The 50811-nt window shown below is 42.2% G+C and overlaps 1 protein-coding gene across 1 annotated transcript; it reads right to left on the bottom strand.

Annotated features, from left to right (window-relative positions):
• Window positions 1–3809: 3809 nt before the first annotated feature.
• LOC138741256 (alpha-taxilin-like) lies at window positions 3810–45413 on the bottom strand. The gene is made up of 10 exons (XM_069895045.1): window positions 45307–45413; window positions 29863–30470; window positions 22171–22262; window positions 21594–21764; window positions 18984–19178; window positions 16077–16196; window positions 12089–12163; window positions 9497–9589; window positions 8268–8363; window positions 3810–7704 (listed from the first exon to the last, which is right to left on the bottom strand). Exons 2-10 carry the CDS (start codon window positions 30443–30445, stop codon window positions 7303–7305), a joined length of 1827 nt encoding a protein of 608 aa, XP_069751146.1. The 5' UTR covers window positions 30446–30470; window positions 45307–45413; the 3' UTR covers window positions 3810–7302.
• Between the last annotated feature and the right edge of the window lie 5398 nt (window positions 45414–50811).

The raw sequence follows: 50811 nt of genomic DNA, 5'->3' as shown, positions 1-50811 counted from the left end.
TAACTTGCAGGTTGAGTAGGTGTTGAAGGCGGCAGATACAATGCTGCCATTCATTTCAATAGAATATTACAGCGGGGATGTGATGTTGATAAGAGTATGATGAATATTGAGCCGTTTTGGGCTCCTCAAAGGAGGTCTTATAAAGCCTCAACAACACATCCCTGCCCTTGTATCCTATTCCTCTAGATTATGAATGTCAATATTGCATTCTTCTTCATCATTAACTGAACCTGTAGATTAACCTTTCGGGTATCCTACATAAGGACTCCCAATAACGATTCCTCAGGTTTTTTTTAATGGTTGAGGAGTCATCCAAGCACAACTGGTAAATCTGGAAATACACTGGAAATGGCCAATGCTGGAAATTGAAGGAATATACAATCTACAGGAGGAACAAATTGGGCAGCATCAGTGGGGGGGGGGGGGGGGGGGGGGGAAGAATTGAAGAGTCCAGCCCATTGCTCTAATGGGACAGCCAGAATTGTGCACTTCAAGTGTGGCTAAATTGTAGATTTATATAGCTGCAAAGTGCTGCCTGCTACTTTGCATCCAATCCACTTTCCAAATTATTTTAAACCTTCACCAGTCGCATGAGAAATCCTCCAAGTAAGGATATTGGTCCCCATCAAGTTCAAGACCCACTGCCTTAGTCACAAGATCAATCGTTAAAAGTATACAAAGCCCTTCACTTTGTACCCAGCTTTTAGCCATGTATTCTTTTGACCAATCTTTCAATTTATACATTCAATAATAGGACATTGTCCCACATCAGACTTGTCAGCCACAAACGAGCATGCAGCTGACGTGGACATTTCCCCTCCATAAATCTTCGTCCGCGAAACCAAGCCAAAGAAGAAGGACATTGTCTTCTCTCTGGATTGTCACCTTGTTGGTGGAGCTTGGGTGGTCCTGTGATCCCAAGAGTGATTCTGTCTAGAGTTAAGCATGGCAGTAAGGTCGAGGGTGAGGGTCCTGACAAAGAACAACCCAACCAAATTCTGAAAGGTGAAACAGGCAAAGTTACTCTGAACTCAACAGTTGTGAAGGCAGACAAAGGATGAAACAAATCCATCAACTCCAATCATTTTGGTTTTCATGGCATTGGAATTGGTTGATTTGTGAAGTACCATGTGCCTCTTGGAGTGCAACATCAAGTACTCGTTAAATACATGCACAGGCATCTTTGCTACGTAGATGAACAGAACAAAGGCAGTTATCCTAGACCACAAGGGATAGCTTTGACAAGGACATGGTACTGGATCAGAACACATGGTTATTGTTATTGTTTTTTAATCTTCTACTTAACTTACTCTGCATGACCTCATTGCTCTTTTTTTTAAAAACACAAAGCATCTCTGGCTATTCTCCCTCCCCTGCAGAATGTTCAGTCCCTGATCCAAGACATCCCTGATTCTGGCACCAGGAAGACAACAGACCATTCTGGAGTCTCACTCTCCACTACACCTCTTACCCTCACAAATGAATTTCCCACTACTTTTGTTCACCCAAACTAGTATATTAAAAGCCAACTACGGCATCACAAACTTGGCTGCTGGTGCCTCTTCCTCAGAGAGCCCATACTCCCAACAGTATTCAAAATGGTATCTATTTGAGAGACAAGTTACCACAGGGGACTCCTGCACTTCTCTTCCAGGTAAACTATCAGCAATCCTATGAATCTCAGCTCCTCCACTGCGAGACCAACTTTCATCTGCTCTGTGAAGTCAGATAGAGGCTCTATATGATAGTCATTTGGGACAAAGGAAGTATCCTTGTTTTTCCACACCACAGGAGCAGCATCCCACTCTCCCCCCCCCCCCCCCAAAAACTGATTGCTCACCAGAGCTTTCACTTGGACCTTAAAAGTAACACTGCAACCTCAGCATTGTCCGATTCCATAACTTCTGGTGTTTGTTACTCCTACCTCTCCTCTTCACAGAAATCAGCTTAAAAAGGAAAATAATTCTGCTCTGGAGAAGTTAAGTGACATTAATTGGAAAGCACTTCCCACATGCCTTAGATCGTTGATCTCTTTTTGTGTTGTACGTTAATTGGTCGTATAGCATGGTAACACGTCCTTTTGGCCCACGAGGCCGTGCCAACCAATTACACCCAATTGGCCTAGAACCTCCTGTACATTTTTTGAACAGTGGGAGGAAACCAGAGCCCCAGGGGAAAACCCACACAGACACAGGGAGCATGTACAAATTCCTTAGATTGTGTCAGATTCGAACCTCAGTCCCAATCACTGGCGCTGTAACAGCGTCGCGCTAACTATGCCACCCATTGCTAGAGGTACAGAAAAAAAATATTCTCAGAGCGTAGTGAATCTCTGGAAGTTTCTGTCCCAGAGTTGTGGACCGAGGTCATTATGTAGCAGAAAGGTGAAGCTGAGCATTGCATAGATCAGTCACAGTTGGCTTGAAGAGCTCAGTTGTCTTTTCATGTTCATTTGTTCTTGTACAATAAATAGCAGACCTTGTACACTACCATGAATATCATTTGATTTCCCCCACTAGAATTTTAAATTTTCAAATTTAGAATTGTAAATGGTTAGTCTTTTTCTCAGAAGATGAAAAATTTTAAAGTGAGAGGGGAAATATTTAAAATTGACTCCAAGGGCAAAGAAAGGGTGATTGGGATATGGAACCACTGTCAGAGGTAATGGTTGAAGTGGGTTCAAATACAAAAGACATTTGGATAGGACATGTGCCAAAAGTATGAGATTTTGCATAGACAAATTAGTCCACATGGACAAGTCAGACCAAAGGACTTGCCTGGTTCTACACTTAAAATTCTGACTTTAGCACCCTTAGACAAATAAAAATACACTTGATTTCGATAAGATTTTATCCCAAAGAACAATTCAAAAATTTTTAAATATATAGCATGGGATTTTAATTACTAGGTACTGCTGTTCAAAAATAAACTCATTTGAGTTATGAAAGGAATGAAAATTCGATGTGAACTGGAATTTGACAAATCGGTTTTATTTTTGCAGGAAGAACAAAGTTAAGGAGGGGGTGGGTGGGTGGACCAGGTGGTGTCGTCCAACTTTAATTCCAGAGCCAGGGGAGATGCCATCCTGATCAGGAAGAATGTTATGGTCCTTGAAGTCACTGATCCAGCCAGGAAATTTGTTGATACATTGTCAAATATACTCCAAATTATGGATACTTATAAACATGTACACTCAGTTTTGATAACAAATACTTTATACAAGATATATTCTTGAAGATAACAGAGGGGTGTGGAAATGTCTTGATAGGAGGGGATTTCAATTTTTGTTTGGATCTGGTCATGGACAGGTCAGTAAAGAAAGTTAACAAGGCAGCTAAGTCTACCCTGCCTTTATGAGAGAAGTGAATTTAATAAACATCTGGAGAAGGCAGAATCTGAAAAGAGGGATTATTCGTTTCACTCAAGACAACATAATTTCTACACCAGAATTGATTCAGTTTTGGCTTCAGTCAGGGTAGGATAGTAGAGACTGAGTACATGGCTTGATTGCTGTGACCATTCTCCCTTGAATCTGTCCATTAAAATGCCAAATAAGCAGGTCAAGGGGCATAGAAGTCTCCTTAACTTGTTACTGTTGGGAAAACCAGAATTTTGTAGCTTCATTAGAGCTTCGATAAAATTGTTCTGTGAGACAAATGATCCATCTACTGACAATAGCATCCTAATATGGCTTATTTAAGGAGGAAGATAATTGGATATACCAAAGCTATCAAAAGGGACATATGAAAGAGATAAACAACTTGGAACAGGAAATAGCCCAACTGGAGAAAGATTACCAAAGATCAGGCTCAGAAAAAAAATACTGGAATTTAATGAATTAAAAAGCTCAAATATAATACAATGCAAACATACAAGACAGAAAAGTTAATCTTAAGATCTAAACAGTGTTACAAGCTGGGGGAAGGGCCCATGAAGTCTTGTCAGGTGAGGGCAGAAGTGGTCTCAAGAACAATCAATGCAATCCAAACGGGGAAGGGAAGATTTCACATAAACCAAAGGAAATAAATTAGAAAATTCTATAAAGAGCTGAATAAGTATAAATCAGAGTTAGGGGTGGGGGGGGGGGGGGGGGACACCCTGCTAAAATACATGATTTATTGCTTACATTCAAACTATCAAATTTTAATCAGGAGGATCAAGAAGGGCTGAGTGCCCCCTTCTCAAAAGAGAAGAACCCTAAGCTCTTTGCAGGCTGATAACTCAGTTGCGGGGGATTGGGGGGGAAGGGTGGAGAGGATGGTTTCCCCAGTGAATTCTATAGAGCTCAATGATCCCTAATGCCCCTTCTTATGAAACTGGAGGCACATACCCTCCCACAGTCTCTCAAAGCAATCACTGTGATCCTGAAAAGACAGGGACCATTTAATCCTTCCTCCTATAGGTCCATTTCATTACTGAATGCAGATTATAAAATCAGAAAAAGCACTGGCCAATAGGTTGGCAGAATATTTGCTGAAATTAACAAATCCAGACCCGGTTGGATTTACAAAGAGATTACCAGCAGACAATATAACTAGATTGCTTAATATAGTACATCTGGCACAGTCAGGGGTGGATCCAAACACAGCCGTAGCTCTGGATGCGAGAAAGCCTTCAATAGTTTGGAGTGGGACATTCTGTTCAAGGTAGACTTGGTATATATGGATTTTAGCAAGGCATTTGACCAGATCCTGCACGAGAGACTTATCCAGAAAGTCACGAGCCTTGGCTGTGTGGATTTAAAAAATTGGCTTGCAGGAAGAAAGCAAAGAGTAGCATAGGAAGGAAAGTATTCTACCTGGAGGTCAGTGACTAGTGGAGTGCTGCAAGAATCTGTTCTGGATCCTTACTCTGTGATTTCTATGAATGAAACTTGGATGAAGGAATGGGTCAGTAAGTTTGCAGATGACATGAAGGTTGGAGGAGTTGTGGATGGAGCTGAAGGTTGTCCAAGATTATAAGAGGATATAGCAGGATGCAGAGTTGGGCAGAAAAGTGGCAGCTGAAGTTCAATCCAGACAAGTGTGAGGTGATTAATTTTGTAAGGACAAACCAGAAGGCTGAGTATAGGTTGAATGGTCAGTTATTTGGGAGTGTGGTAAGGGACCTTGGGTGTCAAAATTCATACATTCCTCAAGGTTGCCGCACATATTGATAGGATAGTTAAGAAGGTCGATGGGTTCATTAATAGGGGGAATTGAGTTCAGGAGTAGAGAGGTCATGTTGTAACTCTACAAATCTCTGGTAAGACCACACAAGAGTATTGTGTTAATTTCTGGTCACCTCATTATAGGAAGGATGTGGAAGCTATTGAGAGAATGCAGAGATTTACCAGGACATTGCCTGGATTGGAAAACCAGTCTTATGAGGCAAGGTTAGTCAAGCTGGAACTTTTCTCTTTGGAGAGTAGAAGGATGAGAGGAGACTTGATAGTTTGATAGAGGTTTACAAGATTATGAGAGGCATAGCTAGGGTGGACAGCTAGCACTTGTTTTCTAGGGCAGGAATAGCAAACACCAAAGGACAAAGAGAAGGGAAGAAAGGAGTTTTTTTCAAAAAAATATGTACGCAGAGTGTGGGTGCCTGGGGTATTTAAGAGGCAGATGGATGAAAGAAAAATAAAAGATTACAGGGTAGCGTTGGTTTAGTACTTAAAAAAACAAATATCAAGGGCCGAAGGGCCTGTACTGGATTGTTGTGTTCTATGACACAGGGAGAACATACAAACTCCTTACAAACAGCCAGGTCAATGGCACTGTTACAGCATTGCACTAACCACTAGGCGAACTGTGTTCTGAAACATCAACCCCAATCAAATGCAAATTTGGTTCCTGTCAACACATTTTGCATTAGTCTACAAAATATTAAACATTGGAAAGATATTAAATATTCCAAATCCACAAAACCCAGCAATGCACAATCTACTATTCTACAGGAAATAATCCCATAGTACTTTTGTAAGAACGAGGTTTCTGAAGAACAAAATTTCAACACCACACTCATAGAAGAGGTGCATGGGAGAGGAGTCACAGCATTTTTTCAGTAATTAGCAAAATATTTTCTTCTGTACAATTAGTAAGTTACTAGAATTTTGAATACCAAGTATAACAAGAGATTTTATTTAATAGAAAATATTGTAGTTAAAAGAAAACACAATAAAATGTTAATTCTCTCAAACCTTCAAGATAAAGTGAAGATGGCATGTGAGAAAGTGCTTATGTGACATTTTTATTCAATGCTCATATTCATGAGCTTCAGGAGGCCACAGAAAACTACATATCAGATATCATTTATTTTTTCCCCCAAAAGGCAACATCACAAATACCACTGCAATGGCAATATATTGTTTCAATTTTCACAATAATATGATTCAAAAGATTCTGTAAGAGATTGAAAGATTTGAAAATAGAGGTGGTCATTTTTTTACTCCAAGCAAATGTGATAGGAAAGAAATTGTATGGAAGCAAGAATCTATAAAAATCGAAAGTAAAATATGCTTTAATTTCGTGGTTATTAAGAATGTGGAAGCTCCCTCAAAGGCCTTTTGACAATGGTGTTCAATAATGTAAATGGAATTTCTATAGAAATGCAATTGGCTAACTTTCAATTCTTTTCTATCTCCTCCAAACAAAGTGTAGCAAGTATTAAAAACTTAAAACCTATTGCAATCTGCTGAGCAAGTGAAAAAGACATCTTCATAACCTTCCTCTGCCCAATCTTGATTTTCAACATACCAAGGCCTCTTTAAACATTTTCAATAGCAGAATGTAAAAAGATTTTTTTTTTGTCTTGCCACTATTGCATGTCTTTTAATGTCTATTAAGGAAAAAAGTAGATGCAATTGCCAGCTCAACTGTGGGAGGAAAACAGCCCAATAAAATCAAGGAAACTAAAGATGTTCACACTCTGGGGGTCAGGAAGTGCAGAATGGATATTAAAACAGCTAGCGATAGTAATTTTCAGAATGAGTAAATGAACCACAGACCATCCTTCTTTGGATATTTTCTTTCAAATGGCCACTTGTCATTTTTGGAAGTGCAAAGTCATTTCAGGAACCTATTTAATCACACCAATATTTTTTGCATGCAAATAAACCAAACGCTTATCACTCATACTTGGATGAGCCATTTGGTATCAATCAGAAACTTTCTATATCAATAAGCTTTGGAGGGAACTTTAAGAAGTCACTATTAAGTAATAATCTCATCCACACCATAATGTCTTAGTTCCATACAGCCACAACATTTTGGATTATAGTAAAATTCAATACACCCTTTTCATACTCCCCAAGAGTGTGGCAAGCTACTCCAAGGAGCTGTTTGATGATAATAATTCAGGTTGGATGCTGGAAGCTTCAATATTAGATTCCTCAAAATTTTCTGTAAATATGGATGACTGCATCTGCTCAGTCACACAAGCACAATCTTCAGAGGAGAGCTGAATTTCTTGGTTAGGACAGTTAGTCTTATCAGAAACAACTGCAGTGGAATCTTTGCTTTGATCATCTTGGGAGACATTACTGATGGACTGTGAATCTTCATATTCCCCATCCTCTTTCCTGAAGCCATCCTGTGTTGACTGCACACTCATGTCATGAACTTTTTTATTCAAGTCATTTCTCTCGGTCTGAAGAGCTCGACACAATTTCTCCAAGCGTTGAATTTTTATCTGGAGATTTTCAAATTCTTTGTCACGCAGGGTTTTCTAGTTTTAAATGAAAAAAATACAGCCAATGTTCAATATGCCAAGTTTTCATTACACCCTTTCAATACTGGATGAGCAAATAATGGTTTCTGCCACTCAACTATCTTCTTTCAATGTCTGAGGACCAACAACTAGAGATGAGCAACATGTCATTGTAACATTATGATCTACAAGAGGAAAGCTGAAAGGGAAAATTAAGAAAACTAAAGACAAGCCCTAGCACTAGGAATAGTACAGGGATGGGCAGTCCTATGGATGGTCAATATTTATCACTGCAGTTTATAACTGATGTCAGTTATCAGTGGTGGAGCCAGATTTATGGGCTGAACAGCTTGTTCCTGACAGTACAAACCACAATTCATTATGTAACACAAATTATAGGAAATTTCACCCCTACCCCCCAAAAAAAACTCTGATCACTTCATATCCAACTTGTGTAAGTGAATGGGCAACTTTAAATTGAACTATAATTTGACCTATTAAAATGGCAAATACTTCTTATTGGTGTTAATATTTAAAATTTATACATCAATTCTTGGATCAAAAGAGAAATGGGTATTTACCTCCTCTACCATATCCAATAAAGCTTTATTGCTGCTCTCCCATCGGGCCCGGTACATCGTAGTTTCCTTTTCCAGTTTTTTAATCTTTTTTGTCATCTCATTGAAACAAAAAGGAAACAATATTTTATAAATGAGAACGTGCAGAACTCACAATTGAAATATTAGGTGGCATGAAGTCATGCTATGCAGTAGCTTGCAATATCTTGCTCAAGTTGTGCATGGTCTTGGTGAGACCCCAGAGTTGAGTGTGCAGTTTTTTTATCAGAGAAAGGATGTAACTGACACAGAGGAAATGCAAACCAAGGTTCAGGAGATTCATTCTTGGAATAGATGGATTGACATATGAAGAGGGATTGTGATAATTTGGCCTATTTTCATTGCAGTTTAGTGGAATTAAAGGAATAAATCTATAAAATTATAGCAGGACAAAACAAACTACAGTGATTTTCTGATGGCTGGAGGGTTCAGTACCCAAGGTCGCAGCCTCAAGATACAAGATACACAATTAGAACCAATATCAGGAGACATTTATGCAACAACCCAGGTGGTGAACCTGGGGAGAAGATGGCACAGGGTTCTAACATTAATGATTAACAAATAATGAGTGTTTGAGCTGGCCTGAAGAGCCAAATAACCAACTCCAGCTACATTATTCTGTTCTTTTCAAAACAAAATCAGCTAGAAGAGGTGCTTTGATTCAATTGTCTTAATAATAGATAATTTGACAATTTAACCCAGGCAGATCAAGGCAATTTTGTTTGTTTACACATTTCCTTTATCAGTATATACACCAACTCCACATGAAATTCTTGAGTGGGCAAAAATGATACAATTACCCACGTCTTCAAGAACAGTTCTACAGTCATATCAAGGAAATGAAATTAGTGGTAGAGTGCAATAAACCAGAAGTTTTAAACTTATCCCTGAAGCAAAACAGTGCAAGTTACAAGTGAAGGCCTTACTGATGGGACCAGAGGATTTTCAAAACAAAACCTCAATTTCCTTTCAAAAAATGAATAGGAGATTTAACACAAGAGTTTTGAAGTTCAAGGCACTTCTTATAAATAAAGAAAGCTGATAAGAACACTCATGAATTAGCAACTTAAAAAAGGTAGTTTTATCAGCAAAAATTACAGATAAATTTGCATAGTATGACTGGCTAACTAGCTCACCAATACTGACTGTAAGATTGTCTGAACATGCCACAATTTCGAGGTGACAAACCCTACCTTTTCCATCTCTTGCCTGAAGGTTGTAAAAACTTCATTACTTTTTGATAGAGTAGTCTGGAATTCTTCAAACTTTCCAGTGTATAGAGCCAGCTAATAAAATACAAAACAAATATGCATAAACAATAAAACAAACCACTGAAACTCAGCAGGTCAAACAGCAACTAACGTTGCTCAACATGCTGAGTTTATCCAGCAAATTATTTTTTCTCCAGAGCCTGACATCTGCACAGTTTGCATAAACCATAGAACATTACAGCAAAGAAACAGGCAACTTCAGCCCTTCCAGTCTGTGCCAAACCTTTTTTTGCATAGTCTCACTGACCAGCACCCAGTCCACAGCCCTCCATATCTCCCCCATTAATGTACCTGTCCAAATTCTTCTTAAATGTTAAAAATGAGTCCACATTCACCACTTCATTTAGAATCTCAGCCCGAGGCCAGGACCTATCCTTCTCCATAGTTAATGGCATTATGATTACTGGACCCAAAATATTCCCTAGACATACTTCTGTTACCTGTTCTGTTCCCAAATCGGAGATTTAACAACCTTATGTTTCCTGAAGCTGTCTGCAATCTTTTTACAGATTAGCTCTTTCAATTCTTGTTGACTATTGGGTGGTCTAGAATACAACCTCATGAGCATGGTCGTAATTTTCCCATTCCTCAGCTCCACCCATATAGCCTCGGTAGATGAGCCATCTGGTCTGTCCCGCCTGAGCACAACTGTGGTATTTTCCCTGACAAGCAATGCCACTCCTCCCCCACCCTATTCTATCACATTTAAAGCAATGGAATCCCAGAACATTGAGCTGCCAGTCCTGCCCCTCCTGCAACCAAGTTTCACTAATGGCCTCAATGTCATAATTCCATGTGCTAATCCATGCCCTAAGCTCATCTACCTTTCCTATAATTTTCCTTGCATTGAAATAGATGCACCTGAGAAAAAATCCACCATGTACAACCTGTTGATTTAAATTCATAAAATGCTGCAGCACAGAAAACAGGCCATTCAGCCCTTCTAGTCTGTGCTAACCATCATTCCGCTAATCCCTTGGGCAGTGGTTCTCAATCCTTTTCTTTCCACTCATACCAGTAAGTATTCCCTATGCCATAGGTTCTCTGTGATTAGTATGGGATTGCTTAAGGTGGTATATCGGTGGAAAGAAAAAGCTTGAAAAGCCCTGTTTTAATTGTAACTAATTGACTTATGTGTATGGTTTCATAACTCCAAAGGAAATCGGGCAATAACTATTTTTCTCAAGCAAAATATTTCAGATGCAAATGGATCTTGGATGCCCTTCCACATGCATCGCATGTCCTTGCTGTTCAGGAAGTGACTATGAATGCACTGGCCATGCTCATGCTTTGCTTCCCTAATGGCCTTAGACAGCTTGGCTCTTGGAGTAGCTAGGGCTACCTTGTCACCAGCTCTGAAGGGAACAGTGCACACACCTCTGCAGTCATCCATGGCTTCTGATTAGAGCGAGTAATGATGGTCCTGGGCACAGAGAAAATGTCAGTACATTTGCTAATGTACCTGGTCACTGATGCCATATGCCAACATACCACATGCCAACACTAATTATCAATGCAAAAAGTAAGTTTTATGGACGGACCCTGAGATTTCTCAATTCATCCACACTGCCCAAGAGTCCTCCCACTTCCATTTGCTTTCAAATTTGACCTATCAAAATGAACCACTTCACACTTTACTGGGATAAACTCCATCTGCCACATCTCAGCCCAGCTCTGCATCCCATCAATGCCCCTGTCACCTCTGGCAACCCTCCAGACTATTCACAACACCAACACCTTTGTGTGATCTGCAGACTTACTAACCCACCCTTTCACTTCCTCATCCAGGTCATTTATAAAAACAATCACAAGGAGCAGGGGTCCCAGAACAAACCCCAAAGGAACACCACTGGTCACTAATTTCCATGTAGAACATGAGCTATTAACAACCACCCTCTGCCTTCTCTCTGGGAAAGAGAATTCTGTATTCACAAAGCAATATCACCGTACTTTCTAAATGAGCCTTGCATGGGTAACCTTATCAAAAGCCTTACTGAAATTCATATACATAACATCCACCACTACATTCAATGTTCTTTGTTTCATCCTCAAAGAATTCAATTAGGTTTGAGACACAACCTTCCTTTGACAAAGTCATGCTGATTGTTGTTATCAGATTATGCCTCTCGAAAACCTTATAAATCCGATCTTAGGATCTGCTCCAACAGCTAGTCCACCAGTGAAGCCACACTGGTCTATTATTTCCTGGGTTATCTTTACTCCTTTTCTGGAAGGGGGAAGGACAGTTGCAACCCTCCAGTACTTCTGTCCCAATTGACTATGCAAAGATAATCACCAATGGTTCAGCAATCTCCTCTCTCTCTTTCCACTGTAGCCTTGGGTAAATCTTATCTGGTTTTGACAACCTATCTAATAAAAAAAATTGTTTCACCCGGAGGGTGAATGCAATCTGGAATAGACGAACCAAAGAATGGGCTTTGAAATTTTCACACTGGAACTTTTTAATAAAAAAAGACAAAATTCTCTCGAATAATTATTTCACTTGGGACACACCTGCTGTTTTAGATGAACTTCTTGTTGCTTCATCAGTTCACACATCCTTTGGCTTTCTACTGTTTCTTTTAGCAGCTGAAATTCAGGAGAAAAATACATTGAGAACACATTTACCAATATTTTAAGATGTGTTTAACACATCAGGCAGTATTTACAGTTGAAAATTTAATATTTAAGGCCAAGGAAATTGAACATCAAGGAAAGATCATCAATCTGAAATCAATTAAGCTGTACTTTAATGATGGGCAATCAGAAAGTTCCATTTGATCCATTACCATTGGCTAAATCCTAAAAGATGCATGATAAAATAAGAAATGCAAATAAACAGTTAAGGAAATCAGGAAGGCAAAAAGGCATGAGGTTGCATTGACAGACAAGGTGAAGGAAAATCCCATGGACCTGACACACAGTACAAAGGAGGAAGTGCTTTCTGTCTTGAGGCAAACAAGGGTAGATAAATCCCCAGGGCCTGACAAAATATTCCCTCAGACCTTTTGGAGGCCAGTGCAGAAATTGCAGGGATCCTTGTGGAGGTATTTAGCCATTGATGAGGTGCTAGAGGATTGTTAATGTTGTTCAGTTGTTTACAAAAGGCTCCAAGAATAATCAAAAAAAATCATAGGCCTGTAAATCTGATCAATGGTGGGTAAGTTGATGGAAAATATATCAAGAGACCAGATATGCAAGCATATGGATAGATAGGGACTGATTAGGGATAGTCAACATTGCTTTGTGTGCAGTAGGTCATGTCTAACCAACCTTATTATTTTTCTTTTCAAGGGGTTACCAGGAAGTTGAACTAAAGGCTGTGAATGTTTCCAGTATGGACTTTTTGGTACATATTGGCACCAAAGACATAGGCAGGAGTTGGTAGAGATCCTGCAAAGCTTACAGAGTTAGGAAAAAGGATGAAGAGCTGGAGCTCCAGGGTTATAATCTCTGAATTACTCCCAGTGCCACGGACTAGAGAAGGTTGGAACAAGAAGATCATGTGTGACTGAAGAGATGGTGCAGGGGGCAGTGATTCAAGTTCTTGGATCATTGGAGCACGGCCAAAGGAGCCACACCTGCCGCTATGAAGGTCGCTGCAATCATGGAGTTCCCATGCCCGGACAACCTCAAGGGGGCTACAGGAGTTCACACATATGGTCAATTTCTAAAACCGCTTCATTCCAGGCGCAACAGTACCTGACTATTACAAGAACCCTCACATCCAGGACTTTACGACCAACCTGCATGGTGCGAGAGTATTCTCCAAGGTTGACCTGTTGCGGGGGTATCACCAAATCTCAGTGCACCTCTTGGACACACCCAAAACGGCCATCACCCCCTTCAGCTTGTTCGAGTTCCTATGCATGCCATTTGGGCTCAAGAACGCCGCACAGACCTTACAGACACAGTGGGCATGGATTTGAATTTCGTATTCATTTATCTGGACGACATCCTTGTCACCAGCAGAGACCGGGCACAACACAAGTCTCACCTGCGCACCCTCTTCTCCTGACTGGTCGACTTCGGCCTAATGATATATCCAAGTGCCAGTTCAGGAAAGAGTCCATGCAGTTCCTGGGTCATACCATCATGGCCGAAGGAGCCACACCTGCTGCTATGAAGGTCGCTGCAATCAGGGAGTTCCCATGCCCAGACAACAGGAGTTCGCAGGTATGGTCAATTTCTATAACCGCTTCATTCCAGGCGCAGCTTGTATCATGCAGCCGTTTTTCGCCCTCATCACGGCCAAAGACAAGACACTCGCATGGACTCCAGAGGCCAGCAGGGCATTCAAAGCCATGAAAGATGTCCTTGCGAAGGCTGTCCTGCTCGTCCACCCACACACCGACCTGCATATGGCGCTCTCTGTCGATGCCTCTGCCACAGCCGTCGGTGCAGTCCTGGAGCAGCAGGTAAAAGGACAGTGGAAACCACTGGTATTCTTTAGCCGACTTCTTCGCCCGCCAGAGCGCAAGTACAGCACTTTCGATCATTAGTTGCTGGGCATGGACCTGGTGGCGTGTCATTTCCGCTATTTCTTGGGAGGCCTTTCACCATTTTTACTGACCACAAACCCCTCACTCAGGCGCTCGCTATGGCAAGAGATCCCTGGTCGGCCCACCAATAGCATCACCTCTCCTTCGTGTTGGAGTTCACCACTGACATTCTGCACAAGACGGGGAAAGGCAATGTGGTCGCCGACGCACTCTCACAACCAGCCACTTGCACGCTGACACCCGGCCTCTACTTCGACCAGCTCGCCCGGGACCAGAAGTCCGATGAGGAGACGTGGGCCTTCAGGACTGCCATCACGGGCCTGTGGTTCTAGGACCTCCCGACTCCTCACCGTGAGGGCACCGTCCTGTCGATGTCTCCATGGGAAACCCGCGACCAGTGGTTCTCCAGCAGTGGCGCAGGCAAGTCTTCCACCATATCCATGAACTTTTCCACCCTCCCATCAGGTCCACGGTCCACATGGAGGCAGAAAGTTTCATCTGGCACGGGCTTCGGAAGCAGATTGCGGACTGGACCAGAACCTGCACCCATTGCCCGCTTTCCAAGGTACACAGGCACACACCAGAGCATCCGTACAAGATTTTGAACACGTCCGGGAACAGTTCAGCCACATACATGTGGACATTGTCGGACCTTTACCCGTTTCCCGAGGTAACCGTTACCTTTTCACAGTGGCGCAGATAGGGGAAATGCCAGCAGGGTTTTCCCCCCACTGAGATTGGCTGAGACAAGGTTGAGAGGATATTAAGAGGGTGAAAGGGGCAATACTTCAGGTGAACACTGAAGGGGGGGGTGGGGGTGGGGAAGGACTCCTTCAATCCGAGGGTGGTGAGAGTGTGGAACAAGTTCTCAACAAAAGTGGTGGATGCGGGTTCAATTTTGAAATTTAAGAGCATGTTATGTGGGGACATGGATGGGAGGGCTCATGGTCAAGATTTAGATTTCTGGAATTAGACGGAATAATAGTTCAGCACAGACTAGATGGGTTGAAGTTTCTGTATCTAATGTATGTTTACATTCTATTAAATGGTAGAGCCCTGGAGACCATCATAGAAGAGACACCAAGGAGCACAAGTGCAGAGTTCTCTGAAAGTAGCAATTCGGGTGTCAGGGAGGCAAAGCAAGCATTTGCAAACTTGCCTTCATCAAACAAAAGTTGGTTCATCATGATAAAGTTAGACAAGTCATTGTGGAGACCACACTTCTGCAGTCAGCTGAGCTAGTCATATAAAGAATGTAATTAAAGTAGAAAGGGTCCAAAAGACATTCACCAAGGTTGTTACTGGGAATGGCAGGTTTGAGTTTTTGGGAGAAGTTAGATTAGCTGTGTTTTCGTTATCTGAAGCCTCAGAGTAACCTGACAGGAACTTTATAAAATTAGGAGGGCACAGCTAAAGTGAACGCTCAGTCTTTTCTGCAGGGTTTGTTATTTTGGAACAAGAGGACACAGATTTCAGAGGAAGATTTAAGAGTTACACGAGGATAATCCATATGTGGAACAAGCTTCCAGAGTAAGCTATTGGTATGGGTACAATTAGGATGGTCAAAAGGCATTTGGACAGATATATAGAAAGGGTTTAAAGATAGGGATCAAATACAGGCAAATGCAACTAGCCCAGAATGCCTGTTTAACATGGATGAGTTGGGTTGAAGGGCTTGTTCTGCGCACTACAACTCTATGTGATCTACAAAGTAGTCAATGCTTGGAATTTGCTCCAGGAGCAGAGGGTGGGACTGGTAGTGGAAGTGGAAACTGATGTGATGGGGACATTGAATAGGGATTTTAATAGGAAAGAAGAACAAGCAGGGAATGGGGAGATGGAGATCAGATGCTTTCAATGGAATCAGTTTAATGTGGCACCATGGTTAACACAGACATCACAAGTCAAAAGGCCTGTTTCTTTGCAGTATTGTTTTAATACTGGTCTTTGTGATGTCCATACAAGTGAAAGAGAAAAGTTCAAAGAAATTAATAACTCACATAATCTTTTTCTTTTTGGTGTCTTTCCTCTGCTTCTTTCAGCAGCTCCTGTGCCTTCTGGAGTTTGGCATCAATAAGTTGTTGTTGTAGATCTTTGTGTTTAAACACCTTGTCAATGTGCTGTAAACAAGTTTACATTATTAAAATTGATACCACCAGGACTCAAAGTAAATCAATTCCAACACATACCATTTCGTGCATGCTATTTTATGTACCACTTTCATCAGGTGTTGAGCTCCAACAGTTAACTTCACAAAAGTTTACTTCACCAGGAGAAAAAACCTCATTTTTAATTGACCTTTAAAAAACCTCTTCATCCAAATCTCACCTCTCCCACCCATGGCCACTATCAAAGTCTTGCAGCACTGAAAGAAGCCATTACCAAACAACGTGCCCTTCTGTTTTAGTTCCACTCACCTGCAGTAATCCCATAGCACTCCAGACCCAGCCCATCCATGGATTAAATGTACAGTCTTCACCACACTGCCTGGCAGCATGTTTTGCTTGCCCACTATCCTGAGTGAAGAACTGTCCCCTCACATCCTTCCCTCAACTTATTGTTATTCCCTCTCGTCTTGGATTCTCCCACTATTGGAAACAGACCATTATTTACCGTATGTATACTTCATCAATGCTGGATCTCAACCTTCCCTGCTCTGAGAAAAACAGTCATAGTTTTTCCAATCTCTCACAATAACCTGATTTCCCCAATCTCGCAACAACATAGTAAATCACATCTGTCCCCTTTCCAACTTTATACAAAAAAAAATTTCAGCGAGGCAGCCAAAACTGCACACATCATTCCAAGCGTGGCTTCCCAACCTTTTGTACAACTCCAACGTGACATCCCAATAATTGTATTGGGATCCCTTAAGGCAAGCACCCCAAATAATCTCATCACTACTGTTTACCTACATTGCCATATTTAAAGAGGCATGTACCCACACACTAGGTCCCTTAGCTTCATCACAACTCTTGTCACTCCTGCACTATTATTTATTGGCAGCTTTTAATTAATTAACATATGCAAACCCTTGCTTCTTTTGATTGATTTGCTGTTGACTAGGTGATGTAGGGCTGAGTGGAGAGCCAGTGAGATTGCATCTGCTGTGGCAGTAGGCAAATTGCAGTGGGTCCAGATCTTTACTTAGATAGGAGTAATTTCTGGCCACAACCAACCTCTCAAAGCACATGGGAGGGTGGTCAAGAAGGTTCAGTCTCTTGATATTCTGGAAGATGTAATAAATTGCACCCCCTGCAGCTCTCAAACTCTATGATCACATACTCACCCAGACTCGCTTCCACAGCCATTCATCCTTCCTAGCTTTTTGCCTCCACTGCCATCTTGTGCCACATGGCTGCCAGCTCCGTTTCCAGGCTTCCCAGTTTGGCCCTCAAGGATTTCAATTTTCATTCCTATCTTGGGTAGTGGCTTATCCTCCTTCCTCTGTCCCTTCTGCCCTCCTCCCCCCCATCTTTTTATTCAACTACCTGCCTGCTTTTTGCTCATTCCTTGAGGAAGGGCTCAAGCCTGAAACATTGTTTATATATCTTTTCCGATTACAGATGCTGCAGTTTCTCCAGCACTTGCATATTTTCTACAATCACAGTGTCTTCATACTTTGTTTCATTCAGGAATATTCTATGCTGTTTTAGCCACCAAACTACATGAAGGATATCAAAATGATTGAAGGAGTGCAGAGAAGATTTACAATGATGGTGCCTGGAGTTACAAAGGAAAAGTTAAACAGATTAGGGCTTTATTCCCTTCAACTTCTTAGACCAAGTGAAAGCAGGTTTTCTCCACTCAGGTGAGGTGAGACAAGAACTTGAGGGCAGGGTTAAGAGTGCAAGGGGAAATTTTTAAAGGGAGAACTTCACCAGAATGTGGAATGAGCTGCCAGCTGAAGTGGTGAATGCAGACTTGATTATGACAGGTACATGGATGCGAATGATATAGAAAGCCATGGTCCTGATGCGGGTGCATGGGATTTGGCAGTTCAGCAGAGACTAGATGGGCTGAAGGACCTACTTCTGTGCTAGTGTTTCATAGATCCAAAAGCTTGGGCCTTCTGATAGCTAGCCAGTATTACCCATTCTCAGAAACAATTGCAGAGAAGCAAAAGAATGCTATCTTAACTTCATACATAGTGTTACAGAAAGATGCTTACAATAATAGAAAAATATGGCAGGTCATTTGAAATTATTTTTTTGAAGAAATCCCAATTCACCTGTACAGCATTTTGTTCTGCAAATAACTACTGAGGTAAATAATCAAAGCTCTCCATCTCTCTTAAAAGCCTCCCACTTGTCAGATGTCCATTCACCTGCAAACAGGCTTTCCCGATAAGAATCTTTGCAGGTTGTTCAATGCCTTCAAAGTTAGCCTTTCACCAATTTAGGACATTAATGTGGATCAGTTCCATAATTTTCCACAATTTTAAAACCACTGACATCTACTGACATCTCAGTTACTGGCCTTGCTGCATTTTCCAAGAGGAGGTTCCCTGTTGCAGTCTCTCTGGTTGGGCCATCTACATACAATTTGAGAAAAAATTATTGCCGAGCAAGACAAATTCCACTTCCTCCTATTTCTTTGGTCAGTTTGCTTTGGCATTCAAGTGGAGACAATATCCAACCAATCAGAAATTCGAGGATAATAAACTAGTGAAAGTTGTTGAAATGGGAACAATTTTCCTGTCGTGTTTGATGTGCAAATTCCAAGGCAACGTATACATGTTTGAACCCCTAATAAGCCACATACCTGAGCCAATATCTTAAAATGTAGTTTAGATTTAAAATTACTAGAAAACAAAATGACATTTACAGAACAGCTTCAGGGTTCCATTTGGTTCTTTTACTTTGAAACAAAGCCTTCTGAAAAACATAGTATTTTTGTTATTTTACCTCTTCTCGCAGCTCGTATTGCTCTATAAGTTTCTTCAGTTTCTCTGCCAGCTCCATGTTTTCTTGGCGCAGCTTGGAATTTCGTTCATTGTGTTGTTCCATCTGGGCCTGGATATCATTTAGAGTTACCTGGAAGTGAGAAGTGATCTCTTTCCGCTTTTCTTCCTCATCTCTTCCACGTTGAACACCTTCTTCCTGTGGGAAAATTTTCCCAACGTAGATTAAGTGACATGATTAAACCAAACCATTTATATGACAAACACAAAATGCAATCAGATTTTAATTCCTGCATATTTCTTTTTTTAGTATGCGCAGTGAAGGATACATTAACACAACATCCAACAGAACTTTCTGGTACAGAAAGCACAACCTCCCCCCCTATATCCCCCCCCCCGGGGGGGGGGGGGGGGCAACCTTTTACTATGCATGGGCTGCATGCTGCAGTTAGTTGAACGGCAGGCAACACTGATGCCAACATTAAATAAATACTGAAATACAGATATAATGTAATTTAAGTTTTTGATTGTGCAATACACACTTCAAGCAACGACAATGAACATAACCGATAATTTAGCAAAATAAAAATCCACAGAAAAAGTTCAAGCAACAAGATCAACCGAATTCCTTCCAAAAACCTACGATGAATACGGTGTTAATATTAGGCCACACTGAACCAACCTCCACACCAGCCCATGCCCATACTCTCTGCCTGCCTCTCCCTTTTCCTCGAAGCTTCTCCCTGTCCTGCGGTCGAGTTAACCTCCTCATCCCAGAATGATTTCCTGTGGCACTGACCAGATGTGGACCACTGACCCAGATAATCCTTGATTGCACCCGCCAGTAAACTTGGCCATAAGCCTGTGGGATCCAGACACGAGCTTTACTTGTTCGCCTGCTGGCGCCGCCGGCCCAGTCTCACTCTGCCAGCCAAATATTAGCATCCAAACAAGCACATTCCAAACTCAACAGTTGCCCGCTCAAAATCAGATCCCACTGCCGAGCTGGCACACCAGCCCTCAATTGTCCCACAATGCACTGCACTATGGTAGCCGAACCAACCACGTGCACAATCTGCCAATGTTGGTGGGGTTTTAAAAAAAAACGTAGCTAATTACTGAGTGCTGGGTATCAGGCTGTAGGTTGCTCACCCCTTCTCAATAGCTTTCCTGTGCATGTAACTGTCCATATATCTTTTAAATAGAGCAATTATCCCCATTTTTACCAGATTTTTTTGGTAGACTGTTCCATTTCCACACCACCCCCTGGTCCCTATTAAATCTTTTCCCCTCACCCTAAGTATTTACCTTTATATTTTTACACTGTACTTTCCTGGGGGAAAAAAAAGACTACAACTATCAACTTTATCCATGAACCTCTTCAATTTGCATACCTCTAGAGGGAAATCCCTTCTCAGCCTCCTACAATCAAGGGAGAACATTTGTAGCTCATGGTGGGCAAAGCCAAGTTGGGTCAAAGGGCAGATTTCCAAGCTGATCTCCCTACAACTCCAATACAATTCTCCCCTCAATAAATTCCATCTGCATTGTTCTCTTTTACCAAATGATCAACGACCAACTTCCATTTTAGAATGACTTCAAGTAGTGTTGATAGTGGTGCTACCAACTTTGACATCACCTGCAAACTTATTAAACAGCAAGATTCCTAGCACAGATTCCTGTGTATACCACTGGTCAAAACTTCCATTCTTAAAACAATCCTCCACCATCACCCTGTGTTTCCTATCAGCAATTTTGGATCCAATTTGCTAACTTGCCATGTGCTTAAACTCTCAGACCAATCTCCTTTGTGGAATCTTGAAAATGGCCTGGCTGAAGTGCACTTGGACGACATCGCTTGCAATGATCCCATCAACGCATTTGTTAGTTCTACCAAACATTCAGAGTAGTCAGACAGGATCTATCCCAACGAGGTCATGAGCCAATTCCTACCTTTCCAAGTATTGATTATTCCAGTCCCTCAAACATTTTCCAGTAAATTTCCTCCTATTCTCTTTCCCATAGCTCAGTGGTAAGAGCACTGGTCTTGTAAACCAGGGTCGTGAGTTTGTTCCTCGCTGGGGACACATTTCTGTGAGGGGTGCTTGACAAAGTGGCAACACTCTGTCTTCCTTACGGTAGACAAAGTTAAAAATAAAATGCATGTTGCATTCTAAATGTAGTATTACATACAATAATGGAACCTTTACCATACCCTTTGAATTCCCTCGTAGATCAAGTATCTGTCAATCTCCACTGAATATATTCAACAATTCTGCCTCCAAAGTTTTCTGGGTAGGTACAGGTCAAATATTAGAAATTTCAGAAGAAATCCATCTCTTATAAATGCGTTTATAAATCTGAAACCCTCCCTCCTGTACCAACGACCCATGCATGTGTTCATGTGCTCTATCCTCACATCCCTACTCAGTAGCACATGATAATGGATGGTAACTTTAAAAAAAAAGATTTATAGACCAGGCAGTCTTTTGTCCATCAGGTTGCCAAATTGACTCAGGTGAAAACAATATTATTAAAGTGCAAGAGTGTCAGTATATTAAGCAGCTCGATGAAATGTTCTGCTCACCTTTCTAAACCAACTCATTCAGCTTACCTTGAGTGTTCGATTGTGCCGTTGCAGCTCACGACACAAGCTCTCAAGTTTGCTGCGTGCCAGAATTGCTTTGCTGTGCTCATTCCGCAAGTGATCCTTCTCCTGGATGATCTGAGTCTGTTTCTTTTGGAGCAATCTCATTTGCTTCTGAGTATTTCTATGCTCTTCAAGCTGCAGAAAGATCAAATATCACTACTTTAGGGTTGGTTTTAAATTGACATGATTATTTCAGCCCAAAAGCAAAAGGTTTGTCCAAGATATGCAACTTCTTCATCGAACAACAAATTCAGGACTCTGGAGAAATATACCAGAAAAACCACACGAAATTGAAGTACATCTGACAGTGTCTGGAAGAGTAGGAGAGAGAAGAAACGTACAACAGCTCCATAATGATTGGAGCCAAAAAAAACAAACAGGGTGACATTCCATCTGGCCATGAGGGCCAACTTATTCAATAACCCAACTCAGGTTCATTCTTTTTCTGGATGGGATGCATGCTTTTCACACTCCAACTTTTTCATGTTAATTGTAGATACAGTCTAAACAACGATCATACACTTTAAACCATTTTAGTTACCATATCTGCATATTTTTTGCAGAGGGCAGCGAGCTTCTCCTCTGGGGTGCTCAAAGTATTCAATGTCTGCATCAGTAATGTAATTTCCTTTCCTAAAAAAGAAATAAATCACAAAATAGAAATTTAATGGGATATTTTTAAACAGTTGTCCGATGCATGTCAATTCCCTGCACCTTTTGCTCTCTAGTTCTTCTCACCTTTCAATGGGCAAGGTCTGGCAGAATGAGCAGAGTAAGGAAGATGGCAACAAGAAAGGGCCGTGGCAGAAACACCAGGGTAAATCCAAAATTTTCAGAACAAAGTTAAAAATTACACCCAAAAAGCAGCTCCTGCATGCTAAGTAAATATACTCCATCAGATGCTAACTCACAGCCCAAAATATACCTCAATAAAAAGCAAAAGAAAACAAGTGTTTGAAATCAGGAATTACAAACAGAAAATGACGGAAACCCTTGATGTTATCAGTGTCTGTGAAAGTTATCACTAGTTGATCAGAATCAATGATCACTTGTTGCTGACCTTTCAGAGAAACTTTGTTTCTCTCGCCATAGATCGTGCCAGATCTGTTAACAATTCTTGTATTTTGTGTTCTGATATTTGTTACTGATATTATCACCAAGGCAAAGGTGAGAGGAATGTGAAATATGATACAAACAGCTCCAGTAATATTTCAAAATAAAATGGTACATTGATAAATAATTGAACTGATAGCAATGTTCTCATCCTCAAGCACATCATGCATGTTCTAAAAGCCAAGACTGAAAAGAGTCAAAGTTCAGATTTATTGTCAGAGTATATACACATCATCATCTACAATCCTGAGATTCTTTTTACCAAGGGACAGCCAGAATTTCTACTTATCGGTAGTGCAAAAAAAAAATCTGTATTCAAGATACTGATACCAAAGAAATGTAAACAGGAAAGAACTGTAAACATGCTGCACAATACTGAAAACAATATTCAACAATAAATCATTTGGAAAGCAAGAGTCCTTAAACGAGTCTGAGTTTGTCGTTGAGGAGTCTGATGGAGGAGCAGTAGAGGCCATTCCTGAACCTGGTGGCACAAGTCTTGTGGTACATATACCTCTTTCCTGATGGAAGTAGCTAGAACAGAGCGTGTGCTGGGTGGTGTGGATCCTTGATGATTGCTGCTGTTCCCAATGGTGTGATGCACTGGACTGTGATGGACTGCACTGTGACCACCACCTTTTGCAGGGCTTTTCACTCAGAGATATTGGTGTCCCCATACTAGGCCGTGGTGAGGCCAGTCAACACAACTCCCTCTGCACATTTGTAGAAGTTTGTCAAGGTTATCAATGTCATATTAAACTTTTGAGGAAGTAGAGGCACTGACGTGCTTTCTTCACGATGACATTAATAGATTGGGTCTAGGAAAAGGTCCTCAGAGATTATGACTCCCAGAATTTAAATTTTATCTCCTTCACCACCTCTGATCTCCCAATGATTTTCCTTTCCTATAGTCCACAATCAGCTCTCTGCAAGTCTCAGCTAAATACCATGTTTTTTTCTGTATTATGTCTGTATTGATCAGCTGGATTGCTCACAAACTGAGCTTTCTCACTGTACCACAGTACACAAACCTTTTCTTGGAGCAGAGAGGTGGGAGGTAGGAACAGCAAAAATAAATTCAAGAAGCATATGGACAGGCACTTGAATGAGCAAGGCAGAGGTATATGGAATAAATGCAGGCATATGGGGTGGTTAGCATAAAAAAATGTTGGGCAGAAGGATAGTAATTGGACAATGACATGTATATTTGGTTAATTTAATCAAAATAAAACTGAATATGCTGGAATCTGAAACAGGAATAGTAGAAGAACTCAGCCACGGAAAGAGAAAGCACTCAATGCTCCACCGATGCACCTGAATGTGCAACCGCTGTAAGTGGCTCCCTTGGGACTCCAGAAACCCGTGACCCAACTCCCCATTGTTTGACATCCCCCCACCCCACTGGGGAGGGGAGATCGGCAGGGCAGGGAGTGGCTGGCCGCCACAGCCCAGCTGGCCGCCACAGCCCAGCTGGCCGCCACAGCCCAGCTGGCCGCCACAGCCCAGCTGGCCGCCACAGCCCAGCTGGCCGCCACAGCCCAGCTGGCCGCCACAGCCCAGCTGGCCGCCACAGCCCAGCTGGCCGCCACAGCCCAGCTGGCCGCCACAGCCCAGCTGGCCGCCACAGCCCAGCTGGCCGCCACAGCCCAGCTGGCCGCCACAGCCCAGCTGGCCGCCACAGCCCAGCTGGCCGCCACAGCCCAGCTGGCCGCCACAGCCCAGCTGGCCGCCACAGCCCAGCTGGCCGCCACAGCCCAGCTGGCCGCCACAGCCCAGCTGGCCGCCACAGCCCAGCTGGCCGCCACAGCCCAGCTGGCCGCCACAGCCCAGCTGGCCGCCACAGCCCAGCTGGCCGCCACAGCCCAGCTGGCCGCCACAGCCCAGCTGGCCGCCACAGCCCAGCTGGCCGCTCCTGTGCTGAGGCCACTCTCTGCGGCTCAAAATGCAGCATAGCAATGGCAGTCTTCCCTACCATAATTCCCCACACAGATGGAACTGCTGTGGGAAACTGATGCATGTCCACCAATTGACCACCTCCTCATTTGTTCATCATCTACTTAGTTCATCATCTTAGTTCACCAATCCCTCCTGGCTCCTGGACAACCCTTCCAACCCTTGTCCTCATTATAATGACTACCCACCCCACCTCTTCACTCCCAGTCTTGAAGGGTTCTGGCCTGAAACATTGACCATTCTTTTTCTCCCACTGATACTGTTCGACCTGCTGAGTTTCTCCAGCATTGTTTTTTTTTGCTCCAGATTCCAATATCCATAGTCTCCTGTATGTCTCCAGTAACAATTAATCCCTTGGTTGTGATGTTCTTCACTGCAATACTGATTCATTGCAGCCTTTTGGGTTACGTAACATCTTTTGAAATGGAAATAACACATTCCTGGGCTTGTGGATCTCACAAGCAAACAGTCATGACAGTGACTCGCAGAATTGTAAAGTTGCTGCAGCATAAATTGAACAAGCTTCCAGAAGTGGTAGAGGCAATGTTTAAAAGACATTTAGATAGGTACATGTCGCCAAGGCAAATAGCGCCTTTGGAAGACTACACAAAAGAGTCTGGAAAAACAACCAACTGAAAAACCTCACAAAGATAAGCGTATACAGAGCCGTTGTCATACCCACACTCCTGTTCGGCTCCGAATCATGGGTCCTCTACCGGCACCACCTACGGCTCCTAGAACGCTTCCACCAGCGTTGTCTCCGCTCCATCCTCAACATCCATTGGAGCGCTCACACCCCTAACGTCGAGGTACTCGAGATGGCAGAGGTCGACAGCATCGAGTCCACGCTGCTGAAGATCCAGCTGCGCTGGATGGGTCACGTCTCCAGAATGGAGGACCATCGCCTTCCCAAGATCGTATTATATGGCGAGCTCTCCACTGGCCACCGTGACAGAGGTGCACCAAAGAAAAGGTACAAGGACTGCCTAAAGAAATCTCTTGGTGCCTGCCACATTGACCACCGCCAGTGGGCTGATAACGCCTCAAACCGTGCATCTTGGCGCCTCACAGTTTGGCGGGCAGCAGCCTCCTTTGAAGAAGACCGCAGAGCCCACCTCACTGACAAAAGGCAAAGGAGGAAAAACCCAACACCCAACCCCAACCAACCAATTTTCCCTTGCAACCGCTGCAATCGTGCCTGCCTGTCCCGCATCGGACTGGTCAGCCACAAACGAGCCTGCAGCTGACGTGGACTTTTTACCCCCTCCATAAATCTTCGTCCATGAAGTCAAGCCAAAGATAGGTACATGGAGAGTAAACAATGGACTCCATTGAACAAGCAGTACCCACGAAAAGACATGCATTGCCAAGGGTGGTGGTGAGAACTGTGATAATGGGGACATTGAAAAGACTCAGATGAGCACATGGATGCAAGAAAAATAGAGAGTTATGGGTGTGAGGAGAAAAATTAGATTGCTGTGGAGAGGGTATATATAAATTGGCACAATATTGTGGGCTGAAAGGCCTGTACTGTCCTGTAATGTTCTATATATGTTCTCTATCTATATAGTAAATAAAATCTAACTATATGCCCTTGTCCTAGATTGTCCCACTGGTGGAAACATCACGACAGCTACCTTACCATACCCATTAAGAACCTTACAAATTTCAATAAGATACTCCTTTCACTAAAGGATGGTTATCTAATTTTGTGATCCACACATCAATGGACAAGCCTTTCAGCCCCAGGATTTGCTTATTGAATCTCTTTGGGACCATCTCCAATGTCAGTCTTTTCTTTCTTTTAAACAAAAATCAAAACAGTGCCCAGTCCAGATATGGCATCACAAGTTTTTCTGCACAATTGTAACACTAATTCTCTATTTCTTCCTCTAACTCTTGCCAAAACAAGCAAATGAGCCATTTGTCTTCTTTACCACTTTGTGTACCTGCTGGCTAGCTTGTGATTTGGGCACAAGAAAACCTGTACTTAATTCATTTCCCATCTTTTTCCATTTAGATAATCATCTGCCTTGAGACTTCAAAGTATTTCAAACCCCCTCTGCACATTTTAAAATTAATTTTAAACCAAATCCCTTAACTGCTTTATTTGGTATTGTTGGAGAGAGTGACATAACACTAACGACATGCATTAGCTTTTATTTCTCTTATGGTTAGGTGGGCGGTTTCTCAGATGGAGGGACACTACCCTGCCTAATTATGCTCAGTGGCTACGTGACATCATGTCATATTTAAACTTGGATTAGATGCTCAATTTTAAATTTGAATTTAAATTTTCAAACACTGTGGGGACCCTTTTTAAATTACTTTTATAATTTTTGATTTGTTATGAAAGTAGAAATGTTGACTATTGAGTTAATTTATCAGTCTGATAAGAATTTTTTTTGGCAAACAGATTCTTTCTTGGTAGTGGGTTTAGATTTTCCCTTTTTAAAAAAAAATCAATACAATATAATCTGTTTGATTAAAATGTGGAGTACCTTGGATGAAATTCTATGATTTGCATAAGTGTAATGTAGCTTTTGAATTTTTAACACATATCCATATGTACTCTGTATTTTTGGATGTGAAATTTCAATTTTAATAAAAATATTGAAGAAAGAAAGACTCCTCTCACTTACTGGTAGTTGTAAGAACTCAAGCTTTGTGTGTTAAACTCCATTTGCCACAATTTCATACATTTACTCAACCTATCCAGATCCAGTTGCAAAATTCTAAAATTCTTATCACATGCCCTCCCATCTATTTTCATGTCACCCACTACCATCACCTGAAACAAACTTTTTTTTTCCCAACAGCTTTGAATATTATTTAATTTAGACAAATAGGACGGTAACAGTTCATTTTGGCCCACGAGCCCATGTCGCCCAATCAACTTACAACCCCCCCCCCCCCCCACCCATTACACCCAATTAACCTACAACCCCCAGTACCTTTTGAAGGGTGGGGAGGAAACCAGAGTCCCCAGGGAAAACCTACGCAGACACTAGGAGAACATACAAACTTCTTACAAACAGCGCTGGATTCAAATCCTCGTCGCAATCACGAGCACTGAAGCAGTGTTGTGCTAACTGCTACACTAACCATGCCACCCAACTTTAAATGGCAAAGTTTACGAGTTATTTCAGGGACAAGTACAACATGGTTGTAATAAGCTTTATAAGTATCAAGGCAATCTAAGGTTATATTTGGAAAGTTAAAATCACCTTCCCTAAAAACTTGATTCTTGAAAAGAACCACAATTTCCATACATATTTGCTCCTCCAATTCCCACTGACTATTTTTGGATTGAGGGGAGGGGTGGGGGTGCCAAAAGTACAATCCTCAATTCCACACATCTCAGCCTCACTAGACAATCCTCCAGGAATATCATCTCCAAATATGATTTTCATTTTTATTCCACAATTTTGTGTTTTGAATCTTATTACTGAAATAAATATCCAGCAGATATTTAAAAATTGTGTTTTACAAAAAGCTAATTTTTTGGACATGTAAAGTTTTGTCATGCGCCAAACACTGTGTGGGCATTCCAAGAAGCCAATGCACAGCCAAGGTTTCACTGGCACAGAGTTAGCCCAATGCATATCCCTCTGCTCCAGGAATGCAGGGAGCAAGAGCATTGATATTGGCGAACGAGAATAATTTGGTCCAACAGGTCTTGCCATGCTCAATTTAGAAAAATTCTGTTCATGCACTGGACATTAAACAAGCTTTCTGATATTATAGTGACTACAGGGACGAAGCAAGATGTTCAATATTTGAGCTGACTTCAAGCAGCACACATTTGGGATGTTTTGGAATGACACTGCCACAGAGTAGCATCAAGGTGAGAAACAGTTAACAGAACCACATTTAATCGAATGTTCAATATGCTACTGGCTATAATGCAGGTATGTTATAGAACAGGGAATAATATCCTGAATAAACTTGTCCCAATGTATACATAGGCAGTACACGTGACCAATGAAAATTAAATTTCAATATCAAATCCTATCAAGCCAAGCAGCACGGATACCAATTGAAATAAAAGTGATTTCATCAACTTTATTCAACTAAGCCTGAGTGTATGAGAATACAAGTGTTTCTGAAGTTAGTTTAAAAATGATTCCTCCAGTTGAAGAAAAAGTGAGACACCAGCCATGTTTCCCCTTCATGTATGCCAGCTGTTGCAGCATGCTGGGTCCCACAAGTAAAGAAGTTTTCTGTGTATCTGTGACCTGAGAACATATCAACCATTTTCTAGGGCTAGGATATTTCTCCTTGTCGTGAGCAGAGATGAGTGAAAAACAAAGGTCACAGTCTCAAACATTTTGGTCTGAGAAGTGAATTTTTTTTTAAGATTCAGAATTTTCTGCTGGCAAGTGAGTGAATATATTTGAGAAGAATGATTTAAAAAAAAAACATCTAGAGATCTTTTGACTGTTATAGCTAGGGGCAGCAGCACTGCATTTATAAAGGATCAGTTATGAAAAACAGGCTCAAAGACGTGGATGGTCTGCTACTGTTTGTACCAACACTTTTAGAAAGTTTAAACTTTTTGTGCTTCTTGGTCAATATTTCAGTAAGCTAGTCAACTCAGTTCTCTCATTCCTGACAGACAAAACATGCACCAAAATATTTCCCTGAAAATGCCCTGGGGACATGATGGAAACTGATATGACAGTAGCAACAGAGAGGCCTTTACCTTTACACAAAAATACTGGAATGGAGGAATGTGGATTAAATGTACGCAGAAGAGATTTAGTTTAAATTGTTGTCGTGTCTGGCACAAACATCCTGGGCTGAAGGCCCACATATACAAAGATAGGTCAGTGCCCAGAATGTGCTATCAGAGAGGTTGTGGAAGAAGATACAAAAGCAACCTCTATTAATTTAAATTAACACATGAAGAGGCAGGGAATAAAGAGATGCAGACCAGGTGGAATTAGCTCGATTGGCATTATGGGTGGCATAGATGTTGTGGGGGAAAAAAGGCCTGTTCCTGTTCTGTTCGATGCACAAATGATCTATTTTCATCATTCTCATTTGAATAATTGGCAATAGCCCCATCTTAAATGAAAAAAAAAATTAATTGGGCTCAACCTAATTCAGTAAACTGCAATGTTGCACTGGAGACATTTCTTTAACTAAGAGAAATTTGACTTACCGAGTGCTTTAGTTTTCTTCTTTTCTGTTGTTTTTTTCTGATCTTTATTGTTTGATGCATCTCCATTCTCTTTCACATGAGCATCAGCCTTCACAACCTTTTCAATCACTTCATGCATCACCCCACATTCTATCTCTCGCACACCATTTCTTAGACACTCGCTGTTGGAGCATTTTTCTAGCTCTTCCATTTCAGGAGATTCCTCAGGCTGCACAGAACTATGATCAGCCAGATTGCAGCAATAGGTGTTTAGAATGTCTTCAAGCTGTCTGCTAAGCTCATCTGAGACATCAGATGTTGAAGACTCTTGGACAATTAACGATTCCCCACTGCTATTTCCTGTTGTTTGTTTCAGAACGTCTTCACTGGCTTTTACATCAACATGTTTTTGAACAAGGCTTTTCTCACCACCAGATTTTTCAATTGTTTGACAAATAGTTTCAAGTCCAGCAGATTCCACAACACTCAGATTATTCTCTCCTCCAAAAGCATCTGCTCCCTCATCTGCAGTGACATCCACCAGTGTAGTCTCAAGACCATCAACAGGTGGGCTGAAATTGCTTTCAGAATCTTGATTTTTCATGGCTAACAATTTACTTTATGGAAACCTGCACAGAAACAATAAGAATTATCTTACAGTTTGTAATTAGTTTCTAAAATTACTGTGATTTACAGAATTCAAATACTCCAATTAGCAACATCACCCAATGACTTAGAAACACTTAGGCAAAATGAATAACTTGAATAATCTTGAAATTAATTCCAAAGTTATCCAGCATCAAATGTACATTATGTACTTGATTTTTTTCTTGATATAAAAGCACAGGATGTAATGGATCAATTCAGATAATGAAGTTATCCAGCATCTACCCGTAACTTTTAGAATTTGCCAGTCATATTGAATCACTGCAGCTTCTTAACCTTCTACAATGGAAATGTTCGACATCAGTTCAATTTTTTTTTTAAAAAAGATGGGTAAAATGTAATAGTGTGGGACAAGTACAGATAATAAGGCTCGGACAGAAATTTTTTTTTGAAATAACAGGAAACTTGATATGATGAGGTCTTATTTAATGGCAGGTGTTGATAGAGACAATTTGAATATTCCTGTAATTTATTTAATTTATTTATGCAACATCCAAACTTGATAAATTAAGCAAAAAGTCAGTGTCTCAATGAAAAATAACCAAATCCAGCTCCACTGACCCCTGATGTTGGAGGCTTCACAAAAATCAGAGAGGATCCAAGGGCCAATCATGGTAAAGGGATACCCAAAAATGCTGGATGTCAACAAGGAAAATATTAGTTGTACACGATGCAAAACAAAGTGATAATTTTGTTGGGGTGGGTTGAAGGTTAAAACAATTACAAATATCTCACTTCTGTTTCAACCAACAGGTTAATGCTCCTTTCCTTATATTGAAAAATGTGCTCTCAATACAACATTAGGCAGTCAACTGCTTTTGGATAAAAATTTATGTAATACAATCAATACAGACAGCATGATGAAATTTTGAATGGACAGACTGGCCCACTGTTCTCAGCTGAAGTTAAAGAACTTTTTCATTTTGACCAACATCAAAAGACCACGACAGAGCTTCTCATCACAGACAGGATACAACTTGCATGGACAGAGGAAAACATGTGCAAGAGTCTCTTCAAATGACTCCAACTTAGAATAGACTGCAATGGCAGCATTGTTTGGATCCCTCAACCAAAGTGAATGGAATGGAAGAACCTTGGATTCAATCTGCAGAAGCTGTGAACACAGTTTAAATTAGATGCTGTCAATGGCAAGCTGATTACAAACTCTAAGGGGTGTCTTGACAAGTTTTACAAGTTAAACAAAACCTGAAGAGGTCAAGGGCCAACAGCTGAAAATTTTCCAAATTTGAATAGTTTCTCCACCAAGGAAGAGAGGATTGGTACATGCAGTAAAAGGCTGGATGGCTTGGAGTTTGTCAAATGTGTTCAGGAAAGTTTTCTATATCTATATATATATATATATATATAGATATCTCTATCTCTATCTCTATCTCTATCTCTATCTCTATCTCTATCTCTATCTCTATCTCTATCTCTATCTCTATCTCTATCTCTATCTCTATCTCTATCTCTATATCTATCTCTATATCTATCTCTATATCTATCTCTATATCTATCTCTATATCTATCTCTATATCTATCTCTATATCTATCTCTATATCTATCTCTATATCTATCTCTATATCTATCTCTATATCTATCTCTATATCTATCTCTATATCTATCTCTATATCTATCTCTATATCTATCTCTATATCTATCTCTATATCTATCTATAGATATATATATAGTGACAAGCTGTCATTTTTCAGTTCATTTTCATTTGTGTTGGACTGCCACTTTAAGAGAAGAAATTTAACAAAAGCCTGGAGGTTTTTGGAGTATCTGTGAAATTGGCAGCAAGGTTTCAACAGCATATTCCTAAAGTGGATACATTTTCAGAGTTAGAAGAAAGGCCCTGGAAATCCCAGGTGTAGAGACCATGTGACCAGCATAATTGCAGAAGCCGTGCAGAGCTTTGCTCAGGAGCCATTTTAAGGAGATAGGATAAGAGCAAATAGCTCTGAAGAAATACTGTGATGGACTGGCCTTATACATGGTTATAGACATCATATGTGGTTATCGACAATATGTCTGATTTCCTCATGTTTGTTATTGAGGAATGAGAAATACCACTGACCAAAAGAGTGAAGGTCATTTTTATTCAACTGACCCACGAAATAGGTTCTACTTGCAGAAGAAATACTGTGCTTTGATAGTGACCAGAGAGTTACGAGTCAGCTGACACAGAAAAAGTTATTTAAACTCTGTGAGCTTCACTTGCTTCATGTCCCCGACACCTGAGAAGGGCTTTGGTTGGCACATGTCTAAAAAGGATATTTCACTGGAAGCACCTCGTGTGTGTGTGTGTGTGTGTGTGTGTGTGTGTGTGTGTGTGTGTGTGTGTGTGTGTGTGTGTGTGTGTGTGTGTGTGTGTGTGTGTGTGTGTGTGTGAGAGAGAGAAAGAAACTCTGGATCTCCTATTAGTAAACCAGACAGGTGGGGGAACATTTTGGGACCAGTGATCATAATGCCATTACTTTCTAGTTAATTATGGAAAAGGAATGGTCTGGGCATCAGGTTGCAATTTTGAGGAAATGAGAAAGGATCTTGAATGCTTGGATTAGGATAAATTATTTTCAGGCAAGGAAGTGTGATGTAAGTGGAGGAGCTTCAAAGGTGACATTCTGAGAGTAGAGAGTTTGTATGTTCCTGACAGAATAAAAGGTTAGAAGGAATAGGGAACCTTGGTTTTTGGGAGATATTGGGGATCTGGTTCAGAAGAGAGATGTTTAACCAGTATAGGCAACATGGAGCAATGAGGTTCTAGAGCAGGGGTGTCAAACTCAAATTCACGGAGGGCCAAAATTAAAAATTTGGACTAAGTCGAGGGCCGAACTAAATATTTATTGAAAATTTTCAACATCTGCACGTTTTCTCTTCTTTCAACATATGTAATGTTAAACTTTAGGATACAACTTTAGGAGCTTAATGTTACAGGTCAGGAGTAGGTAGCTCAAGTTCACTCTTTGCTTGACCTGAGGGAAACATATTTGGTCCCTGTGGAGATGTAGTCAGCATTCACAGGCTGTGTCCATTTTGGCCTGCATCAGGACTCAGCATTTCCTGCTCACTCCTCAGGCTCTAGGCCTCTATTCACCCTCGACTCACCATCCCTCTACCTGACCAGTCCTTTACCCAACCTCTACTCACCCCTCACTCCACTCACTCTGCCTCTACCCACCCCATCCTATACACGCCCCTCTACTGCCTCTCCCCTCAACCTGTTCCTCCCTCTCACCCTCTAATCACCCCTCCCCTACTTGCCCTGCCCCTCCCCTTTTACCTCTTCCCTATCCACCCCTCCTTCTACTCATCCCTCCCTCTAACTGCCCCTTGCACCACCATAACTTTCCCCTGCCCATTACTCCTCACCTATACCCTCTGCCCACCCCTGCTTACCCACCCACTCAGGCCCAGCGCGCTGCCGATCAGCCTTTGCGGACAGCCACCATCTCTTTTCACGTGCAGGGCCGAACCAGCCGTCCCTGGGTTCCGCGCAGGTGCAAGCGCTGAAGGCCGTGGCAACCGGGAGAAGTGTGCTCGCGCTGTGGAAGGACCGTCCGGTGCCAGTCGCGCGGGGCTCACGCTGCCCGGGGGCCGTGCGCAGCCTGCCATGCCCGTCGCGCCGACAGGAAATCACGGCCCATCCGCCGCACCACTCAACAGGTGGGAGAAGTGACTGGTTGTGCGGGGAGCCTTCCAATTGGCTTGCCGGCTGATGACATCGACAGACTTCTCGTGTTACAATTTCTCGTGTTACAATGGGGAAGGATGTGCAATGAAGGGGGAGGGAGGATGGTGGGGGTGACATTACCAAAAAACAGCATCGTCTCTCGCTGCAGGGCGGGCCACCTGTAATACATTTTTAAAATGATCTTGCGGGCCAAATATAATTATATCGCAGGGCAAATTTGGTCCGCGGGCCAGAGTTTGACATGTGTGTTCTAGAGTATAAAAAATGCAAGAAAATCCTCAAGAAAGAAATCAGGAGGCTAAAATGAAACGCGAGGTTGCTTTGATAGACAATGTGAAGGAAAACCCTAAGGGTTTCTACAGTTATATTAAGAGCAAAAGGATAAGGGACAAAATTGGTCCCCTTAAAGATCAGAGTGTTGGCTTTGTATGGAGCCAAGAGAAGGGAGAGGTCTTAAATGTTTTTCTTTCATTGGTATATACTCAGGAAAGACAAAGACCTAAAAAGACCTGAAAAGGTCGGCAACTTCAGTGAGCCCGTCACAGAGCCCTTTGGCCAAACTTAACTATGCTGTCCAAGTCCCAGTTACCAACATTACCTACCTCAATACTTTTCCCAAGTAACTACAAATCTAAAAATGTCATTTAAATGGATGTCACCGTTCAACACAACGCTATTACAGTGCCAGCGACACAGGTTCAAATCCAGCACTGTCAGTAAGCAGTTTGTGCATTCTCTCCATCTACATGTGGGTTTTATCTGGGTGCTCCAGTCTCCTTCCACCCTTCAAAATGTGTGGAGGTTGTAACTTAATTGGGGTATTTGGGCAGCATGGGCTTGTGGGCCAGAAGAGCCTGCTACCATGCTGTACACGTCCAAATTAAATAACTACCACTTCTTCTGATAGTTCCATCCATCCACCATCCTATGTGTGAATGGCCTCTCATGATCCTTTTAATATTTTCCTCTCACCTGAAAATGCATGCACTCTACTTCCAGATTTCCCTACCACTCTACAAGGTCTCAGCCTTATAATAATTCAAGCCTCAGTAACATCTTTGTGGATCTTTTCAGCATCCTTACCAGATTAATTTCATATTTCCTGTTAAAAGGTGATCAGAACTGCACAAAATACACCAGGGGTGGATTCCTCAACATCTTGTTCAATTCTGAAATGATGTCCCTGCCCACGGGCAGCACAGTTGGTGTAGCAGTTAGCACAATGCGGTTACAGAGCCAGTATCTGGGGTTCAAAACCCACGCTGTTAAGGAGTTGGTACATTCTCCCTGTGTCTGCATGTTTTTTCCCTGGAGACTCCAGTTTCCTCCCACTGTTTGAAATATATTGGGGGTGTAAGTTAATCGGGTAGCACATATTCATGGGCTGAAATAGCCTGCTCCCATGCTGCATGTCTAAATTTATAAAATTTAATAAGTTAATTTTATTTTGCTTTGACTGATGGAAGGCAAATGTGCCAAACAATTTCATCATCTGTCTATCTGTTACATGTTTTTTCATGGAACTATGTAGCTGTACCTCCACCTCCAAGTCACCATGTTCTTACAAACTTGATTGACTATTTCAAGAAGGTGGCAAAGATGGGTAATGCAGGTGAGTGGATGTTGTCCATTTACTTCAGCAAGGCACAAGACAAGGTATCTCTGTAGTCTGACCCAGAAGGTGCAGATGGATGGGATCCATAATGAATGGATTCTGAATCTGCCCATAGAAGACTGAGGGAAGTGGTGGGTATTATTCTGGCTGGAGGCCCATGACAGCGATGAGCCGCAGGCAACAGTATGGGGACCCTCACACCATGGAAACAAATAACCGATGAACAAGTAGGTATGTGGTTTAGTAAGCTTGCAGAGGAAATCAAGATTCATGGAGCTGTGGACAGTCTGGAGGACCATCAAATGGCATACAGTGTTTCACCTGAAAAAGTATGAGATGTTGCACTTTGAGAGTTCAAATGGACAGGGGAAACATAACATTAATAGCAGGACTGCAAAATGCATTGATGTCCAGAGGTATTTGGCCAGGGGTGGGGGGGCGGGATTCCGCTCCATAGATCCTTGAAAGAGGCCACAAGTGGACAGGATGATATAGGTGTATGGTATGCCCACCTTCATTGGTCATGACTGAGTATAAAAATAAATCCTGTTTCAGCAATTTCATACTTTGGGGAAGCCACACTCAGTTGTTTTCTGAGACATGTTTAAGATGAGGTGGGAGGAGGAGAGAAGAGTTTAAAGATGTGCAGACAAACCTTTATTTTACAAATTGCTCAATGTCTGAAACAGGCTGCCAGGAATAGTTTCGGAAGGAGATAACATGTTAACATTCAAGACACTTCAGATAGACACATGAATATGCAAGGAGTTTAAAAGATATGTGTCAAGTGCAAGCAGCAAAGTTTAACTGGCATCATATCTGGTGCAGACACAGTCTGGAGGGTCTGTTCCCGTCTTGCACTGTTTTATGTTCTAAGCCACCTTCTATATTTTATATTATTTAAGTTTTAATAATATTCAATTTAAAATTTATATTATTTGCTATTGCACTCTTGCCTTAAAAAGTGAGGATAAAGCACATCTTTATTTTCTAAAAATAAATTAATACAGATTAGCTGGAATTTATAAAATATTCTCTTAAACATATGCCACAGCTGATCTACCATATATCCTTTATTTTTTTTCCCCAGATAATTTCAGCAAACTCTGTCCCCAAACCATTGCTATTGCTTTTTTTTAAAGAAAAGGAAGGATTCTAGCTTCAAACACAAATGTCTCACCTTCAAACAAATTTGAAATTTTACCATGCTTACTTCCCCCCCCCCCCACCCCTGGGGGACACTATAGCCTACTTCCTAGTTAGTTGCAAATATATTGATCCAAGAATCCCTCTTGAATACTTTATGAACTCATCTTTAAGGTGGTGTTCAATTTATATCAAGATCACATGGTTATTGCAGTATCTTTACTAAAAAAACTAATCATTCTTCAATACTGCACTCTGCAGTACAGTCTAGCAACTATTGAGACCCAATGCACTATGTACGAATCATTTGTAGACACAAGTCATCTATCTTGCTATAAATGCTGAGTGCAATCAGGATTTAAAAAATCATTAATTTTAACTGACTTCACTGAAACAGAAAATTACAAGGCCATTCAGCTCAAAGCCTGCTGCACTATTCTGTATGATCAGGGGTATGATACGACTTCGGTACCCTTCTTTTACCCATAAGGGCCACATCCATCTAACTTCCTTTTGAATACATTTCATGAACTTGCCTCAACAACTTTGTGGTAGGACATTCTACAAGTTCAGAACTCCCAGAGTGAACAAGTTTCTCCTTGCCTCAATCCTAAATGAATTGCCCCTTTTCCTTAGAATGTGACCCCTTGATTCAAAGCTTTGCCAATATGGGGAACATTTCTCTTCCTGTTAGAATTTTATACTTTTCCATTCTGCTAAAGTCCAACACGCATAGCCCAAGTTGATCCAGTCCTTCTTCATAAATCTCTGATTAGGAAACCAAAACTGCACACAATACTCAAGGCGTGGTCTCACGAAGGCCCTCTACAACTCAGTTAGACCTCACTGCTTCTCCATATTCCACATCTCTTGCAATAAAGGCCAACATGCTGTTTGCTTTCTTCACCACCTGCTGTGCCTACATTACAACCTTCACTGACAGATACAGCACAGCACCCAGGTCAAGCTACACTTACTCCTTAGAATTAACCTGTGAACAGATTATACAAAAGGTGACCAAAGTGAATATCATATTTAGCAACATTATATTTCATCAGCCATGCATTTGTCCACTCTTCTAACCTGTCCAGGTTACCCAACACCCCCTTGGAATTCTCACCAGTGGGTCCTATCAAACTGCAGCACACTGGGTGGGGTGGGTGGAGGGTGATTGATGCCGCGGTATCCCACTCCAGGTTCACGGTGAAGGCTCAATGCAGGAGAAATGGCTGTCTTCCTTTCACATAATTCCCCCATGCCACTGGAACCGCTCTGGCAGTACAATTCCAGTGGCGTGGGGGAAATATGGGCAAGGAAGACAGCCACTGCTCCCGCACTCTCGCATTGAGCAGTCACCATGAACCAAAGCAGCGTTTGCAGCAGCAGATCACAGCCCCCCCTCATCCCAATCGTGGCAGCGACCTCTCCCCCCTCCCCCCCCGCTCCACGTCAATTACCCCTCTCTCTCTCCCCCCCGCACCACGTCAATTACCCCTCTCTCTCCCCCCGCACCACGTCAATTACCCCTCTCTCTCTCTCTCCCCCCCGCACCACGTCAATTACCCCTCTCTCTCTCTCCGCCCCCCCCGCACCACGTCAATTACCTCTCTCTCTCTCTCTCTCCCACCCCCACATCAGTGACCACTCTCCACTGGATCACAGCCCCCCATTTTCTCCCTTAACCCCCCCATAACCCAGAATGCAGCAGCAGCACCTCAGCCAGCACCTCCTGTACACAAGCGCTGACATCACCAGAGTAACCAGGTCAGCCATTCCCCTTTTCAAACCACAGGAGCAGGACACCCGGGTAAGTTTTACTGGAAACACTGCCAACTTCTGAGGTAGATCAGGGACCTGGATGGTTCTGACTGGATTGACCAGGTCAGGACCCTTTCAAATTGCCACATAATTGGGTCGCTAACCATGCAAATTGCCCGGTTAACTCCATTTTACACAGCTTAGTGTCATCGACATATTTAGAGATACTAAATACAATTCTTTTGCCCAGATAATCAATAAATGCTGTAAATAGCTGGGGTCCCAGCACTATGCTTGCCAATCTGAAAAGGACCCATATTTATTACCACGCTCTGCTTCCTGCTTGCCAACCAGTTCTTTACCTGGCATACCAGGTTCTCTAATTTTGCACATCAGTCATTTCAGGAAGACCTAATTAAAAGCCTTTTGAAAATCCAAATACTCCACATCAACTCGTGTCCATTCTACTGGTTAAAATCCTCTTTTTTTTTTTAAAAAAAAAGGTTTGTCAAGAATGATTTCCTTTTCTGCAAATTTATGTCTGACAGACAAATCCTGTAACTCCTCTCCAAGTGCACAGTAATGACACCTTCAATTATCAATTCCAGCATTTTCCCCATGACTGAACATAGACCTTCAACCAACAACGTTGTGCTGCCCTATGCAAACCTACTCTACAACAACCTCATCTATTTTTTTTCTGGCATATATCTGCCTATCCAAGAGTCTCCTGAATGACTACTGCACCAGATTCCATCACCACGCCTGAAAATGCATTCCAGGCACCCACCACTCTTTGCGTTTAAATAAAAAAGTACTTCTGACATCTCCCCTAAACTTTTCCTCCACTCAAGTTCAGATTTATTATCAGAGTACATACTTGACATCACATATAAATCTAAGATTCTTGTTCCTGCAGGCTAGGTAAAATTTAAACTTATTGGTAGTGCAAAAACCTGTACTTAAGAAAAGATACGTGTACAAAAGAGGCAAATGTAAAAAAGTGGTGGAAACTGTGGAAGTAATGTTATGAAAAGATTAATGTTGTCACTTACACAATTAGCACTGATCTGTGAAAGAAAATTCATGCTGATAACTTTGACATCGACACAAACATAGTTGGCAAATAGCCGTTTTAACTGTCTGCATCTGTTCAGCAAGATATTATTTAGAGACCAAGTTGTAGCCCTAATCAGAGTCAAGGACGTGAACAGTGATTATTGACACATCCTTCTTCACATGAGACAAAACTAAGATCTTAATTTACCAAAAGCATATTAAAGGTCTTAATGGGTTGATTGAATTTTTTTTTGTTAACAGCTTGTTTGTGTGTTTATAAATATACATGCCTGCAGAAATAGATTTCAGAGTCGGTAAGCAGTGAGGTCTGCTACCAGTCTCAATACACGACTTCCTCAGGAGCTTGTGGAGGTTTGGTGTGATGTTGGAAAACCTGACCAGCATCGTGGTCTGGTATAGGGACACCAATACACCAACCAGTGGTTCTCAACCTTTTCCTTTTCACTCGCAAAGTAATCCCTATGCCATCAGCGCTCTGTGATTAGCATAGGATCGCTTAAGGTGATAAGTGAGTAGGAAGGGAAGGTTGAGAATCACTGCTCTAGACCCAATTGTTACTGAAATATTTTGCTTCAGAAAAATGGTCATTGGCCCATTTCCTTTGAGTTATGAAACTGCATATAACGAGTCAATTAGGTACGATTAAAACAGTGGTTTCAAACTTATTCTTTCCACTCACATACCACCTTAAGCAATCCCCCACTAATCACAGACCATCTATGGCAGAGGGAATACTTAAAGTGGAAAGAAAAAGGTTGAGAACCACTTGTCTCTATGGAACGCAGCAATCAAGGATCCAGACCACCCAGCACACACACTATTCTCACTGATAGCATCAGGAAAGAGATAGTGTCACAAGACTTGCACCACCAGGTTCAGGAACAGCTGCTAACCCTCCACCATCAGACTCAACAAACTTAATCCAGGTCTCATTTAAGGACTCTTACTTTTGCATTTTATTGATTTTTTTCCTCCCTATTGCAGTTTGTTCACATTTCTTTATTTGTTTACTTGTATACATTGAGTCTGTTTTTGTTACACTGCCAATAAGTGGTAATTCTCCTCGCCTGCAGGATAAAGAATCTCAGGGGTTGTATGTGATCTCATGTGTGTACTTATAATAAACCTGAAATCCTGTCAAATAAAGATTTAAGGTATCTGATCAGTTAATTTCATAAACAAACTGCAATACAGAAAACAAGTATTCAATAATATGCAGAGTAAGGGTCCTGAAATGAGTCCCTGATTGAGTTTGCCCTTGATGGTGTGGATCCCTGATGATTGCTGCTGCTCTCCAATGACGGAGTTCTCGGTGGATGTTTTTAATGGTGGGGAGGGTTTTGCCCGTGACGTACTAGACTGCGTCCCCTACCTTTTTCAAGGCTCTCTGCTCAGAGGTATAGGTCTCTCCATACCAATGAAGCTGGTCACCACACATCTGTAGAAATTTGCCAAGATTTCTGATGTCACACCAAATCCCACAAACTCCTGAGAAAGTAGAGGTGCTGACATTCTCTCTTCATGTTGTCATTCTTTTGGGTCCAGGAAAGGACTTTCTGGCAGCATGGATGGTAGAGTTGCCATGTTTTCAGCCTTGGAGGTGGCCTGGCCCTTTAAGACCTCTGGATTACAGCTAGCCTGACTTCGAGTTCCCAGGAGATTTTAAGATTGTTAATGCGAATTACAGCTGCTCCTTGAGAAGAATGCGTGCTGCCAATTGCAGTGAAAGGAGGTCAGAAGAGCATTTACAAGGAAAGTTTACCTCAAATACATGTTCTCTGGCATTTGCTATTGTTGCTCCAGGAAAATGGTGCTGGCCGCCCCTCGTCATCTTGTAGGCCTCAAAAGTCACCTTTCTCCCTTTGTCACTCCAAAGAGAAAAGCTCTGTCAATCTTGCTTCAAGAGATAGGTACACCAATCCAGACAACATCCCAGTACATCTCCTCTTCACCCTCTCGAAAGTATCTGCATCCTTCCAGTAATGAGATTATCAGAACTGGTCTTATCCAAAGTGAAATATCGCCAGGTTTTACCGAAGACAAACTAACTGGACTTTAATTCCACGGTTTCCCTTTCCTCCTATCACAGAGTCAAAATTTACTGTCACGAACATGCATCATGAAATTTGTTGTTTTGTGGCAGCATGACAGGTGTAAAAATTGCTATAAATAACATTTTTTATATAATTAAATTAGTACAAAAAAAAAGGAGGTTGTATCTGTGGTTCATTGTCCATTCAGAAATCTGATGGCAGAGAGGAAGAAGCTGTTTTTGTACTATTGTGTGTTAGTCTTCAGGCTCCTGTAACTCCATCCCGATGATAGCAGGTCTGGGTGGTGAAGGTCCATGAGGATGGAGGCTGCTTTCTTAAAACACCACTTCATGTAGATATCCTCGATGAAGTGAAGACCAATGCCCATGATGGCACTGCCTCAGTTTTTTATCCTGTGCACTGGCACGTCCATAACCAGTGATACCAGGCAGAATGCTTTCCTTATAATGTGCTTCTCAGAAAGTGTCATCACATTCACAACCTTCCAATCCAAAAGGAACTCATTCACGGTGTGGAGAATGTTGGAAAGTAATCACAAGCACATCCATTATCACTTCACGCAATCTTGTTAAATAGTCTTCAATGCAGAGTATCAGGCTCTGGCAATTAATCTACTTTCAACACCATCTATTTACCCAAAATAATTTCATAATTTCCTTCAGTTCCTCCTCCATGCTAGTCCCTCTCAGCCTTAGTATTCCCAGAATGTTATGTGCATCTTCCTCAGTGAAGACAGAACCAAAAAATCTATACCCTTTGTTCCCCCATTATGAATTTTCCTGATTCTGACTGCAAGGAGCCCACAATTGCTTTAGATTCTTACTCTTTATATACATGTTTTTTTTTCTTTGGCTTGGCTTCGCGGACGAAGATTTATGGAGGGGGTAAAAAGTCCACGTCAGCTGCAGGCTCGTTTGTGGCTGACCAGTCCGATGCGGGACAGGCAGACACGATTGCAACGATTGCAAGGGAAAATTGGTTGGTTGGGGTTGGGTGTTGGGTTTTTCCTCCTTTGCCTTTTGTCAGTGAGGTGGGCTCTGCGGTCTTCTTCCAAGGAGGCTGCTGCCCGCCAAACTGTGAGGCGCCAAGATGCACGGTTTGAGGCGTTATCAGCCCACTGGCGGTGGTCAATGTGGCAGGCACCAAGAGATTTCTTTAGGCAGTCCTTGTACCTTTTCTTTGGTGCACCTCTGTCACGGTGGCCAGTGGAGAGCTCGCCATATAATACGATCTTGGGAAGGCGATGGTCCTCCATTCTGGAGACGTGACCCATCCAGCGCAGCTGGATCTTCAGCAGCGTGGACTCGATGCTGTCGACCTCTGCCATCTCGAGTACCTCGACGTTAGGGGTGTGAGCGCTCCAATGGATGTTGAGGATGGAGCGGAGACAACGCTGGTGGAAGCGTTCTAGGAGCCGTAGGTGGTGCCGGTAGAGGACCCATGATTCGGAGCCGAACAGGAGTGTGGGTATGACAACGGCTCTGTATACGCTTATCTTTGTGAGGTTTTTCAGTTGGTTGTTTTTCCAGACTCTTTTGTGTAGTCTTCCAAAGGCGCTATTTGCCTTGGCGAGTCTGTTGTCTATCTCATTGTCGATCCTTGCATCTGATGAAATGGTGCAGCCGAGATAGGTAAGTCAGTTTTTACGTTCTGTGCAAGTTTTTTTCTCGTAAACTACTTTCTCCTTTCTTATGAGACCCTGAATTCTAAATTTCTCCCAGTCCTCTGGTTTCCTGCTTCTTTGAGCACCTTCTTTCATGTTAATGTTATCCCTGATTTACCTCCTTAGCCACGGTTGAGTTGCTTCCCACTTTTTTTCTAAAATGGATTACACATGGGCAATTTTTGAAATGACTCCTCACAATCTTTAAATATCTGCCTCTTTCTAGCTCCTGTCAACCCATTAAGTGTAGCATATCAATCTATCTGATCCAACTTAAGCACAGTTACAGCTCATTAATAAGTTTTGGACCAAAGTCACTGATTTACCACTGCCACTCTCCATCCTGATGGAAAATTCAACCATATTATGGTGACTCTTCCACAAGGCGCCTTGCACCCCAAGAGCACTAAACAACTCTGCCTCACTGCACATCAACCAGTCTGCTCTCTCATTGGTTCGCTGACATATTGATCATTCTTTATACATTCTAGGCACTCGTTCTCCACTGTATCGTTATCATTATGTTTCTCCCTATCCACCTACAATAACTGTACCTTCATGCACACTTCCCCAATTCTTGTTCAGTATCTCATTTATTACTCTGCACTCTGGTTATTGTTACCAATGTTACATTGCACCATTGCATTTTCTACCCAAATGCTCTCTTTATACAAAGCCTTAGCTTCACTCCCATCTTCCACAGTTACTTTAACCATTCCCGAAAGCTCTTGCAATGTTCTACTCTCTTTCACCTGCCACATGCCCCCTTTCCCACTGAGGTGCAATCCATATAGCTTCTACCATCATCTGGATCCACTCCCAATAATCCCGGAATTAAAAATCCTTTATTGCTGACAGCCCCAGCACCATTCCATCAACCATTAATTCAAAAGCCCCATCTTCCCACACTTGTATTCATCAGTATGATAACAGCAGTCATGTACCATTGAGGTCTCATCTTTGAGGTCCTACTTAGCTCCCTATTGCCACCAGTTGGACTTCCCTCCTTACCATTTGCATCCTGACAATTATGAAATTTAATTGAACTGTATAAATCAAGAAGACCTCCAAATTGAAAATGACCATTTCCCCATAGAAATCAAAAACAGATTTAATGACGAAGAGCATGAGGGAGAAACAAGGATGGTACTCCCCGGCAGAATGGGAAGCAAGAACCTTCATCACATCCATCAAAGTGTTCTGAACCGCAGGCTATAGTTGCAGAACTGAAACTCCAAGGAGGGGGAAATTCCATTGAGTTGCATTTTTCTAAACTCCCTCACACAACAAATGGAAACGAAACTGAAGCCAAGAGTAACAGGTGGATCCTTAGGAAGCAGAAATATTGGTTTGCTCGATAACCATGAGGAATATTTCCTCAGAACTTTACACGATAAGATGAAAATGATTGGAGCCGAGGAAGAGCAAATAGGAACCGAATGCAGCTCAGAAACACAACTCTTTGATGTACTCGAAGGACACAAACAACATGAGCGTCACGTCACGACGACACGGTGAACCACAGGATGGCCCGACTTTAGCCCGGCCCCGCAGGCCCCCCCCCCCCCCCCAGGCTCCGGGCCCCCGAGGCCTGGCTCGGGCCCGCAGCTTCCCGCCCGGGTTTCCCGGCCCGGTACAGTTATCGACCCAGGTTCCCCACCCAGGCCCGCCCCCGGTTCCCTGGCCCGGCTACCGACCCCAGTTTTCCACACCGGCTCCCTACCCTGGAGCGACGAAGATACCTGCCCACAGCCCCCCTCTCCCCCTCCGGTTGCCGGCCACCTACCCAAGGGTCGGCGCGATTCCGGACCAGGAGACTCCACCGTTGATGCCGATCACGGATCGCCAGAGTCAGGCAACAGGAATGAACACGTCATTGCACAGCCTGCTTAAATAAACCAATCAACCCTCGCGATGCTGGCCGGTCACAATCGCATCTCAGCCAATGGGAGCCGCGCTTTGCGGCGGTGTGTGCCGCTGCGTGGGGTGAAGCACGGATAGCGCTTCCCGGATCTGGGGAAGGCGCGGTGGGTGGCAGATTGGGGGAAATGCACCACATGCCTGTTGTGGAGGAATACTGTATTGCAGTCGTTGTCCTGGTTGGCCCTCCACCTCCTGGATCCCAAATAAAGGCGGTATCGCCTAATTCCCCCTCCCTCAGTATCAGGCCAACAGCATGTAAGCTAGGACTAAGTTTATAGGGATTAAAGCCTACTAATCTCGATTCTGGCCTGCTGCTCTACACTTTAATCACACTGCCTACATGCCATGGACAAGGCCATTCCAGCAGAGAAGCTGGATCCAGAGGCCTTGATGAAATTCCAGGTGCGCGGCCTGAGCCCCTTCATGAGGCCGACACAACATCTGGGACGAGGTTGATAGGAGAGACCTACAGTTTGTACAGGTTGGCCACCGCGTCTTCCAGATGATTAGAGACTGAGACTTACTCAGCCGCGATGGGGCTCCTGCAGAAACAGTATCTGGCCCCAGAGAACGCGATCCTGGGCAGCCGTCGGTGATCACCTTGCTGGGGAGAGCTTGTGGCTGCACCGATGTTACGGCAACCGTCTATCAGGAGGAACTGATCAGGGTCACCTGTGTGGCAGGCCTTAGGTCTGATCATATCAGGCAAAGGGGGAAATCGGACCTTGCAGGACATGGCCGATCTCGCAAAGGCACTGGAGACGGCCCAGCGAAATGCAGAGGTTTACTCCGCTGGCAGGGCAGCTGCCCCGTGGGGTGTTCGGGCGCTGCCATCTTGGGACGGGGTGGGGGGGGGGTCCCAAACGTTTAAACCACCCACCCATCCCTCTGAAAATGTATTCTCCTTCCCAAGGAGGTCGGTGACGGGAACAATGCTACCAATCTGGCTGACGACCTCAGGACCAGAGACACCCCAGAACCCAAAAAGCAGAACCCCTGGTTGAGAAGGTCCACTTCCTCCATGTGAATCCCCAGTATGCCTACGTGCAGTACCAGGATGGGTGGAGAATCACTGCCTCTATCCTGGACCTGGCTTATTCAGGGGCCCCCACAACTGAGGCGCTCGCTGAACTGACCACAGTCGATCAACCAGCATCCCTCCCCTTCCCCACTATTAGCAGAGACAGGGCCGAGGATCCAATCCACCATCAGCACCAGCTGCACCGCCCCAACCCAACCTACACTCCACTTCCCCCCCCCCCCCCCAACCAGCCCCAACTGATTTTGTTCAGACATCCGAATCGTAGCCCATCACACAGAGCACTGCCAGGAGCCAACAGCAACACCACAGCCGGCACTGCGATGGTCAGTTGACGGTTGAAACCACCAGACAGACTGAACTTGTAAATAGACTCTGAATGGGCTCTGAATTGATTCTGACACTTCACCCCACCGGATTTTGTTTCAAAAGAAGGGGTGAATGTGGTGGAACACTGTTTTACAGGCATTGTACTGGTTGGCCTGCCCCCAATACTGTAACTCTTCCCCCTCCATAATCCCTAATAAAGGCTGTTTTGCCCAATCCCCCTCCCTCAGTACTGCCTTGGAATTAGGCCAACAACATGCAAGATATAACTCTTATAGTAATTAAAACCTAATAACCTCGACTTCTGGCCTGTCGGGTCTATTTGACAGCACTACAACTGTCTCACATCTTCCTCAGGATGTATAGATAGATAACCGATGTTTCAGACCTGAGCACTTCAAGGAATAAGCAAAAAGCAGGAAGGGATCAGAATAAAGAGTGAAGACTAGCAGGGGGAGGAGAGCAGACCAACAAAAGGTGTTAATTGGATATGATAAGAGGTGAGGTGAGAATTGATTTTTTTACTGAAACAAAACAAGGAAAGAGAGAGAGAGCTTGGGGAAGAAGAAGGGGAAGGGGGCTAACGGAAACCTGAGACGTCATTCTTAATGCCATCAGGTTAGAGGGTACCCAGATGGAAGATTTGTGAGTGGTCTCATTCTGGCAGTGCATAAGACCATGGGCAGACATGTCACCAGAAAGACCATCACCCTGGCCACAACCTCCTTCCACTGTTACCTTTGGAAATCTAACATCTCTATGTTCAGGAACAGTAGATATCTCTAACACCTTTCAGCCTCTTGAACCTTCCTTTATTCCCCTGACTATAAACTATACCAGGACCACAAAAAGACCTGTCAATTGATCTGCCACTTTTTTTTTCTTGCACAAACTAACTGAATATTATCTGTCTCTACATTTATCTCTTTCCATACTCAGGTCATTTATTGTAGTTGGTTTGCACCAATAATTTCAGTGCATCTGTACATTGTACACCAGTAATCTCACCATTATTATTCTACAAAACTCTCATTTCTCCAAGAGGTACGAGTAGAGGAGGATTCCAGGGTTTTGATGAGACCACATCTGGAGTTTTTGTCTCCTTACTTGAAAACAGTTATAAGTTGAGGGTAGGCAGCAAAGACTTTGTAAATATTTCCAGTGAATGGGTGAAGATATTGAGGGATCAAGAATGTATTCCATAAAGTTTAGAAAAGTTAGCAGATATTGCAGATAAACTTAAATGAATTGTTAAAGGGTGAAGCAGCATTCCACATAGAGAAAGTGGCCCTTGCAAATCATCAAATACTTTTCTATAATACTCCTATCTGTTACTTGATCCTCAGACTCCCAGAAACTGAGAGGAACTGCCTCCAGCACCCACTGAAGAATATACTCCAAATTAAAAAGCACCTTCCAATGAACCTTCTACCCCTTTCCCTAAACCTTAGGCTCTGCACACTCTGCTACACAGCACAGGAACAGGCCCTTCAAACCCACCACAGAACATAGTGCAGCACAGTGCAAGCCCTTTGGTCTTCAACTTTGTACCAATCCATGCAAACCTACTGCACAACAATGAAATCCTTCCTGACTTCACACCCATAACGCTCTATTTTTCTTACATCCATGTATCTATCCAAGAGTCTTTTAAATGACCTTGTTCCTCTGCCTCCACCACCATCCCTGCTAATGCATTTCAGGCACCCACAACTCCCCTTCAAAAGTCACTTAGACATGGGCTTTACAACATTTAGCAATATTAAAGGTGGGAATCCTAGAAGAAAGGCCTTAAGCAAATATTTACATTGTTGGCAAATAAAAGTTTTAACAACAATAATGTAGCAGGAAAAGTTACTATGTAGCATCATTTTTATTTTTAAATTGTGTGCAATTTGAACACAGTATCTTTGAGGAAAACTTATTTGCTGCCCTGCTCACTGTTAAAACCCGAAAACAGTGGTTCTAGGTGTCAGTTGCATACTGATTTGTGAAGGATTCATAACCAACAGACGACATTCAAAAGAGTAAAGGGTGATATCAGAATATGAAATAAACTCATGTCCCCTTCAATTTCACTGCTCTAAATGTATACAGCATACTCTCTTCCCCCCCCCCCCCCCCCCCCAACATTAAGGAGGTTCTAGCAAATGTAATTGTTCTGTTTTCATTAAATAATCTGGAACTAAAACTTAAGCCAAAAGTGCAGCATTGATAAAAGCAATTAAATCCCTTCATTGATATTTAATTCCAAACAGAAGTGACTTACACTCATCTTTTATTATGAGGCATTGGAAGTGTTCATGTAAGTACTCCTTCACATACTTTGTTCCTTCCAAAATTTAAGCAGCTTTGAATGAGGCAATCATTGCTGTGCCATCTGGTAAACATTTTGTTATGCATCCAGATCGAACTTCATATTCACTGTTGATCTGAGTAACCATCTTTATAAAATTAGTGATCAACAATTTCTGACAGGAAAATCCAGTTCTTGCCACCTGCACAAAGTCCAACCAGCCAACTCAAACACATTTTCTATTAACCATTTCACATAAATCAAACTGACTTCCAACACATTGTATTTTTATAAAGATGGGTATATTAAGAAACAAAGGGGAGATTATTTTTACTGCTTCACATGGACCAAACCATTCAACTCTAACATTGTAATGTTTTTCTTGTTAAAGTTGTTAATCTTCATGTATTTTTATGGTTCTAATACAACAACAAATTTAAATTGTCTAATATTTTCAATTCAGACACAAATCCTAAAACAATCCTAAACAATATTTAAAAAGATACCCTCACCTCTTCATGCCAATTTTCTTCTTTCCGGGTATCCTTAGCTCTTTCACAACAACCACCAGCCAAGAATCAACAAAGTTCAATTCTAGCTGAAGATTCAAATGCTATTCTAATGTTTTTAATGAAATAGAGAGCAAAACACAATCTTCCCCAAGAGGTCGAAAAGAAAGAACTGCTCCAATTAAAAAGAATGCAAAAGCTGTCAAGTCCTGAAGGCCAAATAAGTGTAAACTTTACACTGGAAACATTTGCTGATTTGATTTTTAGATGTGCAATGAGGATTATTAAAAAAAAACTTTCAAAACACATTATGTAAACCAGATAATTGTGAAAGTTATTTTTTGTAGCATAATCATTGTCCTATTGCAAACTTCTAAACAAAATTTGATTCTGAGCTCATTCCAATTCTGTTGAATACATACACACCAGAAGAATTGAAACTTGTCTGCTCTGATGCAATGGAAACTTTCCATTGCAACGCATTTTCAGTCACTCATCTGTTAGTGCCATTGAAGAAGAAGCAAACTGAACTAAAACAAGCCATCTTGTATGGTAGGGTAGAAGACTGCCCACTTTATACTACATATCTGGTAAGCTGATCTTCGAGAGCGGATCTTGTAGAATTCCAACCAAACTTAAAATCACTTTGAAACCATTACATTTTGTAATCTCAAATGAATACTCTCAAGCAAGAGCTAAGTTCAGTCGTTACACTGTAACATCTGCTGTCTGATCTATCTGCTCAACTTAGCTGATTGCAATGGCAGAGGTAGAGGGAAATGGCTCAACTACCATTGTAAGAATGACATTTTATAGAATGTAGCCTCCCAGCACAAAGAAAGCCCAACCTTTCACAATAATTTGTAAACCCGGATTCAATAATGGAACCCATTCCCTCTGAACTGTAGATGCTGATATATGTACAATAAAGTGTGCAAATAATATCAAAGCTGTTTAAATATTGACAACTATTCCCTTGCCAAAGTACGAATATATTTTTTTAATTTGAAAATAATTTGTTTGGACTAATGTGTATTTTATATTTGGTTCAAATTTATTTTGTTTCTCCTCATCATATCCCCTGCAAATTAAGTTTCCTTTTTCTAGTGTAGTTTACACTTCAAAGGCTCAATCAGTCACTACTCACACTTTCACAGCACTCTATTCAGGCTGTAATTTCAAATACCGTTTGAATCA

Source organism: Narcine bancroftii, chromosome 8 (assembly GCF_036971445.1).
Source record: "Narcine bancroftii isolate sNarBan1 chromosome 8, sNarBan1.hap1, whole genome shotgun sequence".
Lineage (NCBI taxonomy): Eukaryota > Metazoa > Chordata > Chondrichthyes > Torpediniformes > Narcinidae > Narcine > Narcine bancroftii.
The sequence above is the reverse complement of the archived record's forward strand: the minus strand, read 5'-3'. Positions and strand labels throughout refer to the sequence as shown.

Excerpts from the sequence above, each read along its gene's own strand:
- LOC138741256 (XM_069895045.1), bottom strand. The coding sequence starts at position 30,445 with ATGAAAAATCAAGATTCTGAAAGCAATTTCAGCCCACCTGTTGATGGT. Across the intron at positions 22,263-29,862 it reads GAAGAAAACTAAAGCACTCG|GAAAGGAAATTACATTACTG; the intron begins GTAAGTCAAATT and ends TTTCTTTTTTAG. Across the intron at positions 19,179-21,593 it reads GGCACAATCGAACACTCAAG|GAAGAAGGTGTTCAACGTGG; the intron begins GTAAGCTGAATG and ends ATTTTCCCACAG.